The 52,392-nt window shown below is 42.1% G+C and overlaps 2 protein-coding genes across 3 annotated transcripts; one reads left to right on the top strand and one right to left on the bottom strand.

Annotated features, from left to right (window-relative positions):
- Window positions 1–4,940: 4,940 nt before the first annotated feature.
- NOPCHAP1 (NOP protein chaperone 1) lies at window positions 4,941–12,578 on the top strand. Of its 2 annotated transcripts, none has more exons than XM_060245583.1 (4): window positions 4,941–5,086; window positions 6,747–6,827; window positions 9,054–9,190; window positions 9,824–12,578. In XM_060245583.1, the coding sequence occupies exons 1-4, from the start codon at window positions 5,011–5,013 to the stop codon at window positions 9,995–9,997; spliced, it is 468 nt and encodes a 155-aa protein (XP_060101566.1). In that variant the 5' UTR covers window positions 4,941–5,010; the 3' UTR covers window positions 9,998–12,578. The 2 variants fall into 2 exon arrangements, with proteins under 2 accessions (XP_060101566.1, XP_060101567.1); XM_060245584.1 differs by having other exon boundaries at window positions 4,964–5,080.
- ALDH1L2 (aldehyde dehydrogenase 1 family member L2) lies at window positions 11,289–50,416 on the bottom strand. Its single transcript, XM_060245582.1, has 23 exons — window positions 50,322–50,416; window positions 44,106–44,250; window positions 43,126–43,360; window positions 41,201–41,366; window positions 39,884–39,985; window positions 38,092–38,181; window positions 36,250–36,384; window positions 35,837–35,962; window positions 34,783–34,874; window positions 32,443–32,590; window positions 30,124–30,243; window positions 29,017–29,144; window positions 25,781–25,936; window positions 24,031–24,096; window positions 23,795–23,900; window positions 22,174–22,261; window positions 21,933–22,026; window positions 18,013–18,112; window positions 16,433–16,531; window positions 14,400–14,565; window positions 13,095–13,200; window positions 12,610–12,809; window positions 11,289–12,113 (listed from the first exon to the last, which is right to left on the bottom strand). Exons 1-23 carry the CDS (start codon window positions 50,370–50,372, stop codon window positions 12,058–12,060), a joined length of 2,775 nt encoding a protein of 924 aa, XP_060101565.1. The 5' UTR covers window positions 50,373–50,416; the 3' UTR covers window positions 11,289–12,057.
- Window positions 50,417–52,392: the final 1,976 nt, after the last annotated feature.

The raw sequence follows: 52,392 nt of genomic DNA, 5'->3' as shown, positions 1-52,392 counted from the left end.
ACTGCATGAGCCTTGGTTCATGAAAGCTTATACTAGAAAAAACGAAGTAATAGGACTTCATCTGTTTTATTCTATCCACAGCTACCCATCTAGAACCATTAGAACTGGTTGCTCCTTATGATGGTCACTGGCTAGCTTGGATTGCTTTAAATTTGCAGTAGCCAACTCCAGGTTGGGGAAATTTCTGGAGATTTGGAGGTGGAGCCTGAGGAGAGTGGGGATTGAAGAGTGGAGGGATCCCAGCAGAATCCATTGTGGCAGAGTCTAACTTTCAAAGCAACCATTTTCTCCAAGGAACTGATCTCTGTAGCCTGGAGAACAATTCTTGTTCTAGGAGATTTCCAGGCCCCACTTGGAGACTGGCAAACCCCCCTTTAAAATGAAATTGGACAAAAGGGGAGAATAAAATGCATTAATTCCTGCAAATGATGTACTAGAAAATTTTCAGCTGGAAGCTACATATAATTTACATATGGTGTTCTGTTACTTCGTCTCCTATGCTGGTCCTGCTAGGCATCTGGAATGTTGCTCTCTTTGCACCTACGGGAGGCAGCAGGGCTCAAGCCCCTCTCACAGAATTTCTCAGAGAGTGCAATGCTCCCCTCCTTGGACTGCCAGGCTGCATAATGAAGCTGCTAAGGCTGTCAGATTCTGAAGTTCAGTTAGTCCTTTGTCTTTGTAGCAATTTAACAAGTTCCTAGAAGGCACAGGGCTGAGTTTTATTTTCATAATGGGGGAGTTTGTTTATTTTCATAATGGGGGAGGGCATTCTGTGAAGAAACTATATAGGGAGAGAAAGAGCATGGAAAGTGGAAGGGAAAGATTAATCCATCTAGCAATCAGAAGGCCTCAGTGGTTGAACTGAAGAGTGTATTCTTATAGCCTGCAGCACGAACTGTGTTGTACATACAGCTAGATTAGATTCCAGTAGCACTTTATTTATGTAGTTCAGTTTTTACCCCACCCTCCCTACAAGCGGACTCAGGGCGGGTTACAAGTGATAAAGATAACAATATAAATTTAAACAATTAAAAGCATAGTTCATTTAAAACACAAAACAAATACAGTCAGGATGGATTTGGCTCAATAGCAATGCTCAGTTTTGGCAGCTTCCATTTGGCAAGCATTGTCAACAGGGGAGGTCGGGATGGCTTTGGATGGCCACCACATCATCTGAAAGCCCAGCAGAACAGCTCTGCCTTGCAGACCCTGTGGAATTATAATAGATCCCACAGAGCCCAGATCTCAAGAGGGAGCTTGTTCCACCAGGTTGGGGACAGAGCTTTTTGTAGCAGGAACTCCTTTGCATATTGGGCCACTCCCTCTGATGTAGCCAATCCTCCAAGAGCTTACAGAGCTCTTACTTTAGGGCCTACTGTAAGCTCTTGGAAGATTGGCTACATCAGCAGTGTGTGGCCCAATATGCAAAGGAGCTCCTGCTACAAAAAAAAAGCCCTGGGGCCAGGAACGATAAAGCCCTGACCCTCATTGAGGCTAGCTGGATATCCTTAGTGGCAGGGACAGCCAGAAGAGGTTGATTGACTGAGTGCAACACTCTGCAAGGGACATAAAGAGAGAGGTGGTCCCAAAGATATGCAGGTGCCTGGTTGCTTGGTGCCTTGAAGATTAACACCATGAACGGGATCCAGTACTCTATTGGCAGCCAGTGCAGATGGCACAGCATTGGCTGAACATGAGGTCACACAGGCATCGCTGTTAGTACACATGCCACCACATTCTGCACTAGCTGCAGTTTCCAGGTCAGGTTCAAGGGCGGCTCCGCATAGAGCGAGTTACAATAATCCAGTCTGGAAGGGTTAATTGCATGGATCACTGTAGCTAAGTCCTGGGAAGTGAGATACGGAACCAGTTGCTTAACCAGTTGCAGATGGTAAAAAGCTGATAGAGCAACAGCGGCAACCTGGGTCTCCATTGAAAGGGAGGCATCCAGGAGCACCCTCAAGCTCTTCATCCTCAGCTCTGAATTCAGCAGTATCCTATCAAGGGTTGGGAGCTTGAGGGTGCTCCTGGATGCCTCCTGGATGCCTATCTCACCTTAAAATTCCTGATCTCACCTTTGATGCCAAATTCCCAATCTCACCTTTGACAATTTCAAGAGTCAAAGCTTCTTTCAAAAGTATCTGACAAAGGGCACATTGGCTCTCAATATCTTACACATACAAAATCTTGTTGGTCTCTAACGGGATGGCCAAACTTGCTTAACATAAGAGCCACGTAGAATAAATGTCAGATGTTTGAGAGCCGCAAGACATTAACAAATACTACACACACATCTTTACTAAAACTCTTAATACTTCCTTTGCACAGAAATATAAAATACATATGTATGCACTTTACAACATGACCATGCTAGAAGGAGACTAAAAAAAAAGCTGGGAATAACAGTACAATAAAACCAGCATAGGGAAAGGTTAGGGAATTTTTTTTTTTTTTGCACCAGTGGAAGAAGGAAACACAGATATACCATATAAATCACTAGCCACCATTTGCATCATTATGAATCTCTCTTTGCCTTGACACCAAGGTTAGTAAGTACAGCTCCTACAAGAGCTCCCTTGGATCTTGTGCTCTTTTCCCCCAACTCTAGGTTTCCAGGCAACTTCTGTGGAGGAGAAGAGCTTGCAAGCCTACTTATTTCTCCTTTTCACACTTGGTGGAAATAGTTGCCTACCAATGACTGAGGTCCTGATGCTAAGCACACTTGCTTGAGAGTAAGCCTGCATTAAGGAGCCGCACAATATGTGTGAAAGAGCCACATATGGCTCTTGAGCTGCAGTTTGGCCACCCCTGATCTCTAAGGAGCTACTGGATTCAAATCTAGCTGTTCTACTGCAAGCCATCATGGTTCCCCTCTGAAACTATCTGGTGGAAGTAATGGATCAAGAGAATTATGGTTTGCTTTCACAGATGGGATATTAATGAGTGTATGTCCTGGTGGCCCAGCCTTAGAGGGGGGGAAATGGCGCCATCTTCATTTTATCTTTAGCTATGGGTGTGGGGGGAATGTTTCAAAGACCCGCTTCCCACATAGATATGTGCTGTCTGCATTGATTTCATCCTGCCTTGCTTTGGAGCAGGTGAGGTCAGGGCTGCCTCTGGCTATGCTAGTGAGTGGCCTTAGGTGGGAGACAGATTCCCTGATGAGATGTTGTCAGCATCATGGTTCCCCTCTGAAACTATCTGGTTGAAGTAATGGATCAAGAGAATTATGGTTTGCTTTCACAGATGGGATATTAATGAGTGTATGTCCTGGTGGCCCAGCCTTAGAGGGGGGGAAATGGCGCCATCTTCATTTTATCTTTAGCTATGCAAAACCAGGCCCCCAGCCTGGTGGGTCAAGGTAATTTCATCAGCAAATGCAGGTCTTCCTGGGTGCAAAATGTAATTACAAACTATCAAACAGCCATATCAGCTGATTACCTTTTGCTGACCTTTCCCTGAATGGCTCGTGACCTACCAGCCTGCTCCTGACATGGGGGAAGCCTCTACCCTGCCACCCTGTCTGTCCTCCCTGCCTGAATGCAATCTGCTTTTTTCATGGCATGGGGGAAACCTCCACCCAGCCAACCCTTTTGTCTACCCTGCCTGGAAGCAATCTCTTTTTGTCACCTTTCTGGGAAACAGGACATTTTTTTCCAGGGGAAAAACATCTGTTTGTGGAAACAAAAGTATCAAACCCCCCCCCCCCCCACATATTTAAAAGTTCATGAGGGGCACCCGTGTGTTTCTCCTTAATTTCCCTGGTACCTCTTTTTCCAGGGGGTAAAAAAGCCCTCCTGGGAACCCTGCCCTCCCCTTAATTCAGTCAGAGGAAGGAAATCCATAGATTTCCATCCTAGACTCACCCTGAATTCCTGGACCTTATTTCTTTGAAGTTCTTTTGTGCTGCTCTGCCAGGCCAAATGGTTCAGTCTCATCCTCTCCACCTGCACAGGGGCTGCCAACCTCACTCCTCTTTCTCTTTGAGACATTTATTTGCCACGTGGGAGCACCCCTCCACCACCTTACTTATTTTGCTTTGGGATCTTTGGAAGTTCTGCCTAACCCCCTACTCTCAGCCTGTAGATCATAGAACAGACTGTACTTAAAGTTAAGGTGATTATGGTATCCTGAGAACTGCAGCTCTAGAGAAAAAGAAATGGAAGGTACTGTCTCTGTGCATCTGTACATGGCAGGGGAGAAGATAAAGCTGGTTCACCAAACATGGGAAGTGAGACAGTGCTGCCACTTTGGACTCTACTTCAACCAAACAAATTCTCCCATATTTTCACACCAGGGTATCTGAGAAGCCAATATTTACTCTGGATTCTAAGATTAATTCGAAGATTCATACTTAGTGTCCAGTATGTGAGTGGTGTAGTTGTTAAAGTGTTGATCTATGATTGGGAAGAGAAGACCAGAGCTCCAATCCCCATTTAGCCACAAAGCACTGTGTGACCTTAGGCGAGTCATACACTTTCAGCCTAAATTATGAAGAAAAGTGAAAGGAGGAGGAAGTATTTCCTATTATATGTGAATGGAATATTTGCTAAATCTTAGTGAAGGAAATTCAAGATACTTTTCTCTGAGTCCACTTGCTTTGACTGAGATTTAGAAGTAAAAGTAAGTAGATTTAGAGATTTAGAAGTTTTTTTACAAGTAAAAAACCCCCTGTATTTTTCAAAGCACATGATTGTTAATAGAATATAGTTTTTGAAACAGAAATAATTTCATATGTAAAGTAATCTAGATTACTGCTCTAAAAGACACAGGAGCCACGGAGGCGAAGGCAGGGGTGAAGAAGGATTTCAAATTTATATTGACTACCTAGTCTGCAAACGCAAGGAAAAGCGCTCTCCGGATTGAACCAATCATTCTGACCTCCACGCTGTAGGTGGCGCCGTTGCTCTTGTGAGGCCGGTCTGTGCTTTGCTGTATCACTTGTCTCATTTGAGATCCGGTTTACCGTGGAGAAGGCGCGCGTGGGAAGACCAAACTGGAAGGAGGTGGATGGAGTTGAACGCAGGTGGCGCGTGTCGAGCTGTATCCCAGGATCTTCTGCTTGTGGAAGGCGGCGCGGGTGGAGGTAAGCGAGCCTGATCCGGTGGCAAAAAGCTTAGCAGCCTGCGCTGTCTGATCATACAGTTTCTGCTGTACGGAACTAGGCTGGAGGAAAGGGGAGGGTTTTAAAATTGTGGATACAGAGTTTACACGCGTCTGTTCTGTTTGTTGCAAAAATGCACGTTTTACGGAAAAGGGAATAGTGAAATACAGTTTGAAAATGCAAAAATTACACTAGCCAAAAACGGAGCCGCTTGGAAATCATAAAGGAATGAGTACACTTTTGAGTACACCAGAGTTGAGGGTTTTTTTTTCTTTTTAAGGTAGAAGTTTAATAGCAAGGAGGGGGGGAAGTGAATGGAGAACAAGTTATGTTTCTGATCACGATGGGGGAAAGCTCCCTTTTGCCCTTGCAAACTTCAAAATTTTCCATTATGCCCAAGCAATATTCGTTGCTCCCCCGCCCCCCTTTTTTTGCTTAACATATAGCTTGATAACGTGTTTTAATGAACTCTAAAGCTAATATGCTGTGGCTTCTAAAGTTAATATTATGCTATGGCTTCTTGAATTCCCCCTCTTCTTGTGGATTGGCATAGTAACATGCAGAACAAAGTTTTTAGCCAAGTGGCACCTTTTAAGACCAACAGTGTTTAATTCTGGGTATAAGCATTTTTGTGCATGCACACTTCTTCAGAGACATTGAAACAGACTTTGACAACCATCATGTGTGGGTGTGCTGGTTGCCAAGATGCATAAGTGAGAAATATAACTAAGATTGAATTAAAGTGGTCGGTGAAACCTGTGAATAGCAGCAAATTAGCATACAGATAATAAAAGAGTTAACAGATGCAAGAACTGAGTGATTTAGCATGTTAGATAAGAGCCTGATATCTTTGTTAAGCTCTGGGGGTTCTATCATCCTGAGTGTTGTAATCATTGGTAATTCAGAAAGCTCCTGTTCTAGGTTGTTTCTGTATATTCTTGTGGGGTTTGATATCTGTGTTACAGGAAGGTATGCTTTTTAAATAAGCCTTCCAGAGATGTATGATATAGGAGTCAAGCTCCTTTAGCTTTGTAGCAGTTCTCCACTATATGCATCACACTGGAGGCTTCAGTGTGGTGCTTGTGAAGGCTGGTGTGCACTTGCTTCTTTTCCCAGAACATATATTCCTTTACAGCAAATGAACAATCCTAGTTTTCCTCCACTTCAGAAGAGCTCAGGAGGCACTATCTTTGTGTGGAAATGGCTACCTCAACCACAGGAGAATGCTTGGGTTGGAACCTTCAAATGTTTAGTGGTTTGATCCAGTCTCCATGGCAGCCATTCTGTGATTGGTCCCACCACCTTTTAGCAACCATTTTGTTATTGCATCAATTACCTGTTCTCAGAATTCCAAAAGCACTTACAGGTTCAACAGGGTTAGGGATCCCTATACTACACTATAGATGTGGTTCACTTCATATATTACAGACTGGACACATTGTTTTGTAATATTAGGCTGTCGTGTTTATTTTGCTGCATGCTGCACCACAGGTTTCTGCAGTGCATACATTGTTGAACATGTATAAGTGTATTGTACATGGCAGGTAAATTCATTGTATCTGCTAATCTATAATGAAAGAAGAGCCTCCGTGAAAGGAAAAAATATTTAAAAATCAGAATAATGTGTTGCTTCTGATTGCAGGTATTCATGAGACACTGCTACTGAATTCAAAGAATAAGAAGTCTGTGAAGTCACAGACAGTATGGGTACCAAGGAGCAGTCGTAAGTATATTCTGCAAACTGAAATTGTGTAGGATTGTTCCTGAGCAAGAATTACTGCTCTAGAGCCCAGCGTAAACACTGGAAGATTTGAAACCATCAAATCTGAAACCACTGAAGTAAGCCAGGGTTTCAACTAAAAACAAAACAGACTCCATCCTCAAAAGTCTTCATTACATTTAAATTTTAAAAACATGTGAATAGCTTTGGGATTTTCACATTGGAGAGGAAACCTTTCATATTACTTTTGTTCAAACCTTCCAGAAGTGCCAAACTTATTTGATGTGTTAAATGCAAAATAGGGTATATACAAACTAGTGACCATTTATTCAAATTAATTTTCCCATTCTTGGGATACTTCACTTTGTATAATATGACTTAAAAGTATAGGCCAGGGATGGCCAAACTTGCTTAATGTAAGAACCACAAGACATGAATATCAGATGTTTGAGAGCCGCAAGGAAGGAAGGAAAATAGATGGGGAAGGGAGGAGGGAAGGCAAGGAGGAAAGAAAGCAACTTTAAATGCATTCTTCAAGCTGCCAGCTGGCTTGGCAAAATGATTTAAAGAGAGAAATGCTTTCTTCATTCCAGCCAATGGAGTGGTGGGGGCTTCGAGAGCCACACAATATGTGTGAAAGAGCCACATGTGGCTCCTGAGCCACAGTTTGGCCATCCCTGGTAAAGGCCTTTAAAAAATAAGCATGATCAACAGTTTAATGTTCTTGAAAATTACATTTTGGAGCTTGTAATGCTCTGAGCAAATCTAGAAAAAAGCAGATGAAATTTGAGAGCCAGCATGATGTAGTGGTTAGTGTCAGATTAAGACCTAGTAAACTCAGGTTTGAATCCCCACTTTGCCATGGAAGCTTCCTGGGTGACCTTGGGGCAGTCACACACTCTCAAGTTTAGTCTACCTCTCAGGGTTGCTGTGACTAAAATGGAGGAGGGGAAAATGATACAAGGTGTTTCAGTCCTCATTGAGAAAGATGGGATATAAATAAACTAATACAGTAAATAAGTATGCAAATTCATGAGTGCTCCTTGTTACTCTAAATGATAAGCTCTAAAGCAGGGGTCCCCAACTACCGGTCCGTGGATCAGTACTGGTCTGTGGCCTGCTAGCAACTGGGCCGCGGAGTGAGGCAGAACAGCCCCAGACTAAAGAAGCAGCACGACCTCACTCCAAGACTGTCTCCTCTTGCAGGGTCATGGACCAGTAGAAGGGGCAGTGCTGCTGTGACCTTAGCCTACCCCTCATTTATAGACTCTCTAAATGGGAAGGGGAGGCAGAAACATCTCCAGTCTCCACCCCACCCACCCACCCCATTTAAAGACCCCCATGGGAGGCAGGGATGTGGCATGGGTGGAGGGGAGCATGGGGTGTCAAAAACCCCAGTGCCTCCCCCCCACACCGGTCCTTGGAAAAATTATCTTCCACAAAACAGGTCCCTGGTGCCAAAAAGGTTGGGGGCCACTGCTCTAATGAGAGAAACTGAGGCTCTAGGCTTTTGACAACTGGAAAATAAGGAACATACATATGTAGCATGAAACATATCCTTAAAATATTGCCCGGGGATGTTCTTTTACCATGTAATTGCTGTGATACATGGTAAGATGAAAAACTACTTCTGATGTGTCCTAAGAGTGTATTTATTTAATGTTTTTATTCTGCTCTTCCAAGAAGCTCTAAGTGGCATACAAGATTCTCTCATGCCCATTTTACCTTCCCAACACCTTTGTGATGTAGCATAGTCTGAGAGATAAGCGGTTCAGGTTACCCATCAAACTTCCGGGCATTGATCCAGGTCTACTGGTTTTTGACACCCCATGCTCCCCTCCACCCATGCCACATCCCTGCCTACTGGGGATTTGATCCAGGTCTACTGGCTCGTGCATAGAAATTCAAGATCATCTGCAAATTGATTGGAATTGGGGGGAGAGGAGTATATCCTCAACTATGGGAAAGGGCAGAATATAAATCTGCTAAATAAATAAAAAATATAACTAATATTTATTTTAAGGGTTTTTATCATCATTTCTTTCTGCATAGTGAGCTGCTGCTCCCCTCTCCCTATATTTTTATCTGGTTTGTCAGGGGCATGGACACATCTCTGTTCAGATCTAGTGGTGGTTAAATTGAGTTCTTGATTGGCATATAAATATATATTTAATCAAATTGGGGGGGGAGATTCCTAACTCATAAGGGTTTTTTTCCACCTTGTATTAGTTTTGGATAGGGTACAGAGCTTCCTACCACACATGGCCAATGCGAATGATGAACTAAGAAGAGAAATGGAAAGAGGCCCTGTTGTAGACTTTGATATTGAACATGTAGAAGCTTCAACTGAAAATGTTATTGAAATGGTAAGAATACCGTTTATGGGTCAACTTCATGCACCTCTCACTTCTACTCTGTGCAAAAGGAACAGTTATCTCCCTTCCCTTCTTCCTTAGTAATATCCCTTTTGAAAACTGCTGATAGGTTTGTTACCTGGAGGAACTATGCCACTTCCTCTCATTGTTAACTGTCTCTCATGTCTGAGCCTAATATATCTGATTAAGAGCACAAGATGAGCCATGCCAAATCAGACCAAAGTGGATCTCTTCCTGTGCAATCCTAAACAAAGGTTCACCTTTCTAAGCCCATTGGTGTCTAACATTAGCTACCAAGATTCTTCTGAGAAACTTATAGATGTACTGATCAGCATCGCCTTTGTTTGACTCCTGCATCTAGCAGAACTCAAACTATCATGGCCTTTGATCAATCCATCTTCTATGAATTTGCCCAGGTTTCCCCCCCGCCCCGCCCCCCCCCCCCCCAATATATATATCCTGCAACGCTCTTGGGTATCACTTCATCACGGCATGTTGAATTCCATAACAACATAAGAATAGTTTGAGACTGGCAACTGAGATGTATTTAAGGTCCAACATGATTGTGTTGGTCGATGAAGGCAGGACTTCATTTTTTTGTGATTTAAATTGTTATCATTGCAGAATGTGGCTTTGGTGGAACTGAGTGGTTCTAGTACAGAGGAAGAGGATTCGGCCTCAGAAGAGGACTCTGATGATAGCTCTGTCTGTGAAGAAGTCACTGTAGACAACATTAAACTTCCTAAGTCCAAGGGAGAAGGTAGAATAGAAGTTTTGGACACTAAATCTAACGAGTAGATGCATCGTAACTATTTCAGACATCCAGCTCTGTCACATATCATACATTGTTAAATCTGAGAAAAGAGAGCTCTGGGCAAATTACTTTGTTTCCAAGTGTTCCTGGAAACTAGCTTGCTGATTTCTCCTCAAGCTGGTGAGAAACCTGAAAGATCTCTTTGTGAGTCCAAAGACAGGAGAATAACGAGGGCACTCTCTTTCCCTGAGGGCAACATGGAGCAAAAAACTAGAATGGTGGACTGAATTGGAAAAAAGAAAGGAACTGCTTTTGTCAAGACACTTAAGGATTATCTTTAGGGCTAGTTCTTACAGTTTTCCTCGGTTTCTAAGGTTACAGCCACAGCAAAAGCTGTTGGAAATGATTTCATATGAGAACTATTCACTATCTGAATTGTTCCAGTTGTTTGGGACCTGCATGGCAGCATAGACCCACTGACCTGGATGTGCAGCCAGCATGATGGATATGGTGAATGGCTGTTGCATGTTCTGTACATAGTACAGAAGTCTTTCCTGAAAACTCCCATGTAGTGTTGCAAGAGCTGACCTAAAGTGCTATTGGGGGGGGGGGGTTATGTTTGTTGTCTTCAGTGGCTTTTTGTTGTAAGGAATAGTAGCTGGGATGAAGTCTTTTGCCTGTATAAGTGACTTACTAAAAGTCTTGTAGACTGTCTTTCTTACAACAAAACATGCCCACATTAGGGGGAAACTTATCTAGGCTAGATTTCACGTTTATTAATTTGAAATCCACAGGTAGTAGTGTTATTTAAGCTAACAATTGTATGAAGAATCTGAAATTATTTCTCTAGCCATGTAGCCTGTGTTTGTTTGATAAAGCAACACTGTTACTTAAAAGTGACATTTTTTGCCACATGTTGTCTTTTCTGATATTAAATACTGTACAGGAATAATCTATACAATTTTGTGCTTAAAATGCTGGTACTGGATTGTTCTGAATTATTATCAGGAGGTCTTTTGGGGGCAGTTCCATTTCTGTGGTGGAACTATTTCAAAGTTGCCTGGATCTGAATAAAAATTAACACTATTTTCAAGCAAAGACCAGGCTGAATATTACAGAAACAGCAATAATCCCCCTTCCCAGCAGCCCTCCTAAAATGAATGTGATCTGCCATCTATTTTTCAGAAAATGTATCCAGCAGAAGCAATGTAGGAATATTCCAGCTGTCTCTTGTAGTTCTGGAAAGGTGAACAAGACAGCCAAAAGTCCATGCTTTCCCCCACCCCCCAAAAAAGAAAAGCAGAAGTGGGATAGGGGCATGCATTGAAGAAATACTTATTTCAAGATTGTAAAGCACGCACAATTTAATGTAATTTGCATTCATAGCTCTGTTGAGTACATGTTCCTTATTGGCAAACAGATTATAAAATATTTGCTATAGCTTTTATATGCATAGTTTAACACAGATGTCAAGCTCTGTATATCATATTAAGGGCACTTCCTTGAATTTATCTACAATGGTTATAGCGAAGTGGCTTTCTGTACTGCTTAAAATATGCTGGATTTGTGTCACTGAACCAAAGAAGCTTAATGCTGGTATAATGAACAGTTTTAGAAACTTGTCAAGAAATCCATGTGTTGTCTTTGGAAAAAACAAGCAATCTTAACACACTGCTTGCTTAGGGAGCTGGAAACTTCTGTTACTGTTATGTAGATTTAGGTCCACCACTGGATGTTCAGTAACCTTGCAGATGAGCATTCCAGTTAACTGAAGTGGATAATGGAGCCAATATAATGGAGCCAAGACAATAAAAGGGGGTTATAGCTGAAGATATGTCACAGAATAGTCTGTGACTCACCTGGGGGTCTCTACCAAAATAACAGCTTCTGCTGGTGGATCCAGGTAATACAATGCTTGGCAACAAATGATATACCTGAAGAGAGAATGTCTTAACTCCTGGAAGGAATGCAGTACTCTTCCCTCGCTCAGTGGGATGAGTTTCTGGCTTTTGTAATGCCAGGAAATGTCTTTGACATGTTTTTCACCTTGTGCTTGAGGAAATATGCTAAAGTTGAATTTATTAGCAAGGGATTGCTTTGTTGATTAATATTCTACTGTTACTGCCTTTGTTCTGAGATACTCATGAAGTGCTTCTTCACCTGAAAGAAATCAGAGTGTTAAATAATCATAGCCTGCTAAGAGTTTGATTCAGTTTTTGTGCTTGCAAAGCAAACAACAAAAATCCCCCAAACGATTAGGAACTCAACCCCAACATTTCGTCACTTCTTCCCCCTTTAAACATACAAATTTATTTTGAAGTGTTTCTGGTTTGTAATGGGAGAAGCATTTTTATGGTATCCTGTTCCACTTGACTCCAAAAGTCAATGTTATTTCTCCACCATCCCATTCATATTTTGTTGCAGTTCCATTTATGGCTGCATAAAAGGCGAATGCTAGAACAGAGACTTTCAAATTTTCTAGCTGCAGAGACCTCATATTACATAGTACTCTGGGATAGATTGCACTCATTTCATGTAGGATGTGGTCCACACCTGTTAGGTTCTCCTGGGGACAATGGTCAACACCTAGATATTAAAAAATAAATTAAAAGCATTACTGTGTAATGTTTTGTGTTTTTTATGGATGACTACTCACCTAAATCTTTTCCAAAGCCAGATTGTTTGAATCCACCAAATGGGGCTGCCACATCAGTTTTGTTATAGGTGTTAATAAAAACGGTTCCAGCTTCCAGTTTGTCACTGACATACAGAGCTTTGCCTATGTCTCTTGTGAAGACCCCTGAAGCCAAGCCGTATTCTGTTCTGTTGGCTCGTTCTAGTACCCCATCAATATCCCTGCAGAGAGAAAGAATCATTTGTGGTAGGTGAAGGACCAAGGATCCCAATCTAGACCATGATTTGCCATTTCAGTTTTTGGCCTTTTATTACCACTTGCCAAGGTTTGGTTGGCATCCTTTTGTTACTGATTTGCCTGTAGAAAGGAGTCCTGTGAATGTACCATTAACCCAACCTCACCATACATGATAGAAATTGAAAATTTACCTGCTTTCATCATCAGCATTCATAATCCTTGTACCAACAGAATAATAGTTCTGAACAGGTGACTACAGCAGGACATACCCATCTTTGAACTTCGAAATGACCATTACAGGGCCAAAAGATTCTTCCTGTGCAATGTACATATGGTCTTCAACATCTGTCAGGATAGTTGGTTCCATGAAAAAGCCTAATTGGAGAGAAGGCAATGGAGAATTATGCAGATTTTTAAAATGTCAGGGACTTCCTTGCTGTACCAATGGTCATCTTATAGGCCAGGGGTGGCCAAACTGTGGCTCTTTCACACATATTGTGCGGCTCTTGAAGCCCCCACCACCCTGTTGGTTAGCTTGCAGAAGGCATCTCTTTAAATCACTTCTCCAAGCCAATCCAGGCAGTGGCTTGGAGAATGCATTTAAAGTTGCTTTCTTTCCACCTCTCTCCCCCATCTGTTCCCCTCCCTCTCTCCCTGGACCTCCTGTGGCTCTCAAACATCTGATGTTCATGTATTACAGCTCTCAAGCATCTGATGTTTATTCTATGTGGCTCTTACATTAAGCAAGTTTGGCCACCCCTGTTTTATAGGCATTCTTTCCCCAAACTAAAAAGGTCATTTGCAATACTGGGAGTTACTTTGTGAATAATTTACCTAAGGTTTTTGTATAGTTGATTAATGGGTTAGGTTAACTGAGTCGGAAACTACTGGTGCTTGCACAGGGGACTACTTTTACCTTTTTAACAGATCTCTTGATCTAAAAAGTTCCTGCTATTTGATTGAGGACATTTTCTTCAGCCTGTATCTTTAGCTACCCTTATTCAGATCACCTGAAGGATTTGGATGTCAAAGCATTCAAATCTAGATGCTTTGGGTAGCTCACAAGCATGGTATTTAAATGAGCATTTGCTAATCCAAAGTAGACTGCTTCACAATATGGGAGTCTTCAGGTACCATATTTATCTTCTCCACACATGAGAGTGAGGGAGGGTACAACTCACTGCGCTAGTTTCTGTCAGAAATCCTAACAATACTGTCATTAAGTATAGATCACCTTGGCTGATGTAAGTCTGTTTTTATACCCAAGCTCTTTACAGTCCACATGCTTTATTACAGATTACAAAGTCTGTATGGTACAGAAGAACATTTCCAGCATAGTTACTGGATTTGGTTCTCTTTAGCCTCCCCTCCAGCATTTGTGAATTCCTACCTGAAAGTGTACTGTTCCCACCACCACCAGAATGTGAAAACAGAGCATAAATATCTAAAGATTTTAAACTACTTGTATTAAAAATACTTTCTACAACTTATCTCCAGGAACACATTATTAATCATTCAAAACCAATTAATTTAATTGGCTAAGTGTTGCAGCCCTACTTTAGGCCTTGTTTTACCTGGCCTACATACTTGTCTTCCTCCATGCACAAGAGTGGCTCCTTCTTTTACCCCAAGTTCACAGTATTCCAGGAGCTTTAGTAGATGAGCCTTATGGTTCTGAGGTCCATGGTCTGTGGATCTGTCCAGTGGATCACCAATTTTCATCTTTTTGGTTTCTTCCACCTACAGGTTATCCAAAGATGGGGTGTGGGGGATGTATGAGAGAGAATCACATGATACAAGACAACGGTTGTCATCTTTGGAGGACAATGTCATAATCTTACCTAAAGCAATACTCTGCTCTGGTGTTTAGAGTTTGTTGGTGAATAAGGGGAAGCTGTTCCTCTCTGTTACAGAACTCCCATGACAGGAAGCATATGGCTGCATTCACACTACTGTATTCTGCACCATCATTGTAAACTATAGAAGTGATGGACAATTGGATTTTCCCATGTGGGCAACCTGTGTCTCATGGGAGGCTGGGTGATTATACTAACAGTTGAGAACCTGTATCTGCTGTACCCACTTTTCCAATTGCACTCGTACTAGATCACTCCTTCAGGAGGCCATACCAGATCTGGCATGATGGGAAATACTTTGGAAGATGTCTTGTAATATAATCACAATTGGGGCACTGTGTTATAACTAAGTCAAGGTGGGGGAACTGCTTTAATTTTGTTGTTTTGGTTTTGTTTGTCCTGAAAAGTCTGGATAGCTTGCATTATGACATAACATCATTCCATATCTGGTAAGGCATGTTAGTGGTGTAGCATACAGTGGCTAATTAACTGTGATCTAAGACATTCCTGGTGCAGATCTTGCCTCTGCCATGTGCTTATTAGATCGCCCTAGGCAAGTCACTCCCATTGACAAAGCAGGGGAAATGATACTGGCTTACTTTTCAGGACTGTTGTAACAACTGCAACCAGATAACATCTGTGAAACTGAACTCACTATATAAAATGTATTATTGCTCTGCTTTCCTGAAGCACAGAAGCATTTAAACAATAAACATATGGGGCAGAGGCCCATCAGTGGCTATTAGCTGCAAGGTATGTATGGATGGAACACTGTCTGGGGCAGTGATGCTCTATTCTTGGTGCTTGGGGAATGAATACTGGGAATGAAACTACAATCTACAAACAGTGTTAAGTACATTCAGGAAAATGTAACTCATCCTCTTATCTCCAGTGACGCCAAGGCCATTCCATCTCCAAGTGGTGCAATAAGGAGGAGGGGGGAGGGCTTGTGGAGTTCCGGCCATGCTGGTGGACCTCCTGGTGGCACCTGGGTTTGGACCACTGTGCAACGCACAGTGTTGGACAGGATGGGCCATTGGCCTGATCCAACATGGCTTCTCTTATATTCATTATTATTAATTTCAGTTCATTTTTATCCCATTCTTCTTCCAAGGAGTTAAGGGCAGCCTACATGTTTCTCCTCTCCACCATTTTGTCCACACAACATCTATACAAGCCCAGGCTCATCTGCTAAGTTTAAAGGCAAGCAATGTTTTGAACCTGGTCCTTTTTATTTGCTAAAACCTTTATGTCCCATGTCTCCTTGTAGTTCAAGGAAGCTTACAACACTCCAACCATAACACCAGTCTGGCCATCTTGGTATAGCAGACTGTCTCTTTGGCTCCAGTGGAGGCTGTTCCTTTCCCTCCTTACTACAATCTGAGCTGTCACTATACCTGACGCATTCACAATGCACACTTCCCCACAGCTGATAATACAGCAGATTTCACCCCCACCTTGAGAGGACAGCAATAGCCATCTGTAGTGCATACAGCCAGCCTCAGGAGCCCCTCCAATTAAAAGGCTTTCAAATAGCTGTGGAGAAAGGCCTTTGTGCTTGATTTCCAGGACAGCCACTCCCAAAGTGCACGGAGCTAAACAGATCAGTTATCCAATTAGGTGTGAAACAACTTGAAATGCACACTGAGCATTAGGAAAGTGTGATTTGGCCACACAGCCAGAAACACTAATGCAGACACTTGGAGACCACAGTGTAAGGATATTGAAACAGAACTGCATAAATCCCTTACCACTCTCCTAACAAATTCATCATGAATGGATTTTTCCACAAACAGCCTACCAGCTGCAATGCAGTTCTCCCCTTTGTTGAAGAAAACAGCCCCCATGCCCTGCATTAGAAGAAAAAAGAAAATGCCATGATGTGTGGTGCTTTTTCTGTCTTTACTTGCTTGATGCAGAAATGACAAATTGGCACACACACTATATTACAAATAACATGAAACACATTAGGAACCAGAAAGTCTGAAGAACTGTACCTGTCGCTCCATTCAAAATTTGGTCTGCCTGATTGTAGAGTTGTGGATTTCCTCACTGGACTAAGTAGCAGCCGGGCCCCCCAGATTGTTTCAAATCAGGATAATGAAGGGAAGACTGAAACCCCTTCTCCATGCATGCCACAGTCACAATCTGAATCGGGCACCACACACATGACAATTAAGGAGAATCTGCAACTCACATCTGGCTATTACAAAGGGTGGGGGCCCCCAGCCCAAGGGTATAGTCTTCAATGTGTTAAGAGGTTGCAGGGATGAACCAGGTCTCAGTCACAAAAGTAACATGTCATCTAAAATGTTGGATCTACAGCTCTACTGAGCCTATTAGATTTCCTCCTTGGATAGGGCTATGGCTATACTGGGGTTGGCTTGTAGGTGATGGGAAAGACCTCTCCTTGAGACCCTGGAGAGCTGCCACTGCTGCTGTGAGTAGACAATGGTCTGATTCAGTATAAAACAGCTTAATGTGTACTAATGCTCATTGTTGCATGGAGTTTTGTGGGTATTAGAGACTGCTGAACAAAGTTCACCTCTAAGACCAACAAAGATTATTTCTGGGTACAAGCTTTCATGTGCATGCACACTTCCTCAGATACACACAAAAGCTTTTACCCAGAATTAAACTTTGTTGGTCTTCAAGGTGCCACTGGAGTGAAACTTTATTCTGTTGCTTCAGACCAAAATGGCTACCCACCTGAATATACTTTTGAAGTACAAGACAGCAAAGCCTTGCATGCTGTAAGGATTGCGTAGACAATGGGTAGGTTCCTGCTGGGATTTTTCTACCAAAAAAGCCCTGAATGTATCTAATATTCCTGCACATTTCATGGACAGCAAAGATGACAAACAAGCAAGTATTGGAATGCAAAAAACCACACATGCCATTGGAAGAAAAAATCACAAAACTGCAACTGACTTATTTTGGCCATGTCATGTGGAAGAACTCACTTGAAAAAGTAATTATGCTTGGATTGGTTAGTGGCAAAAGGGGACCAGGCTGCAAAGAACACTGACCAAACACCATTAAGATTGACACCAGCCTGAGCATGGAACAACTCAAAGAAACAGTACAAGATCAATCTGTATTGCATTAGCAACAAAATGCCATAGCAATTAACAACTAGACTTATCAATAGAAAAAAACTCAATACAACATTCAATACAACAATAAAATTATGGATCATGATAAAATTTAGGCTGAATTATCAATAATAAATTAGAAGGATCAGAAAACATGGAGGGAGCTGGCTCAGAAGTGCCAAGAGTCAAACACGACTGAATGGCTAGCAACAAACTGTATCTGAAAGCAGACTTACCATCCTCACAGCTTTGTCAAGTTCACAGTCATTGAATATAATCAGTGGAGATTTTCCACCCAATTCCAAGGAAACCTTCTTCAGGTTGCTGACTGCACAGCTAAAAAGAATATCAGCATCATGGTAAGCACTTTCCCTAACAACCAGGCACCCTTTGAAACCTGAGCATATTTATCTCCCCTAGCACATCAAATTAGTAAAATGACTATTTACTACACATATTTTAATGGACATGGTAAGCTTACCTGGGGCCTGACCTCACAAATTCAGTTGCCTTGCCTCAGTCTTTACAGCCCATACTGGAGTGGAGAGGCTCCATTGTCAGAGTAGGAACCAGATTCAACTCCCCATAACTGATGTGAAAGCTTACATGGTGACCTTGGGCCAATCCTAGTTTCTCTGTCTAACCTACTTCACAGGCATGTGAGGATAAAAAAGGAAGGGGAGAGCTATGTGTGCCACTCAGACCTCTTTAGAGCCTGGATGGGATATAAACATTTCAGACAGCTCTAAGAGAGAGCAGAGAAGCTCTGAGAGAGAGTAGAGAATAAGTGCTATAAGGGTGAGGTTTGGCTTTCTAAGCAGCTGTGGAAGTTGCTGAGAATTTTTGAGTTTGTGTGACTGCTGAAAAATCTGAGTTTGTAGTTGCTGGGGAACTGCTGTCTGTTTGGTTTGAGTGGGCTGAAGGTGATTGTTGCTGATTGATTAGGAGTGGCTGTGTTCCCCGCCCTCTTTGCATTATTAAGCTGCGCCTTGCCAGAGGCTGAGCACATTTCAGAGAGCTCTGAGAGAGAGCAGAGAATAAGTGCTATAAGGGTGAGGTCTGGCTTTCTAAGCAGCTGGGAAGTTGCTGAGAAATTCTGAGTTTGTGTGGCTGCTGAAAATTCTGAGTTTGTGGTTGCTGGGGAACTGCTGTCTGTTTGGTTTGAGTGAGCTGAAGGTGATTGTTACTGATTGATTAGGAGTGGCTATGTTCCCCACCCTCTTTGCATTATTAAGCTGTGCCTTGCCAGAGGCGCGAGAGCTAAAGGGCTAAATCAAAAGATAGAAGACGATTATAATATGATGGAAGAATTAAAGATAGTGGCTAAATGTAAAAACTGGGTGGTAATAGGTGATTTTAACTACCTGCAGATTAATTGGGTCAATATGTGTTCAGGTCAAGAGAAAGAGGTTCTAGATGCTCTCAAAGACTGTGCTATGGAGCAGATGGTCACAGAACCTACCAGGGGTGGGGCGATCTTGATTTGGTCCTAAGTAATGCCCAAGACTCGGTGAAAGATGTAAAAGTGATCACACCGCTTGGGAGCAGTGACCATAACGTTATTGATTTCCCCATTTGTATAAATAGGGAGTTGCCCCAAAAGACCAGCACAACCACGTTTAACATTAAAAGGGGTAAATTCTCTGAGATGAGGAGGCATGTGAAGAGGAAACTGAAAGGAAAGGTAAATACAGTCAAAAGCCTTGGGGAAGCTTGGAGGCTATTTAAAACTACAATCCTAGAAGCTCAGATAAAATATATATCACAAGTTAGGAAAGGGACAAACAGGTTTAAGAGAAGGCCTGCATGGTTAACAAACAAAGTACTGGAAGTTGTAAAAGGTAAGAAGGACTCCTGTAAGTGGTGAAAAGCTAGTCCAAGTGAGATTAATAAAAGGGAACACAGGTTGTGGCAAATCAAATGCAAGACTGTGATCAGGCAGGCAAAAAGGGACTATGAGGAGCATATTGCAAAAAACATAAAGACCAACAATAAAAATGTCTTCAAATATATTAGAAGCAGGAAACCAGCCAGGGAGGCAGTGGGGCCCTTGGATGATCAAGGGGTCAAAGGATTACTGAAGAAGAAGGAGAAGCTGAATGCATTTTTTGCCTCTGTCTTCACTTCACAAGAAGTGTTTGCCCGCTCCAGAACCGCTAATTTTGGAGGGGGTGTTGAAAGACCTGAGACAGATTGAGGTGACAAGAGAGGAGGTTCCTACAACAGATGGATGAATTAAAAACGAATAAGTCACCAGGTCCGGATGGCATACATCCAAGAGTTCTGAAAGAACTCAAAGTTGAACTTGTGGATCTCCTGACAAAAATATGTAATCTTTCATTTAAATCTGCCTCCGTTCCTGAGGACTGAAAGGTAGCAAATGTCACCCCCATCTTTAAAAAGGGTTCCAGAGGAGATCCGGGAAATTACAGGCCAGTCAGTCTGACTTCAATACTGGGAAAGTTGGTAGAAACCATTATCAAGAACAGAATGAGTAGGCACATTGATGAGCACAAGTTATTGAGGAAGACTCAGCATGGGTTCTGTAAGGAAAGATCTTGCCTCAATATCCTGTTACAGTTCTTTGAGGGGGTGAACAAACATGTGAACAAAGGAGACCCGATAGATGTTGTTTACCTTGTCTTCCAGAAAGCTTTTGATAAAGTTCCTCATCGAAAGCTCCTTAGTAAGCTCGAGAGTCATGGAGTAAAAGGACAGGTCCTCTTGTGGATCAAAAACTGGCTAATTAATAGGAAGCAAAGAGTGAGTATAAATGGGCAGTCTTCACAGTGAAAGATGGTAAGCAGTGGGGTGCCACAGGGCTCAGTACTGGGTCCCATGCTCTTTAACTTGTTCATTAATGATCTGGAGTTGGGAGTAAGCAGTGAAGTGGCCAAGTTTGCAGATGACATTAAATTGTTCAGGGTGGTGAGAACCAGAGAGGATTGTGAGGCACTCCAAAGGGATCTGTTGAGGCTGGGTGAGTGGGCGTCAACATGGCAGATGAGGTTCAATGTGGCCAAGTGCAAAGTAATGCACATTGGGGCCAAGAATCCCAGCTACAAATACAAGTTGATGGGGTGTGAACTGGCAGAGACTGACCAAGAGAGAGATCTCGGGGTCGTGGTAGAGAACTCACTCAAAATGTCAAGACAGTGTGCGATTGCAATAAAAAAGGCCAACGCCATGCTGGGAATTATTAGGAAGAGAATTGAAAACAAATCAGCCAGTATCATAATGCCCCTGTATAAATCGATGGTGCGGTCTCATTTGGAGTACTGTGTGCAATTCTGGTCACCACACTTCAAAAAGGATATTATAGCATTGGAAAAAGTGCAGAAAAGGGCAACTAGAATGATTAAAGGGTTGGAACACTTTCTCTATGAAGAAAGGTTAAAACACTTGGGGCTCTTTAGCTTGGAGAAACGTCGACTGCGGGGTGACATGATAGAGGTTTACAAGATTATGCATGGGATGGAGGAAGAAGTCCTTTTCTCCCTTTCTCACAATACAAGAACTTGTGGGCACTCAATGAAATTGCTGAGCAGTCAGGTTAAAACAGATAAAAGGAAGTACTTCTTCACACAAAGGGTGATTAACATGTGGAATTCACTGCCACAGGAGGTGGTGACGGCTACAAGCATAGGCAGCTTCAAGAGGGGATTGGATAAAAATATGGAGCAGAAGTCCATCAGTAGCTATTAGCCACAGTGTGTGTATTGGCTACTGTGTGATACAGAGTGTTGGACTGGATGGGCCATTGGCCTGATCCAACATGGCTTCTCTTATGTTCTTATAAACAAACACAAACAAAACCTCGCTTCATTCATGTATTCCTTCCCCAGGTAATAAGAGGGTAAAGCCCATTCACTGAAATGGGTTGTTTCATGCAGATAGTTCTTTGCATGCTTACATGGCTATGGCAGTGGTAGGAGAAGCCCTCGTATCACACTCCTGAGAGTGCTCAAATAATGTGTGTGTGCAACTGCAGGCACTATCACCGGTACCAAGAGCACTGAGGGAGAATCCCCCAACTGGTGTCTGGGGGGAAGATTCTCATGCATAGCAGGAGTCAAGCAGTTTGTGGCATGGAAGCCCCTCTGGGTCCTGAAAATAGGAAAAATTAAGAATGCTAAGAATCCAAGAAATACTTCACCTCTTCATGATTTGTTTCCCAATTGGTGTTGAACCAGTAAATCCAAGTTTACGGATATCTGGGTGTTCAGACAAGCGTTGTCCTACTAAGCCACCTAGATGAAATATGCAAAGTGAAATAGAATGAACATTCAGATAATATAATCAGAGATTATTTTGGTTATTTAACTGTGCCCCCCTCCACTCCACCCAAGCTATGCTTTTAACAGAAATATATCTCTCATTTACATCACTGTTTTTACCTGAACCAGGTAGAATATTTATAACACCCTTGGGAAATCCTGCTTTGACAGAGAGCTCTGCAAACTTCAAGGCAGTCAGAGGAGTGACCTAAGTAAAAATGCACAGGATAACAAGGTTGATGTATATGCATCAAACCATTAAACAGATTACATTTTTAATGAGGCTGTAACAGGTATCTGAAGGTTCCTTCCCTAGGTCTGCTGGTTCTTCTATTTGTGTTAGATTTCTACAAATTCCTACTGTACCTGTAGGCCCCCCAGGTTGTATCCCATGTTGTTCCTGAGAGTCCGTGGCCTTATAAGCAAGACTCAGAGAGCATAGCAGGCTGCAGTGCGAAGAGGGAAGATCCATTATGCTAGCACTTCCTGGAATGCAGTACACTGCAATAATATTAATATTTTATTGATAACATAGAATATTGTTCTATCATGAGTTATGTAGTTTTTTTGTTCATTTGGGTCTTCTGATCAAATGTCACTGTGATTCTCTAAGATCTTTCCCTGTCATCGTTTCATGCCATTCCTTGCTATTGAATACATCATCATGTTTCATTTGTTTCTAAGGTGTAAATGCTTAATTATTTTTGATGTTTAAGACAAACATAGACAAACAGGCCCAATTCTTTTATGAAAGAGTAGGAACTTTTCTAAACCCAATCCATTCACCCTAGGCTATGAATAATGTGCCCCTGTGACATGAGACAGTTAAGCATCTCTGGAGATATATGAATTGAAAAAAGAGTATTTTTTTTAAAAGGTGGGAAGAGGGAAGAGAGCTAATAAAACTAGAAAAAGATGGAGAGGAAATGGGAAGAAGGCACTGGGCAGGGGAGTCTGGCCAACTGTATTGTTAGATGTGTCATTGCCTTGTCAAAATATTTCAGTAAATGTCTTCCATATTGCAGTGAAAGTGTCCAGGATATGCATCTATGTCATTTTTCCCATGACATGGAGATCTAATATATGGGTGAACCACTGATCTGCTCAGCATGCTACATATGATTTCCAGTGTAGGTACATAGTAATTCTCTTGACCAATAATACACAATTGATTTACCAGTTAATTTTCTTAAGTGGACAAGGTCAGTAGAACTTTAAGTGTAGGGGTCTGTGACCTATGGCTCTAGATCCAAATATGGCTCTATAAAAAAAGAAAATCAAAATTTTCAGTTGAAGTATATTGGAGGAGAAGGTGAGATGTTAGAATAATTGGTATATGAAGGGAATGGCAGGCAAGGATATTATTTTTCTTTTCAGACAAAAGGGCTTCTTTGAGATCCTTAACAGAAAGGGAAATGAGTGACATGAACAATTGCCAATATATCTGAGCACAGATTTATGCCAGGGCATGAAAATAATTGTGCAGGATGCTCCTGTGTATAGTGAGACCTCATGTTGCCACTTGCTAATAAAGGACTTGCAACAAGCAGTGTTGGGGCTAAAGAAACTTCATGGGTTGTACAGATACTGTGCAGTTTCAGTTATGCAAAAGGACTTTTTTGTGCTGGTTCATGGATGATATCTTGCTTGAATTTTGATGTAGTTTGACTCTTGAATGACAAAAGATTGCTGGCCCCTGTTTTACAGCAATGTCCTGTTTGAAGTCATGATTGGCCCTTACCTGTGCTGGTTTCAGAACTAAGGTGTTGCCAGCAGCCAAACATGCTGCACTTTTCCATGCAAGCATCATCAGTGGGTAATTCCAAGGAATGACAATTGCACAGACACTGTAGTTTGGTGGGGAGGGGAGAGATGATACAGAAACAAAATTAGGTTTCAAAACATAGACTGAGTAGCTTTGCAACCAGTAAAAGTTTTATCTAGTCCACTTTCAGTAGCAAAAAGAATTAATCTTACCCTAAAGGTTCTTTCTTGGTGAAAGTTAAATTATGATTTGGACGTGCATGGTTAATTGGGATGGTAGTTCCCTAAACAAGAAACATTTTTTTAAAAAAACCTACAGTGATAATTAAACAATACAAACATGTTTGAATAACCTCTGCTATTATAGAATGTTTCACAAAAACACCCCAACCAACAAATGCTGTTAAATATACCATAATGCTGTTCATTTAGTTTCTCCCTTCACCACCATTCACATCTCTTCACTTTGGCCTTTCCAACACATAAACTTTCATATGCCTTAAATACTTTACCTATCCTAAAATATTTTCCTAACTAAACTAAGAACTGTTATGTACAACTACTCTGCTATGTAAGTGTGCATAATGACATTTGGATTAGATTATTGGAAATCAATTCCGTTCCTATCTTCTACAAAAGTGGCATAGACTTTATGTGCATATGGTTGCTTCCCAGTCCAGATATCTACGCGTGTCAGTGTATGCACAGAACTCCTGCTCACAAAGTCCATGTCTGTCCACCACTTTGAAGCAAAAAATGCTTGCAAGCAGGGAGGCTGTGCTTTACCTGCAAATCCCTCAATTACTCATTTACCCATCCCAAGAATTATTGGGCTGGGATAAAGACTCATATTTCTTAAAGTTCAGAAACTGATGGTGAATTGTTATTTATCACTTTTTAAAACCCCACTGAAATTATGTTATAATAGCCCTCCAATAGTCTCTCTCTCCAAAATGAAATACAGAAATGGGAGCTTAATCTGAAATGAACAAGCACTTCTCACTTCCCTTACTAAAAAGAGGTCCTGCTTACTTACGCTCTCTCTCTCTCTTTTTTTTTTTTTGCTTGTGATCAGATTCAGAAGAGGGTATTCTGGATCTGAACGGGTGGCACCAGAAGCATAGCTGACCTGGTACCAATAGCTAAAGCAAATGACTAGGGGTTCATGGTGGGACAAAACAGGCACCACCTGCTCATTCCCATCTCTGTTCCTCCAATCATCTTGTGGCTGCCTGACTCTATGATCAATATTTCAGGAAGTAGCTTCAGACAGATGTGGGATAGAGGATGCACAGGTACCTGCTTTTTCCCTGCTACCCTTCACACACTTATACCTGTGTGTTGGAGTCCCTTCCCTGTGGTGCTAGCCCATGTCTTTGCACATGAATATGAAGGGGACCTCTTCCTTGTCCCAAACAGAGATTTTGCATTTCAGAATGCTCAGAATATCTGGGCAACAACACTGCACACAGATAATTAACAACAATGTTGGGGCATGGAATAAATGGAAAAATAATCACACACACACTCCCCCATGCAAATTTGCAATTTAGATTTGTGAGACATTTGTGTCAGGACAGGAGCCCACAGTGAATGTGGCAATCTCAGAGATGTTGGGTGAAAAGTCAGCCTGTACTCTACTATTCCACTTGATCCAAAAGAGGGACCTGCCACACACCAGTCCAAGCCAGGTGTTATTCCCAGTTCCCATACATCAGCTCCCAGTTCAGAGAAGCTAGCGAAGTCTACACTTGCTGTTTATCACCGTCTCTTTTGGCAGAAGCCAGATCTGACAATGTGATCTTCTTGCATCTGAAACAGTACCTTTTGAAGGGATTTCTTTGTTCCATGCCATGCATGAGTGACAATAAGTGTTTTAGACTGATCATCCAGAATATACTTATATGTACAAAAGTATAATACCATTTTGTTCCCTAAATATCAATGCCAATTCCAATATTAGCTTGCCTGTATTTTATCACACCATCCTGCAAAGTATCGGAATGTTTGCACTGACATCCCTACATGGGTCTTCAAAGCTAGAGTGTAAACAGCTCCTGAGTCAATGGCTTCAATGGTTGCTAGTTCCTCTTGGTGTTCCTCCATCAGATCTGCAAGTCTTTAAAACAGAAAAGACACAGAACACAAAATGTAAAATGGCATATTTGCACGCAGATGTGTGGGTTTTGAATCATCAAACTGCTTCCAACATAAGGCAACTCCATGAATTAATAACCTCCACAAAGCTCTATCATTAACAGCCTTGCTCGGTTCTTGTAAACTGACAATAGAGTCAATCCATTCCATGTTGGGCTTTCCTCTTTTCCTACAACTTTTCTTTGCATCACTTTCTTTTCCCATAAGTCTTGTCTTCTCATGATATGACTAAAGTACAATAGCCTCAGTATAGTCATTTAAGCTTATAGGGACAATTCAGGTTTGATTCAATAAATGCCCTGAATTAGTTACTGGTGGGAGTAGAACCACTGACTTAGAGAAATGATTGCACTCTTTGAGTATTGTGGTTTTCATAGTGCAAAAACACAGACAATAGGGTTGGAAAGAAACATTTCACATTTCTGCGTACTCATATGGGGAACTTCCTGATGCAGGAAAGGAAATTTTCATTGCTTGTTAACATCAGACAGAAGATTGATCTAAAGTACAAGTGCCCCAGTGGTAAAGTAAGTAAAGGAAGCAAACCCAAGAAAAAAAGACATTACAATGTGCCAGGCAGTTTATTTTGCCAGCACAGCACCTGCCAGTGTAAAGCCCAGGATTCCCAGAATCGACTATATAAATGGGTAGAAGTCAGGTTTGGGCTCTGCACAGGTACTATATGATTCTTTTATGTGAGGAATAAACATGCCAAAGACTGAAGAACTCTCCATATGGAAGTTCTATTATCCTGCTGATCTTGGAAACAGATATGCAAAATCAGTCTCATATCTTATGTGCCACTAGTGCCCTCTGGTGAAAAACATAAATGGAATGCATCAGTTCTATGAATGGAACAAGAGGTAGCACTGTGGACAGTGGGGGATTTCTGCTTCTTGTGCTGGTCTCCCACTACAGCTCACCTCATGAAGGTTGATAGAATCACCAGAACATAGTGAGTTGTAGGGGGAGACCAGTAGCAAGAAGCATTTCAGGGTGAGGGTGTGAAGTGGCTACACAGGGAGAGATCTGTTCAATGACCTCATTGCATTCATGGTCCATTAAATCTAACCCACTGCTCTATAGAAATACCCTTAAAATTACAATTGGGGATGCTTATGGAATACTCCATCTAAATTTCTACTTGAATCTTGGTGTTCCAAATTAACTAATCTTGTTTGAAGAGTGACATGCATGTATTAGTGATCTCTCATTCTTATTGAGTTTGACTGACTGTGCACAAGAGCTTGCTGCAATTTTCAGGTCATGTTTCTCTTCCCAGGTTACCCATTGCTCATGAGCACATAAATGTATTGATTAAAAACATGAACAAAAAAAATAGGGGAAGGATCCTTAGGCAAGTCAATGCAAGAAAGGAGAAGGATCCAATAACCACAGTGTAAGGGGAAAAATCATGGGGTGACTGCAAGAGACACTCATCTACCAACACAAATGTAATATACCTACTTATAGGAAAATAGCAAAATGTAACCACAGAAAAATGAAAAAGTGATTACGTGCAATTAACAATCCAGTTGTGAACAACAAAGAAGTTATCGGGAAGAATAAACAAATACAGCAAACAGAACTTGCAAGATAATACAAGTAAGCAATAAATCCTGTTGTAAAAATACTTGATAAGATTCAATCTTTAGTCTTCATACTATCAGCACCTTCTTTATGAGGGTGGGATGGTTGTCACTATTATCTATTTCTGAAGACGTTTCAAAATGAGTCATAAGCTTGGGGAGCTTGTCAACTTGCAAGATACATTCTTTGTTGCCTACAAAAGGATTTATTGGTGGATAACAGATGAGCGATTTAAGCTGCCCCAGGGACGGTAGGCAGGTGGATCAAAAAGCATGTACACATGTGCACATCTGCCTGCCATCCCTGTCCTGCACGCAGTCCATCCTGGACCGAATTGTAGAGGCCTTAGAAAGGTACCACTTTCAAAGTGGTACTTAAATTTTGAAGCAGCTCCGAGGCATCTGGACAGCCAGGAAGTGCCCAGGGAGTGGCTGACAGGCGCACAAGTGCTCTGGAAGCTCCTCCAGGGTGCACACAGCCCATCCTTGTTCTGGGGGTGGGCCGTGTGCTATCCAGAGGCTCTCAGCTGCTCCTTTTCTGGTCAACTCACTTCCACGGCAGCTAGATGCTGCCCTGAGCTGGCTGGCTGTTCTCAACCATTGTTAACTTGTGTTCATTCTTTTAAAAGTGCTTTGATCAAAACTACTACAAGAGGGAGTCTTGCTGTCATGGGGGATGAGTTCTGAAACCATGCATGTATGCACACCTGTAACTTGTATGAAGAAAAATATGAGAATTTTAAACTCCAGCAAATATACCTGCAAACAAAGGACAGCACACTAACAACAGACATAAAAATGGATACTCAAAGCCAATTTATTGCAGTTTGAATTTAATAAATAATCCTCATTGTATTTTGAGCATTTTCAACAGTTGAAATGGTTCAACAGCTAAATTCACAGAAAGCGCCATCTTCTAGTGCTTTCATTTTTATTGTATCTTCAGCTGTTGGTGTTACACAGTTTTGTGTTTAATCCACTGACAACTTCCCTTTGGTGAAAATATTTGCAATGCTTTTGCAATTGTTTGCTAGTTTATTGAAGTTCACTGACCTGCCCTGTTGCAATTTAAGATACCCACAAAACAATTAATTTTTTTTAAACACCTTATTTCTAAACAGGTGGATGTGATGCATATTTAATGTAAACTACTTTCTACTGATTTTTTGCTCCCTATTTCAAGTGGATTCCCAGGGGTTAACTTCGATGTCCAGAGAGACCCTATAAGGGTAGAAGATACAGAGCTGCCCAGGGCTAAAAATTATAGAAATTTCTTGCCAATACAATTGCATTAGCATTGAGTTTGTAATATATATTGTAGAGGGAAAAAAATTAAATGACATTCAGAAGGAGCAGATCATGATTTTGCAGAAGCTACAAAATAGCTTAAAATGGTACAAACATAAGGAAAGGTGACTTTCTTATTAAGTCTTATTTCTTATTATCAACCTACCTGTACATTAACCTCCCTCGTTCTCTTGCATTCATTCTTCCCCATTCACCGTGCTCAAAGGCATCCTTTGCAGCTGCAACTGCTTTGTCAACATCGCTGACTGTAGCCAGAGACACCTGGGCAATCACCTGTCATGAAGATAGGGAGACACTAGCTCACATTTTACTTAGATTTTAAGGTTTGTATTCTTTACTAGGCTTGTGTGGGGAGAAGGGACAAAGGAGTGAATTCCATCATTTATCATTATGCATTAATCAATCTTCAGCCTAATCCATCAAAACAAATTGTGCCAGAACAACAGACAGGGTTTCTTGCCTATCAACCACTCCAGTTTTACTCCCATGCATAAACTAGGTAGAAGGATTAGCAATATTTTATGCATTTGTTCAAAAGACTTATATCCCACCTCTATACTTACATCTACATTGGTTTACAATATAAATGATAAAATAATAATATAATAAAAATCCAAGACAAATATCAAAGTCAAAATACAACCAACCATCAAAACAGGATAAGACAATAAAGAACCACTGAAATAGTATTAACAAAAACAGCTTTTAAAAACTACAGACCACTGGTAATAAGGTAGGATCGAAAAAACCAACTAAAGGGGGTCTTATAGGCTTGTCTTATATCTGGCACCAAAAGAATGCAGGCAAGCTTAGCCTTTTGTATCTTATGTCCTGCTGATCACTCTGCCAAAGTACCTGGGTCCTGTGATGACAGAAACAAAAAGCCTACTTTTTCTGAGAAGGACTTTTATATGGTTACAGGCATTCCATTATTAGTTATAATTTATGGTAAATTTTAAAGACATTAAAAAATTACAGTAGTATTTTTGAGAGTAAAGTCTATTGCTGTGGCTTTTGTGGATAATCCCTGGGAGAAGATTTGAATGTAGATACAGGGACTGAGGGAGAGTGAATTCCTTAGACATTGTTATGAAAGTCCTATCACTGGCGGAGAAACACAGTATAGATACCACCACTAAGAAGGCCCTGTCTTTGGTACCCCACCCCCCACAGAACATGGGGTCATACAGAATATAGTCACTGACAATGACTTTAGTGAGCAGGCACAATGTACATTACATGGTCTACTCACTGATCCATCTGTTGGATTTATAGAGTCGTATGTTTTGCCATCTTCAGCATCTATAAACTGTCCATTGATAAAACACTGATATGGCATCTTTACAGTCATATTGTTGATGTCTTTTGAAACCTAACAGCATAACAGATCACAAGTTTTAATTTCTTCTGTATGCAACGCACAGGTGAACATGTTTTGGTGGAAAACAGAAGACATAACAAGAGCCCAAAGTATACATGTGATTATCAGATCATATTAATGAGACAACAAATGAATAAAAATTATACCTAACAAGTTTGTCCAAATACCTAGTAGCATGAGAACAAGACTTGCCACACCATTAAAGCAATGCACAAGATGAGGGTGTCTGGTTGCATACCAACATTACAGCTCTGGGTTTTTTTGTGATAACCACAAGCATGATATATTTCATTGTTCATGTACTTCTCCTTTCCCTTCCCTGCTGCATGTGGATTGATGACTTTCTGGTTTGGAAGGTCTTCAGTTTGTTGTGAGGGGATGGCCAGGTACAGCCAGCATAGCAAATCCAGGGTTATTTCTCCTGTCAGTAAGTAGGTTTATAATCCACAATATCCTAAAAGGATGAGTAAGGGAATGTGTAGTTCCAAAATAAACCAGATTTGTGGTAATTACAGTCAAACCTCAGTTTGTTCATGAGTTTTTGGTGTTATGAAAATGCCGCATAATATGTTTTGCCAGTTCAAAGACAATTTAATGGCACTGTGGAAAGCAATACAGATTTTTTTTTAAAGTAGGAAAATATATTTGGCACTAATTTTTTAGCACTTGAGCAATGAATTTTAGTAGTAGTAGTATTTTGAGACCATATTAGGGGACTTACAGCACAATCTGGTGGGGGGGGGTGGAAAGTCTTTTGGGAGCAGACGAGCTGCTATGTGGGCGCAGAAAGGGTGTGCGCCGACGTACGACCAGTGCTGTCACAGTGGAGAGGAGTTACGTGGGTGGGGGGCCGCCCAAGTGTCGCTCCGCCCGAGGGCAGCAGTGCCTGAGGGCTGCGCCCAAGCGCAGGTGGAAGTGAGGAGGAGCGCGGCATTCAGGCAGAGGAGGGGGTGGAGTTGGGGGCGCAGCCAGGCTTAGGCAGCTTCCTGAGCAGTTTGCTCCCCCCCCGAGAGGCGCAACGTAACACCTGCAAAAATAGTGGCATTTAAGGCTGACATCCTTAAATTTAAATCTGACCATGTATGAATGCATCTGTAAGCTCAGTTTCATTTTGATTTTATCTCCAACGTTTAAATAATGAGACAGACACCAAGTGTTGGAATAAAATTGGGCCACTTTATTAATTAACTTCATCAACAGCAAGGATACCCCACCAGAGGTGGCCTGGTCAGGGCTAGGGGTCACCGCGACCGCTCCCCTGCCATATCGGGCGAGAGACCCAGCCCCCCGGCCAGAGCTGAGCGCCTCATCTCCGTCTGGGCAGGCCCAGCAGGGAGGCCCGCACCAGAGGGCCCAAACCCAGACGCACGTCTCGCCAGAAAGCACCCTCTAGCTGAGTCTCCCTGCAGTCTGCATTCTCCACCCGGGTCTTCAAACCCCAGGGTTGATCATGCCAGACCCCAAATTCCCCAAAAGGGGGATGCTTCACAGTCCTCCCCGGGCTGCATAGTGCCCTAAACCCCAAAAACCTGCCACTAAAGTGACTGCCTATTTAACAGCACCTCCCAATAGCCAAATCCACAATCCACTGCAATGCTATGTAGGGTAGGCAAAAACACAACCTGAGCAGTGCCAATCAGCCAGGGTGCGAAAAAAATTCCTACCCGGCTCCTCAAAGAAGCAACCAGCAAAAGCCTACATAACATGCAGGGCGGGAGGGAGGGCCGAAGACGTGCCTGACACAGACTGAGAGGAGCACAGGTCTGGCTGTCAATCAACCAGACCTCGCTCCCCAGCCTGCGCACCAGAACGGGCGCCCTCTGTCTCTCCCCGTCCAGGGAGGCAAACTCGTGCCTTTGCAGCCCAGCCGCTGCACAGCGGGCTGCAGGCACCCGAATCTTCTCTACTTATTGTAAACTTTAAATGTCACACAATGACATGAAAGGGACAGATCCTCATTTAAAGCCACGGATCTTCCACTGTCTCGTGTTGTTTGGACTCCATGGAAATGAATCCTGCTGGCAAATGCAATGTATACTAGTGTGCAAAGGGCACAGAAGTGCAGTGCAACCCCCCAGAAGGTCCATGCAGTAAACAAAACCCCTCCATCCTCACCTTCTTCATGTATCATAATAGTGTCATTTTGCCATTTAAATCATATGAGAGAAGTGAAGTGAAAAATCAACTTACATAATCTATTACTAGTTCTTCCTCCTTGTCTTCTCCCCGATGTTTCCGGACAACCATTTGGATAAAGTCTCCAAATTTAGGTGCCATATAGACATCTTCATTCTGTAGTTCGAGGCCACCACACTTTTGCTTAATCTCTTCAATCATCCTTAAAATATAAGATTAGGAAAAAAGATGAATCATTGATCAAAACAACCAAATGGGATTTTTGTGCAACTTTTCTATATCTTCTGCAATCACCCTAAATGGGACTCAATAGGCTAAATGGTATGTCCTGCAATTTGAAAAGCATACTCAGACACTAGTTTTCTTTCTGACTTGAGCAAAGCCTGGAGAGAGTAGATGAAAAAGGAGTTGGCAAATGGCATAATCCATTGACTTCCTGTGACAACCAGCCTTAGGATAAGGGTAAGCAACCCCTGGCAAGTATGTCAAGCAGCAGCATGTCAAACCATTTTGCCTGGCATATGGGACCAGTAAAAGACTTGGGAACCAGAGTACTGATACCATGGCTGAGGGTCCCAGTGTGTCTGGCCAATACAACCCTCTTCTCCCTACCAGCACTTTGTCTCCAGCACACAAACAAGTACATGTTACAAGGGGGTTTTACACTTCAGCCTAAAAGGTTACCTACTCTTGCTCTACAAGGATGTTGAACTCACTTGCTATAAGGGCTGGATCTGACATAAATGAGACTTTGTTGCGCTGGGCCACATGTGGCATAATATATAATGCCAGGTAGTACAGATATAAACTTTATGAAGGACACAGACAAACACAATTTTTTTTAAAAAATATTTAAAATAAAACATGCTTAAAATTTTGTTTATTTAACAGTCTTCGATAACTGACACCTCTTGCTCTGAATTATTGCATCAAAATCTGGAAACAATGTGCTATAGCAATCTTAAGTATGCTGTTCAGGTGTTTATCTGTAAGTTGCAAACCTACTTTTGATTTATTGACATTCATTACAGAAATCTCATGGTAAGTGCTTTGAGCCTAAGACCCAGAGGAAAACATGAAATGGCTGGGCATTGCAAGTTTTTGTACATGTTATTTCATGTGCTGGTCAGCCAATGGAGAAAATAGACACTTTGCTCTATAGCTCCTGTGAGACTGAGCAAGCCTGGCAAAGAAAGAAGGAAGCCAGAAAGGAAGAAGGAAGCTGACGACGATGAGTTGCTTGTGGGCCTGATAGGAGCCCTCCGGGGGCCTGATCTGGTCCATGGGTGGCACATTTGACACCCCTGCTCTCCAGCTTTATTCACACTCCAAAGGTTTATAGGTTTTATATCATGATTTTCCCAAAAAAACTCTGGGATTTGCAGTCTGGGAAAACACTGAGAATTCTGTTAGAAATCTTACATGTAGACACAATAATTTGCAGAGTTCCCTGGGCAAAGGGAAATAACCAGCTGGATATTGTTGTATGGATCTGCCCAAAGAGTGTGAATATGATTCCTATTTCCATAGACTATTGGTGGGGTCAGGCTTTTTCCATTCCTCAGAATCCAAACTCTGTATTTGGAGAGCTGAAATTAAATGCAAGAGGGGCCAGTTTAGATATCTGAGATGGTAAATGGAAACCACAAATAGTTTCCCCTAACAGCTGTCCCTGCATGGTGAGTTGTTTGCTTGCATGAATTACCACACAGATTGTGCAGTTTTCACCATACCAACAATATTTTTTAATATTTGAGGTGATATGGTAAAAGTTGCCTGAGGCACCCTGTGGCTCTTGCACAGAAAGAGTTCAGTATAGAGGAACACATTCCTAGGAAGAGCCATTCAAATTGGCATCCAAGTCCCATCCATAATGTGCAAGTCATTTGCAGTTATCAGCATGAGAGCAACACATACTTGAGCTTGGATTTAGTGGTCCCTGGCGCAAAAGACATCTGCTTTGCCTTGACCAGGGTCTTTTCTGCCCTTGTTCCGGCCTGATGGAATATGGTCCCAATTGAGATTAGGGCCCTGTGGGATTTGTTGCAAATTCACAGTCTGTAAAACAGGGTTATTTGAATTCCTGCAAGGCTGAAAGTTACAGCACATCCCCTGGGCATCTGCAGTGGTCATGCTGAAGGCAGCAAAAATTAGGTCACCCTCTGTTTACAAACTGCACAGGGAGGAAAATGCCTGGTTATGATACATGTAATTGGTGTGTAAGAAGGCCTCAGCATGATATTAAATGTCTGGGCCCTGTGCAGCAGGCTGGAACAAGGTGTTTTTTGGGGGAGGGGGAGGTAGGTACATTATATCCTTTATGGAAGGTCTCCACACTCTGCTCCCTGGGTATAGGAGGGGCTAGAGCATGACTATTAGAGAAGAATTACTTACCTGACAACATCCATAGAGGACGCTCCAGATTTAAAGAAGTCAATAGAATCTTCAATTGCAGGCACATTGCTCAAAATTCCTTTCCAAATGGACTACAAGAGAAGGAAAACGTGTGGTGATGATGCAAGCAAAGCCATTGTTCAAGGTGGCCAGAACAGCTAGGCCTTTTCTAGTTCCATTGACCCACTAGGTGAAGGGACATCCTTTTCTGTGGAATTCCCTTCCTAAACAAAACACCTCTGACTTACCAGAAGGGCTTTAAGATTTTTTAAAAATCCCCCAGACATTTGGCAAATGTGTCTACTGGCAGTTTAAATTTGTTCTGATTGTAGTTTTTGCCTATTTATTGCTTTTAGTGTACTTTGATACATTTCAAATATGTCATTAAATTGTTTTGAACTCCAGAAATGTATGTTGTCCCAAAATTACAGCTTTTAAAACCTTGCACCTTTGAATCAGGCATAGAGAGAGAGAGAGAAAAAAAAGAGAGAGGCTGAGTGTCTCTTTCTCTCCCTCCCTCTCTAAACCAACCTATAATAGGGCCAGCTATTTCTGGTATATGTAGATTGCCCATTGATATTTAATTAAAACATGCACATCCCTCCTTTCATCTTATAGCAGGATCCACAGGCAACTGTACAATGGTTTAAAACAATACACAAAGAAATACACAAACTAAATCCCAAATCATTTACATGCATATTTAAGCAATCAGTTTGTATATTCCTAGGGATTTATCGCACATTACTTTCAAAGGACAAACACACATCAGTGATCTTGCATTTGTACTTGTGAAATTGGAAGGATTTAACATCCTTTTGTTTTGTCTTCATAGCAGCTGTCATATTTAAATAAAACTTTCATGTTTTTAGTTTTCCTCAAACCCCAAAATGTTTTTTTTTTAATTTGATTTATATCCCGCCCTCCCCGCCGAAGAATGCTCAGGGCAGCTCACAACATAAAATCACAACAGACAGTTAAAATCAATAAATATTTTAAAAATTACACTTTCAATGGTTAAAACAGAATATTAATTTAGTGTTTGGAGAACTACCTTGATCTCTTCTGCCATCTTTTTCTCCTCTTCAGTAAGATCTATGGCAGACACTTCATCACTAGAAAAATATTTAGATGCTGGGATCATTCTTCCATCTTCAAACTGCAGATTTCTTACCAGCAACTAGAGAAAAAGAAATATATAAAAACAGTGCAATCCTGAACAACGTCAATGAGTTTAGAAAGGTGTAATTCTTCTTAAGCTTAAAAGACAGCGAGGAGGCCAGGTGGAAAACATGAGAAACAGGAATTTGTTTCTTAAACACTTGCATCAGAATATCTGTTTCCAGTACTATCATAAAGCTAGTACTGTTTTTGCATAAAAATCCACAGACAATTACATTTTTCTCCTGATGTTTTCTGGAGTCTCCAGTTATCTTTCATTTCATATCATGCTTCTCAAATGCTTACCATTTTTCTATCATTGCCAAAAAGAACAAGCCCATTCTTGGTTACAAGTCCAGGTTGGGTGGCTTCTTCTATTGCCAGCTCTTCACCAGGGGGTACTGAACCATCAAGTAATGATGACCCATAGAGAGTGACTCTCTACAAAACCAAAACAGAATGAACCATGACGTTATGATAAATGTTGATAATGTTGATAAAATAGCAACTTTTCCCTCAAGGAATAAATGGCAAAGGCACTTTTGAAAACTCTTATACTTCAGAGGTCAAATAGAGAGACTTTAGCTGTGGCTCAGTAAAGAGCACTTAGCTTTTCATGCAGAAGGTCTCTTCTTCAACCCCTGGCATCTGCAGTTAAAGGATCTCAGGCATGGGGAAAGAGCCCTCTCTGGCTGAGGACCTGGAGAGTTGCTGCCAGTCAAAGTAGACAGTACTAAGCTAGATGGGCCAAAGACCCATCTCAATATAACATAGCATCAAATATCCAAGTACTTTATTATTCTGATGTCAGAATGACATGATGAAAAACAGCAAAGGGGCATCTTAAAGACTAACAAATAGCTTTTGTGGGCTAGAAGAGCTGATTGCTAGCCTTAAGATGCCACAGGACTTTACGTTGATTGGAAGAAGATGAAAAGTAAAGATTTATACCCCATCCTTAACTCAGTGCCTCAGAGTGGTTTACAATCTCCTTCCCTTCCTCTCCCCACAACAGACACCCTGTGAGGTAGGGAGAGTTGAGAGAACTCTTAGAGAACTGCTCTTGAGAGAACAGCTCTGAGAAAACTGTGACTGCCCCAATGTCACCCAGCAGCTGCATGTGGAAGAGTGGGGAATCAAACCTGGTTCTCCAGATTAGAGTCCACCACACTTAACCACTACACCAAACTGGCTCTACACCAAACTGGTCATATTAGACCAAGGGTGGGGAACAGTGGCTCTCCAGATGTTTTTTGCCTACAACTCCCATCAGCCCCAGCCAACATGGCCAATGGCTGGGGCTGATGGGAGTTGTAGGCAAAAAACATCTGGACAGCCACTGTTCCCCACCCATGTATTAGACATATGAAACTGCCATATACTGAATCAGGCCCTTGGTCTATCAAGGTCAATATTGTTTACACATTCTGGCAGTAGCTCTCCAAGGTCTCAAGTAGAGGTCTTTCACATCACCCGATCCTTTTAAACTGGAGATGCTGGAGACTGAACACTGAGCTATGGCCCCTTCCCATGGGATTTACTATCCCTTCTCAAAGCACAGGTATACTGCAGGAAAGAGGGCCATATTATTCAATGCATATTCTTGTTAATTTTGGTGTCTCCCTTTAAGGGGTTGGCAAATGTGGGTAGAAGCAAAAGAAAAACAACCAAAAACCTGCTCTTACCTTTTAATGAGCTGGCCCTTTGAGAGAACTATTTCTTCTTTAAAACATGTCATATAAAGGAAATGTGTGAAAGCCAATGAATTCATCTAAAAGAATGCCTTTGGTTCAATGTTTGATTCAAGAGATAAAGCCAAAGTATTAATATTTCTTTTTCAACAACTTCTTTTACTCCAGGAAGTACACACTACCACCAAATCATTCACCAGTCTTACAGCAATCCAGTTGTATGATGTCCATGTGTCATTAAACATTTGAGTCTGATCATATGCAACATTTATGCTAATGGTGGTTATTTACCTTCCATACAAGGAGACTTCTGCTGCTGCTGCTCTTTGATTGGTACAAGACTCATTAGGCTGGCAGAATACATGACTGTAAGCAGAACAGTTCCTTAGGAGCCAATCTTTTTCCCCTGACTCATATTTGTATTTTTATCAACACATCTGTAATTCACAGTGCTCACCTGACCGTCAATCAGTGCCCAAGCTCCAGGTACTTTATCATGCCCTCTGATCCAGTTGTGCAAAGCTACTGCTGGTTGATCCCAAGAAATCTAAGAAGCCAAGAGGTTCATATTAGCAAGTTCTTCCAGGTATGGTCAAAGTGAAAATTATGGTTAACATGACAATAAAAAGGAGAAGGGAATAATAACTATAGCTGTAATTATTACACAAAAGATATGGATGCCATCAAACAGGAGTGTATTCCCTAAGTGCTGGTCACTGAAACAGATGATAGGATGATTTAAAATTAGAGAAGGAAAAGGTTTCCATTTGGAGCATGGAACACGGAAGTTACATGCTGTTCTTCCAATAGAAACTGAAGGAAAAGATAAATGGGAAAAAGAGAGGAACAGCTTCAGGCAATATTATCAGAATGTGTACTATAGACTTTTTTGCTTACTACTTGGAACATATACAAAATAGGAAGCAGTGGTTATTTTTAAAAAGGTAAATAGAATAGAATATATCATAATATACAGCTAACATACTGTCCAGAATAATATTGTAATCATTTTAAGGAACGAACTAGTCTATTTCTGTACAAGCTATGCTTAATTCTTTTTCTTTTGCCAATTTAAACATCAAAAATGTAAGGTTTTACAAAACCTTTCAAAGGACACAGAGTATGCATGAGCATCAATTCAACAATGTGGGATATCATCTTGAATAGTTCATAATATATTATTGCAGTGTGTGCATTATGACATTTATACTATTTATTTACATTAGGAATGATAAGAGAGAAAAAAAACAAAAAAAATAATAAAAAATGGTATTTAAAAAATAATAATCAATTTTTGCTGCAATCTTAAGAACACTCTCCTGGGAGTAATCCCCACTGAATAAAATGGGACTTCCTTCTGAGTAGACCAACTTAGGATTGGTCTGACAGAGGATAGGCTAATTCATTAGCTGCCAAAGGAAAGAACAGCTGCTACACACGAGTTTCTAATTATAAAGGGCTGTTACGAAGCCTTTTTGCACTTCCTTGGAATGCACATGAGCATATGGGTGAAAAGGTCAAATCTCATAGGACAGTGATACCTTTAACCTATGACAACACAGCATAAATCACACGTACACTTAACACAAATGCAACAGAAACACAATATTGTGAAAGAACAGACTTTCCTGCTCATTGATGAAAAGCAATTGGGATCAAATTCAAATATCAGTGATGTCCTTTGTTTGAATTTCAGTGTGCTTCTAGTTAAATTACAATACCACAACATTCAATAAGCTTAGAATAAATAAGAACATAAGAGATGCCATGATGGATCAGGCCAATGGCCCATCCAGTCCAACACTCTGTCACACAGTGGCCAAAAAACCCCATGTGCCATCAGGAGGTCCATCAGTGGGGCCAGGACACTAGAAGCCCTCCCTCTGTTGCCCCCCCCCAGCACCAAAAATACAGAGCATCACTTGTCCAGACAAAGAGTTCCATTTATACCTTATTTACTGTCTGCAGAATGTCTGAGGTGCCATAAATAAGTCTCCTGGGTTAGAGCATCAGACTAGAATCTGGGAGATCCACATTCGAATACCCTCTCACCCATGGAAGCTTTCTGGATGATTGTAGGCGAATCACACACTCTCAGCCTGACCAGAATTGTTGGACATTATGTGTGATGCTCTGAGCTTTTTGGAGGAAGGGTGGGATAAAGATTATTGACATCTGCCTCTTTTGGCACTATGTATCAAAATATGCATCAGCTTCACCTTTGGCAACAACACTATTACCAACATTACCTCTGCATTTTCTTTCTTCTGGATGCCTTCGTAAGTTGCCCCTTCTTCAGGCTGGGGGATACGAGGAGCTTTACCATCAGCAATTAATTGCACAGCTTCTGCCTAAACAGCAACCATACAAATAATGTTGATTATTCCAGGAGACTCAATTTTTCCCCATGGACAGCATTTTTGAAATAGATCCTCAAAAAAGCCCAGCTGTGCAATCTTTGCAGAGTTACTCCAGATTAAGACAACTGAAATCAATTAACTTGAATGGGTGTAAGTCTGCATAGGGCTGTACTGCATAGGGCTGACTTGACAACTCAAGTCAGGCAATGTGCTCTGATGGCAGTCCCTGAGACCAACAACATTGTTCTATAGTAGCAGCTGATGTCATGCATTGGTTCAGTGCCCATGAGCTAAGATCATGAAGTGGATTCAGTTCAGCTGTGAATTCACTGAATAGGCATCAGTTAAGCAAACCACTGCCTTTCAGCCACAGTACACCAGTTGTAATAGAATGATGAAAATAATGGCTGTCAAGACCTGCCTGGCTCAATGTTAGAGGAAGGAGGTAGTCTCCTCCTTGGAGAAGGATTCCCTTCATTTTCCATGCAACACTTGAGGCCCAGGCACAATCAGATCCCCTGAGGGAAGCCCAAGTCCCACTATTCAAAAAGACAATTTAGGTAGCTGGTGGAGATGGAGAACCAGGAACTCCAAATTAGACCCATCTGTCTCAAAAGCCCTACAGTGCTTCTCAACAACAAAATGAGATGATATCCTGAACTAGGAGGAGGAGTGCATGACCAGCATCTCAGGATATCCAGCTCCCCAGCGTTACTTGGGAGGAAGGAGTTGAAATCTCAGTCTGGGCAGAATCAGAGCTGTCACTCAGATAACATGATGGGTCTTCAAGTCCTCTAAGACTACTCTGATCTTCCCTGGTTCTGCAGTTTCCAGGACCTTGCTCTCCACTCCAGTTACTGAATCTTGTGGACAGCTCCTGCATTGATCTGTTCTCAGCTACCAGCTTTTAACCTGTTAGTCCTCTGACTGAGTGACAGCCCTGGCTGGTTAGGAAATGGGATACTGGTCTACTTTACAGATTTTTTCAAACAATTCCTGTCTCCCCCCCCCCTCCCCAAAAAAGTATGTATGTAGCACACTTTGAGTACTTTAAAAAAATGCTACAGAATTAGCATGAACTGTGGCGTTATCTGTTCTATAGTTTGTTGCTGTGTTCTTGTGTAGGCTAAAATTTAGCAGTCTGTCATTTGAAACATCAGCCACTATTCCTTGCAGGTTGTTTGTGCAAAACCCAAACCTCCTTACCATAGCCTTTATTCCTTCTGGGAAAAGAAACCGATTATACAGGTCATCCACAGTATCATTTGGACCAACATCACATTCCCGCTGCAGGAGAATTGGGCCAGTGTCCAGACCATCATCTGCCCAGAAAATTGAAAATCCTGCTTTTCTGTCTCCCTGAATTAAAGTCCTGATAACAAGTAAGGGAACATGAATAGAATAAAACCAAAATCATTAGAAATAGTAAGAAAAATCAGCATTTTCCATTATCAGCTATGAGACAGGTACACAGATTGCCTTAAGCTAGAAGAAAGTGGGACATAAATAATTTATTAATCAACTTCTGTACCTTCAGCACCATGATTTATAGGACTCTGGGCTTTAGGGCTGCAAACATGTGTATACTTACTTTAGAGTAAGGCATACTGATGTCAGTGGGATATGTTCCCCAGTAATCATGCATAGCATTAGGCTGCATGTGCTATATATATGCAACAGTGCAAAAAAGGGGTCAAAAATGGGTGAAGGCAAATCTACAAATCACTTTTCCTCCCATTGCCATTGAAGAGGCAGAGCGTGGTCATACAGAGAAGCAGGGAGGGAAAAAGCTATGGGAATAAGACTTGTCCACCAACCACTCTGAAAAGGGAAGGAAGTTTGTCAGATCTCAGGTTTTTGTGATCTGTTTCTTACGGTTCCAGACAGTTCCCAATGATCCCAAATAAAGAGCACCACATTTTGCCCCTGATTTTGTGCTGTCTGGTAGAGGAATTCTTTTCCAAAACTCGTATCAGAATCATCGCTAGCCTCCTATTAAAAAAAGCCTTCTAAACCTTCACAACTAAGAGGCTTCAGTAGTTTTTCTATTCTGCTTTTAAGTAGAGTGAATAAGTTCTACTAGTTTGAAATACTATACTTTTCTTCATGTAGGAGATGCTTTCATTTATTATTTCTTTATTTATTATCCCTCCCTCTCTCCAAGGGACTCAGGTCACAAGAACTCTATGAAATAGATCCAAGGGTGGCCAAACTGTGGCTTGGGAGTCACATGTAGCTCTTTCACACATATTGTGTGGCTCTTGAAGCCCCCAACACCATGTTGGCTGGTTTGGAGAAGGCATTTCTCTCTTTAATTTACTTGTCCAAGCAAAGCCAGCTGGTGGATTGGGGAATTTAAAAGTTGCTTTCTTTCCACTTCTTCCTCCCCCATCTATTTGCCTTTATTCCTTCCTTCCTGTCTTGCAGCTCTCAACATCTGACATTCATGTCTTGCAGCTCTCAAACATACCACCCTTATTCTATGTGGCTCTTACATAAAGCAAGTTTGGCATCCCTAGGTTAGACGGAGAGGGGATGTTAGCATAGAATAAGCCCAACTCTTGTGTATATAAACTTACATTAAAAAAATTAATGTTTAACATGGATTTAAGGTCTGGTTAGTCTAGGAGCCATCTTATTGTGATGACACTGGATCTCACAGTGCGCTAGTAGAAAATAATGGTTGGCTACCAAGTCCGGAAAACTTGTGCGGCCCACAAATGATGAAGCTGTTCACATCTCCTTGGAGATGGAATTCTGCAGGCTAGGGGCCAGCCACTAATAAGATCCTCTCATGAGCTCCCACCACACAAACTTATTAAAATGAAGCAATCCTCTGGGTAGTTTCTGGACTTAAGCAGTCTATGAGGTACTTTTAGATCCTTACAAGGTCAGCCTCTGAATTGGGCCAAGAAACAAACAGTATAGATTAGTTGGTATAACTCTGGTATATATATTAACTGCAGTGAATGCATTGCTTACCCCTTAGCTTACAATGTTTCCACTGTGCAGTAATATATGCTTATGCTCCTCCAAGGACGTTCTCTCATTCCTCCCCTGGCATCCTTCTGACTTCCTCTCTCCCCCATCCATCATTTTAATACCTGTTTAGCTAGGCCTTGTTTACTCACCAGTTGATTGCAGATGCTCCTCTGTGACGGGGAAGGATGGATGGGTGGTAAATAATGGAGCCATGCTTTGGACTGTCAATAACATCCATGGGAATGAACTGTGTGCAGAAGGGAAGTACATTCAGCTCTGCTCCGACAGATTTATAGGCTTCAACAACTTCTTGGATAGGCTTGCCTTTAACTCTCCACTTCGAGAGCTTAAATACAGGAGTTCCATCTTTTTCTGCAGCCAATGCTGGAGGGAAAGAAAGGAAAACAGTATACTTGCAAATATTACTGTTGATTGGAAACAAAAATGAAGTGCAAAATGCATACACATTCATTCATTTATTCATTCAGTTTCTAAACCGCCCTCCCCACAAGTGGGCTCAGGGCAGGTAACAACAAATAACATTAACAAACAGGAAGATATCAGGAAACAATCATAAAGATACTATAAAACATATAAGAGCATGATAGCTAGTGCTGTATAGCAAGACACTGCTTTCAAGTACCATCAGAACATTCGGGACATGTGGGAGAAGCCTATAATGTGGCATCTTCACACACTAGTATCACTCCTCCTGGCAAGTACAGCAACCTTGGCATAGGGAAGAGGTCCTAGGGGTCAGAACTTATGTTGGGATGTGGGAGAGTTTGATTAACATTGTAATCCAAATCTAACAAAGTGGACCCATGAAGGATGATGTTACAATAAATCGGCTAGACTTCAAAGTGCCCTTATATTCTCTGTTGATTTTTCATTGTAATCTCATGTTGGGTGGAGAAGCCTGTAATGGGCTGATTGCATTTTTTCAGCCCATGGCTGATAAGAGATCTGGAAGCCTGGGAAGCAACAGACGGCTGCTTCTCAACCAATACAACTGCCATGTATTCTCTATCTCATTAGCCCTGCACAAAGAAACATCAACATGAGGCATCCTGGCATGGCTTAGACACATCCCTGCTATAAATATCATCTCATTGTTCAGCTTACTTACCCAAAGGGTCGGCCTTTCCATTTTTGTCTGGGACAGTGAACACTCCCACAACTTTGTGGCCTTCTTTTTGCAAGTGCCTGTAGACTTCTTGTCCAAAAAGACTCTGGCCTATTAAAGCTAGCTTTAGTTTATTTTGGCAAGAAATCTGTCAACAAGAGTAAAAGCAAAGCACATTTCAGATGACATGAAAGCTAACTTATCTCCCCTGAAAATCTCCTTAACTAATTGGCTGATTAACATGGATTTCCCCAGGAAGAAATGTGATCATAATGTTTGATCATTATCAATGCAGAGATTTACAATAGAGGTTTACAAGATTATGCATGGGATAAAGAAGGTAGAGAAAGAACTACGTACTTTTCTCTCTTTCTCACAATACAAGAACTTGTGGAAAGAAATTCCATGAAATTGCTGAGCAGTCAGGTTAGAATGGATAAACTGAAGTACTTCTTCACCCAAAGTGTGATTAACACATGGAATTCACTGCCACAGAAGGTGGTGGCAGCTACAAGCATAGCCAGCTTCAAGAGGAGATTGGAACATATGGAGCAGAGGTCTCTCAGTGGCTATTAGCGACAGCATATTGTTGGAACTCTCTGTCTCGGACAGTGATGCTCTGTATTCCTAATGCTTGTGTTGGGGGGGAGCAACAGTGGGAGGGCCTCTAGTGCCCTGGCCCCACTGATGGACCTCCTGATGGCACCTGGTTTTTTGGCCACTGTGTGACACAGAGTGTTGGACTGAATGGGCCATTGGCCTGATCCAACATGGCTTCTCTTATGTTCTTATGTTAATCTGTAACTGGCTGTATATTATGTTTTGGAACACTAACTGCACTCTTTAGACAGGTATTTATATATATATATATATATATATATATATATATATATATATATATATATATATATATATATATATATATATATATATATATATATATCTTTAAGTATTTATAGAATCATAGAGTTGGAAGGGACCTCCAGGGTCATCTGGTCCAACCCCCTGCACAATGCAGGATATTCACAAATACTTCCCCCTAAATTCATAGGATCTGCATTGCTGTCAGATGGCCATGTAGCCTCTGTTTAAAAACCTCCAAGAAAGGAGAGCCCACCACCTCCCAAGGAAGCCTGTTCCACTGAGGAATCGTTCTAACGGTCAGGAAGCTGGAAACTCTTTTGATGTAATTTCCACCCATTGGTTCTGGTCCGACTTTTTGGTGTCACAGAAAACAATTCCACACCATCCTCTAAATGATAGTCCTTCAAGTACTCTAAGATGGTGATCATATCACCTCTCAGCTGCTGCCTCTCCAGGCTAAATATGCCCAGCTCCTTCAACCTTTCTTCATAGGACTTGGTTTCCAGCCTCACCACCATCCTTGTCACCCTCGTCTGGATCCATTCCAACTTGTCTATATCCTTCTTAAAATGTGGTGCCCAAAACTGAACACAATACTCCAGCTGAGGTCTTTCCAGAGAAGAGTAAAGCAATACCATCACTTCACATGATCTATACATTATACTTCTGTTGATACAGCCCTAAACTGCATTTGCCTTTTTAGTCACTGCATCACACTGTTGACTCATGTTCAGCATATGGTCCACTCAGACCCCTAGATCCTTTTCAAACATACTACTGCCAAGACAAGTCTCCCATACCCTATAACAATGCATTGGATTTTTTCTACCTAAATGCAGAACTTTACATTTATTCCTGTTAAAATTCATTTTATTAGTTACAGCCCACTTTTCCAGCCTGTCAAGATCATGTTGTATCTTGTTTCTGTCTTCTACTGTATTTGCAACCCCTCCCAATTTAGTATCATCTGCAAATTTAATAAGCATTCCCTCTGTTTCTTCATCCAGATCATTTATAAAGATGTTGAACAAAACAGGCCCCAGAACAGATCCTTGAGGCACTCCACTTGTCACTCCTCTCCAAGAAGACGAGGAACCATTCACAAGTGCTCTTTGGATGTGATCTGTCAGCCAGTTATAGATCCACCTAATGGTAACAGGATCCAAACCACATTTTACTAACTTGTCAATAAGTTTATTGTATTTTATTACTGATGCTGGTTTATTGTTATCTGAACTTTTTTTGGTTAAAACATATTTTTAAAAAATGTTTGATCATAGTAGGCTGGACCTAATCAGCTTTCTTTGCTTACTTTTTCTGAATTCTCTTCTTTACTACATCTCCATCCCATTTGATTTTTGACTATGCAGGTCTCATGATCCCCACCATAGGCTTTTGGAGTCCCCTCCTGCTGTTTTCACCAATAGAAAAGATGACTGGATCCAACCCAGCATCTGTTTAATTACATGTGACTTTTTGCCACATGCATACACTGTAGGAATTGTGTTTATTAAACTTTTATCCCACCCTTCCTAACCTCTATCATTGTGGCATATAAGTGTGGCATTCCCCCACTCAACAGTCTTGTGAAAGAGGTTAGAGTCAAAGAATGACAGTCCCCAGGTCATCCAGCAAACTTCATGGCAGAGGGAATGTCTGAACCTGGGTTTATCCACTACTTCATGTTGGTTAATCATTGCTTCCCACCAAATGGAAAGGAACATTGACAGTGGATCTATGGGGCAGGTTTTGGATGAGAAAACAGCAAAAGGGGGAAGGATAAAGCCACGTCTCCCTGCATGCTATGGTTGTAAACAGATAAGTGCCAGTGTGCATCTAAGAGACATAAAACTCTCATCACACATGTGAAACAAAGTCTTCATGTTCCCCAACAACCACAAGATGTAGATGGAGTCTAAGAGAGCAGTGTACCCCATTATGTATTAAAGTCACACAGCTGTCTATTCTGCTGCAAGGCTGTGTTTAGTTCTGGTGGCTGTGTTTAGTTCTGGTGGCCAAATATATATTTGTGTGATCTCATAGGACACTACACATCTTTAGCTATATCATTACAACTTTGTGTGTGTAACGTGCCATCAAGCTGCAGCTGACTGAAGACAACCCTAGCAGAGGACTTTCAAGGCAAGTGAGAAGCAGAAATGGTTTGCCATTGCCTTCCTTTGCAAAATCTTCCTTCCAAGTATTGATGTTGCTTAGCTTCTGAGATCTGACATACCATTTTACCTTCCCTCCTTCCCATTATATCCCCACAGGAACAATATCAGAGGATATCCCCACAGGAACAATATCAGAGAATTGGCTAGAAATACTCTCCAAAAATGATTTCCTTGTCAGATAATCACTTTCATGCTAAATCTCAATCTAGCCACCTGACAATGTCCTGATCTTCATAAAGACCATCTTGAAACCAGGCTGTGTTCATAAAAAAGGTAAAGGTAGTCCCCTGTGCAAGCACCAGTCATTTTCAACTCCGGGGTGATGTTGCTTTCACAACGTTTTCACGGCAGACTTTTTACAGGGTGGTTTGCCATTGCCTTCCCTAGTCCTCTACACTTCCCCCCAGCAAGCTAGGTACTTATTTTACCGACCTCGGAAGGATGGAAGGCTGAGTCAACCTGAGCTGGCTACCAGAACCAGCTTCCGCTGGGATCAAACTCAGGTCGTGAGCAGAGGGCTCCGATTGCAGTACTGCAGCTTTACTCATACAGCTGGCTTAACACACATTGACAGTCACACATGCTAGTGATGGTAATCAAGTGAGGTATATGAGTGGACAATCTGCTTGATTACTGACCCGTTGCACAGTGGTTACACAGTTACCAAATACACACCACAAAAAGTACCTCCTTCAGTGCTATTTAAGTATTACAGTGGTACAGATAACTAACCTTTGGAGAAAGCCCAGAAGAACTCATTTGCATATTAGGCCACACCCCCTGGCAGCACCATTGTTTCACATGGGTTTTTGTAGGAAAAAACCAGCAGAAACTCATTTGCATATTAGCCCACCCACCCCCAGATGCCAAGCCAGCTCGAACTGTGTTCCTGTGCATTCCTGCTCAAAAAAAGCCCTAAACACAGTTGTCTAAACATTTGTAACATTTGCAAAATAAATCAAGAGCCCAATGACACCTTACATTTTGTCAGCCTTCAAGGTGCCCCTGGATTCCTGATGCATTCCTAACTCCCTGTGATCAACAGCATCCTTATTCTTTAGCCACATGGGTTAGAACCAGCTACCTCTATCTATCCTATTGTACAAAAGGATGTCTAGATATCAAAGGATACATGCAAGCCACATTCAGCCACCAACTGGTGCATACTGGGAGCATTCATCAGTACCTTTCATTCTGGTGCTTTTATTATGCTTGATCTCTCCCACCACCACCGCACACACAAAACAAATTATGAAAAGAAGCAGCAAGAACAAAATAGAGTTTCCCACAGATACTACTTCATTTTCAAGGAAGCCACAAGATTGCTTCCATTTCTGCAGGGTCTTTCACTTTTCCCATATGCTCTGAGTAGAAATCTGAAGCAAGCCCCTCCCCATCCAGATGCTGTGTGCCAGTCATTCAGTTTCATAGCTTGCATTGCTGATGCAATTCTAAGGAGCTCGGATTAGTATATCATCCCCTTGATGTGGATTTTTCATTCAGCCAATTGATAGCACACTATGTAACACTGTCAGAGTGAGTGTGGTGTTTGGAGTAGGATCCAGGAAATCTGGCTTTAAATCCTTACATGCCATGAAACTCACTGGCTGACCTTGGGCCAGCCATCCCCTCTCACCCTCATCTGCCTCACCAGGTTTTTGTGCAGAAGGGTAGAGTCATTTGTGCTACTCTAAGCAGTTTGAGGAAACGAAGGGATGGAAATGCACTAAATAAATTTCAAACCCAGCAGTATGTAATCTATTTAGGCTTCAGGAAAGCAACAGCTAGTTAGTTGTGTCTTCAACATTCACAGCTTGGATTGGGCTGACTTTGGTACTGGTATAAGTATACAAATGGGGCTTTCTGCACAACCCCTGAAAAAGGAGTGCAACCATACCTCCTCAAGGGACTTTTTCATTGACAATAGCACAATATCCTGTAAACAACCCTTCTGCAGGCTGAAAGCACCCTACTATCAACAGCACAGGCTAGCCTGATCTCATCAGAACTTGCAAGCTAAGCAGGCTCAGCCCTAGTTAGTACTTGGATGGGAGGCCACCAAGGAAGTCCACGGTTGCTATGCAGAGGCAGACAATAGTAAGCCACTTCTGTTCTTCTCTTGCCTTGAAAACACTATGGGGTTGCCTAAGTTGCCTGTAATTTTATATCACTTTCTGCCAGTAGGATGACGAAAACTGATTGGATGTGGTCTTTGATGTAGAACTCCGAATCACGTCGCAGGAGAGTGTGTAGCCTTTAAAAAAAGGTTTTAAATTCCCTAAAACTAAATGATGTGAGCTTAGGGTGGGAGTTATGTGGCACGTTGCTGCATGCTCCCATCCCTTTTGCAAACACATTCCATCCAAAACTCACAGTAATAGACAGTCTGTTTTGTGTAGTGTAGACTTGGTCTTGGCAAACAGCACTTCAAATCTTCATTCATGCAGGAATAATATGACTTTTGGCCCGTCACTATCCCCAAGCCTAACATTCCTCGCAGGGTTGGGTTACTAATATGACTGATACTGATATGACTGATACTAATAGGTCCTTTAAAAAAATATAGCAATGTATGTTCTCTCAGGTGTTACATTTTCCAATGCTTAAAAAACATGCATTTGGAGCAACATAGGAAGAGATACTCCTATCACAACCACTTCCAAAAAGGCAGATGTGCACATAAGTCACAAAACAAGTGAGCTATTTACTGCGTGCATTTACACATCTGCACACCAAATATCTTGTATATGGACCCAAAGAATGACCTATCTGTATCAGATAGGTAGACACAGGTAAATATTACACAAAAAGGGCAGCATTCGGTAAATGCACACTTGCTAAGCATTACGGTTCATGGTGTCGTCCTTTTAAAAATAGGAGCATCAGAGAGAGAAAAACGGAACTCCTGGGAATGCTAGCACCACTGCCCAAATTCATTTGACAAGTTGTTTTTTTAAAAAAAATCCTATTACCAAAGCTCCAGTGACGGTTCTCCCCATCCATTCCTGTTCTTTCCTATAAATATTTTCTTGCCATGTGCAAAAATAAAATGGGACACAATATTAAAAGTCTCAGCCTTTTTGCAGGCGCGACCCAAAGGGCAAGGTATCCCTTTGGTGGGGGCCGGCATGCATGCAAGCATCTCTCCATCCCATCCAGCTCCCTGTCACACACTCACCATGGCCTTGGTGGAGAATGTCCTCAGCAAATGGTTGGTTCTCCCCAGCATTCTGGGCGTGAGGCTCTCGGTCGAGCCCCGGAGGAGAGATCTGGGTCTGCCCAGGAAAGATCGTGCAGCAGAGCCCGGCTCCGAGATGCCCGGCAGAGAACCCGCAAGCAGCAGTAGCGGCGGCGGCACAAGAGCCTCGCGTCTGATGCAACAGAGAGGCTGCCATTGGCTCCCAGCCAGGCCTCAGCATTCCCGACGGCCGCGCGTGAACGGGAGGCGCGCCAGCTAAAGCAGCTTACAGGGGCGGGCGAGCGCCTGCTTGCTGGGCCTTCCCTCCCTCTCGAGCAGCGCGCAGGTGGGGAGGGGGGCACATATTTGTGGCCCTGCGCCCTCATCGCGGGAGTTTCTGGTCTGCCTTTTTCTTTCTTCCCGTGCTCCGTGGAGGGAGCAGGCAGGCATTCAACAGGTTGAGAAGTTTCTGGGATAAGTGGAGTGGGCAAAGGTGTCGAAGACAGGGTTTTTAAAGATAGGGTTGCCAACCTCCAGGTGGTGACTGCAGATCTCCAGGTATTACAGCTGATCTCAGGATAACGGAGATCAGTTCCCCTCCTCGATTTTATCCTCACTGTGATGTAGGTTAGGCTGACAGTGACTGGCCCAAGGACACCCAGCAGGCTTCCATGGCAGAGTGGGGATTCAATCTTGGGTCTCCCAGATCCTAACCTGGAGACAGATCAAGATGGGTAGTCCTGTTTGTCTGTGGTGGTGGAGGAGGAAGGGATTTAATTTATACCCCACAGATCACTCAGAGTCTCAGAGCAATTTACAATCTCCTTTCCTTTTCCCTCCCCACAACAGATACCCTGTGATGAGGCAGGCAGAGCTGAGAGAGCTCTTTGAGAACTGTTCTTGAGAAAAGAGCTCTGGGAGAACTTGTGACTAACCCAAGTTCACCCAGCAGCGGAATGGGGAGGAATCAAACCTGGTTTTCCAGTTTAGTATCTGTGCTCTTAACCACTACACCAAACTGGCACCTTAAAGACTAACTGGACTCTTGTTCTTTTCTACAGATTCTAGCCTGACACTCTTACTTCTACATCAAACTGGCTAAAAGTCCAAGACTAAAAACATGCAATAGTAATCAGAATAAAGCACACCAACTCCAGTTAAAAAGCTAGCATAAAAGCCAGTTCATTAAAAACAGTGGAAAAGTCATACCGTTAAGAATGTATCTCAATAACCTACCTTCCAAGTCTTTAATTCAATCTCCCTTTCCCAGTTCCCTGTAAGGTAGGTTAGGTTCAGAAGGAAAGTGGAGATCCCTTTCCCATATTAACCCCTGTAACACCACACCTGTAGTGTATTGTGCTTTAGTAAAGCACCGTGCAGCCATGCAGCAGAGGCGACCAGGGGGAATCCCCTGGTCACTCGGCAAAGCGTGCGAAAGGACTCCGCCAATCAAGATCTGTGGTGGGAAGTTCGACTGGCCAGGATTGGCCTGGGCCAGCTGGGGGGCCGTTCCGGACTGTGTGTATATAAAGCGGGTCCCGGCCCGCGTTGCTCTCTCTCTGTTGTGATGTACCATCCATTAAAGCATGTTGCCTTCAACACGTCTCGTCTCTGAGTGCATTACACTGGCGACGAGGATGAGATCTATCTAGGAAGTTTTCCCTGAGTGGAACCGGACCTGGCTGGAGACGATGAAGGCGCAGGACCGCAAGAAACTGAGACGCCCGCCGCCACCATGGCGAACTCTAGCGTAACGATGGGCCATCTTGCTGAGTTCAATCCTGACCCCCCCGAACGATGGGAGACCTACACCGAACGGGTCGAGTGCTACCTGCAGGCCAACATGATCATGGACGACAACCGCATGAGGGACGTCCTGTTGAGCGTCTGCGGGGAGGCGACCTTCGAGATTGCGCGCGGTCTCTCTGCCCCCACGAAGCTCACCAAGAGGACATATGGGGAGGTCATCCGACTCCTCACAGGGCATTTCTCGCCCCAACCGTCCATCGTAGCCCGCCGATTCCTCTTCCATAAGAGGGATCAGAAGCCCGGGGAAACAGTGGCAGTCTAC

The sequence above is a fragment of the Heteronotia binoei genome, chromosome 8 (assembly GCF_032191835.1).
Source record: "Heteronotia binoei isolate CCM8104 ecotype False Entrance Well chromosome 8, APGP_CSIRO_Hbin_v1, whole genome shotgun sequence".
Lineage (NCBI taxonomy): Eukaryota > Metazoa > Chordata > Lepidosauria > Squamata > Gekkonidae > Heteronotia > Heteronotia binoei.
The sequence above is the reverse complement of the archived record's forward strand: the minus strand, read 5'-3'. Positions and strand labels throughout refer to the sequence as shown.

What these genes read in the sequence shown, in the direction of transcription:
- NOPCHAP1 (XM_060245583.1), top strand. Translation starts at nt 5,011, where the DNA reads ATGGAGTTGAACGCAGGTGGCGCGTGTCGAGCTGTATCCCAGGATCTT. An exon ending in ATGGGTACCAAGGAGCAGTC is followed by an intron (nt 6,828 to 9,053) that starts GTAAGTATATTC and finishes ACCTTGTATTAG; the next exon opens with TTTTGGATAGGGTACAGAGC. An exon ending in CTGAAAATGTTATTGAAATG is followed by an intron (nt 9,191 to 9,823) that starts GTAAGAATACCG and finishes TTATCATTGCAG; the next exon opens with AATGTGGCTTTGGTGGAACT.
- ALDH1L2 (XM_060245582.1), bottom strand. Translation starts at nt 50,372, where the DNA reads ATGCTGGGGAGAACCAACCATTTGCTGAGGACATTCTCCACCAAGGCC. An exon ending in TTGGCAATGATAGAAAAATG is followed by an intron (nt 35,963 to 36,249) that starts GTAAGCATTTGA and finishes CTTTTTCTCTAG; the next exon opens with TTGCTGGTAAGAAATCTGCA. An exon ending in TGTGATAAAATACAGGCAAG is followed by an intron (nt 24,097 to 25,780) that starts CTAATATTGGAA and finishes TGTTTAGGGAAC; the next exon opens with TACCATCCCAATTAACCATG.